This window comes from Rhinoderma darwinii, assembly GCF_050947455.1.
Source record: "Rhinoderma darwinii isolate aRhiDar2 chromosome 5 unlocalized genomic scaffold, aRhiDar2.hap1 SUPER_5_unloc_24, whole genome shotgun sequence".
Taxonomy (NCBI): Eukaryota; Metazoa; Chordata; class Amphibia; order Anura; family Rhinodermatidae; genus Rhinoderma; species Rhinoderma darwinii.
In genome coordinates this window covers 1-64,949 of record NW_027461781.1, presented here as the reverse complement: position 1 = coordinate 64,949, position 64,949 = coordinate 1, and the positions used below count along the sequence as shown (strand labels likewise).

Genomic DNA, 64,949 nt, shown 5'->3' with positions numbered 1-64,949 from the left:
GCCAGCTTTCTGACATCATAATGGGGCCTCAGAGATAAAAGCCTGGGCCCAGGCAGTGTTGGTCAGTGCTGCTCAGCAGGCAGCACTGGACTGGACTGGATTACAGCTGATACAAGGTGTGAAGGAACAAGGGGTGGCTGTGGGCATGCACTTGCTGCCGCTGCCAGTGTTTATCTGCATGGCAGCAGGGCATTTGGGCGTTGCCAGGAAGGCGTTTTTATGTAGATTCCTCCTCTTTCAGCACTGCATTGTGGTGCAAGCAAAAGAAGCAAATCCTGTCTGGCTTCCTCTCCGGCCTTTATTCACCTCCCGTGTAGCTGTGAGTGTGTGAGCCTGCAGGGCCCCATGGAATTGCCTAGAAGTAGGCTGAATCGCTGCAAGGGCTGAACAGCAGTATCGGGCAGGCTCGGGCAACGCGCGGCCCGTTCGGGTTATCGCTTCTCGGCCTTTTGGCTAAGATCAAGTGTAGTATCTGTTCTTATCAGTTTAATATCTGATACGTCCCCTATCTGGGGACCATATATTAAATGGATTTTTAGAACAGGGAGATGGAAATAGAGCTTGCTCTGTCCACTCCACGCATTGACCTGGTATTGCAGTATTTCCAGGACCGGTGCACCCTTTCCTTATGTGTTGACTAAAAGCAGATTCCAAAAGTGTTTTTTGTCTTTGCTATTGTTTCTGTCTTTCTGAAGGGATCTCCCCTTTTAATCCCATTATTTCAACACCTGTTGGACAATGCATGAGTGATAATGAGCTCATTGATTAAATGCAATTAATGAATAGATTGCCACCTCTTGTTGTGTGTCGTCTGTGTTTCTGTGTTTCCGGCATTTCACATTGGAACACCTCATTCACCTTCCTTGTCTTCTCTCCGCCCTCCCTTTTAGGTAAGTTAAAGAGCTGCACCTGAGCCAGCCACTGATTGATTGATTGATTGATTGATTGATTGATTGATTGATTGATTGATTGATGCAGCACAACAGTCAAATAGTGGAGTGGAGTAGGGGAACAGCAAACAGCCAATAAAGCAGCCCGCCCGCTCGCCTGCCCGCCACAATGGACCTACCCAGGGCTGCCATCAGGAATTTCTGGGCCCCATACTGCCAATGAGTCTGGGCCCCCGCCCCCCTCGTTATTAGGAGGGGGGGGGGTGAAATGTAAAGGGGCGGGAGGTAGGGCACATTAAAAAGAAAACTCTTTGGAGGAGCAGGGCAGAGACAGGAGGTGGGTGTCGGAGGGCAAAGGGGAGAAACTAAGTGCCAGGGCTGGGAGAACTGAAGGTAGCAGTGGTAGCCAGGGGGGAGACGCAACCTCACAGGGGCTCTGTGGAGTGACAAGGAAGAGACAAGAGACAGCGGCTCTGTGGGGGGCAAAAAGGGAAAGTGAGTGTGTGTGTATGTGTGTGTGTGTGTGTGTGTGTGTGTGTATGTACAATCTGTCAGGGTGTAGGAGGGCAATATAAACAAAAATCATTGCACTGAAGCCCTATACACAGCAGAGTCACTCACCAAAATGTAGTCCCTAAGATCTCCCACCGCCACGGGCATGTCTGGATGATGCTTTTGCATTCTCTTCACACGCTGCACACACGTTATCTGTGTGTAGCGCTATCTACAGGGGGCTGTGTGTGGCGCTATCTGCAGGGGTGGGTGAGGCGCTATCTACAGGGGGGGGGTGTGGCGCTATCTACAGGGTGGGTGTGGCGCTATCTACATGGGATTGTGTGGCGCTATCTACATGGGATTGTGTGGTGCTATCTACAGGGGGCAGTGTGTGACACTATCTACAGGGGAGTGTGTGTGTGGCGCTATCTACAGGGGGTATGTTCGGCGCTAACTACAGGGGAGTGTGTGGCACTCTCTACAGGGGATTCCAGTCCAGGAGGAGACCCTGACCTCACTGTCCATATATGGACAGTGACCTCAGGGGCTACCTCTAGGAGAGGAATGCCCGACCAGAGTGTCGGCAACTCTCTGGCCGGGGATTCCGCTCCTGGATGGGTGAATGGCAGAGCAGGAAGCTGATACTTTCCTGCTCTGCCATAGTATTCAATTGTATCTGCATCCTGTGGACGCAGATACAATTGAATATGGCAGTGGCTGAGACATGTCTGGGACAGTAATTTGCCGGGACTGCCTCTTTAGATTCAGGACAGTCCCTGCAAATTCAGGACTGTTGCTAACTATGCCTCCAGTATAAGCTTTCTCCCCCTACCCAGGTATACTCTCTCCTTCCTCTACCCCTCCCCATGTATAATTTCTCCCCTCCCTTCAGATATCATCACTTTTCACCCAATTATTACCCACCCCCCCCCCCCATTGTATAATGCCTCCTCCAGTGGAGGGATGTCACGATACCAGAATTTGGACTTCGGTACCGATGCTTTGTGTAGTATTGCGATTTCGATAACAAAGCGATACTTTGCCAACAGTAATAAAAAAAAAAAACAGTTCTTCCATTTCTTATGTGAGGCGCGAGGTGTGATGGTAAATTTAACCTCCATGTGCCTCACATTAATAGTAATTAACCCCATCATGTTCCTCAATTATAAAGGGTTAATGTGTAAGGTACATGATGGGGTTAATTACTATTAATGTGAGGCATATGGAGGTTCAAAATTCATAATACCTCGTGCCTCACATTAATAAGTGAAAGAAGTTTTTATTTTATTTTTTACAACGTACACATCATAAATGATGCAAAAAAATTGTTGTGCAGGTTATTACGGGCGCGCCAATACTGAATGTGAATATTTTATGTATTGAGACTTATTTTAATGTGTTTTGTAAAAAAGGTGTATGTGTATTTTTTTTTAATTTAACATTACTTTATGTTTTTACTTTCTTTTTGAAACTTTAATGTACTGGTATATATCTATATACGGATAGTACACAGGCAGTTGTTAGGACAGACCTGAGTATGCCCTAACAGGAAATATGGTAAGACAGCCCTGGGGTCCTTCATTGGACCTTGGGCTGTCTGCCCATATATGGTATGTCCCTCAATCGCGTCACAGGGATTCCTGTGACGTGATCCAAGGGGCATCCCCCCTTCTTATTTTCCCCTGAATGCTGCAGTCAGCTTTGATCGCAGCATTCAGGGGAATAGCGACAGAGATGAGAGGTTTCTTTGATCTCTGCCTTTATAGAGTGGGACTGCGGCTGTGTAATACAACCATTGCCCCGCCCCGCACGCGGTCAGCACGAGGTGATGCGGGCGGCGCTGCACTAATGAGCGGCGGTTCAGGCACTGAAGACAGAAGATGTGGGGGTGTTTTGTAGTGCGCCCGCCATGTTCTGTTTTCAGTGCCGCCGCTCATTAGTGCAGCGCTGGCCGCATCACATAATCCTGGCGGCGCGCACATGTCAGGACTCCGGAGCAGGGCCGTGACTGTGTTACACAGCCGCAGCTCCGCTCTCATACATTCATGTATTACAATATTGAGCTGTGCGGCCGCACAGCTTAGTATCGAAATACATGAAATAACGGTATTGAACCGTTTGGGGGTGCACGGTATCGAAACCGTATCGAAGTTTTGATGCATCGTGCATCCCTACTCAAGTGCCATCCGCCCTCCATTATTATCTCCTTCCCACTCTAGCATCATTTCCCTCCCTACCTAATGCCATCTCACTGCCCCATTATCATCTCCCTGCCCCCATTATCATCTCCCTGCCCCCATTATCATCTCCCTGCCCCCATTATCATCTCCCTGCCCCCATTATCATCTCCCTGCCCCATTATCATCTCCCTGCCCCCATTATCATCTCCCTGCCCCCATTATCATCTATCTGCCCCCATTATCATCTCCCTGCCCCATTATCATCTCCCTGCCCCCATTATCATCTCCCTGCCCCCATTATCATCTCCCTGCCCCCATTATCATCTATCTGCCCCCATTATCATCTCCCTGCCCCATTATCATCTCCCTGCCCCCATTATCATCTCCCTGCCCCCATTATCATCTCCCTGCCCCATTATCATCTCCCTGCCCCATTATCATCTCCCTGCCCCCATTATCATCTCCCTGCCCCCATTATCATCTAACTCTACCCCCATTATCATCTCCCTGCCCCCATTATCATCTCCCTGCCCATTATCATCTCCCTGCCCCATTATCATCTCCCTGCCCCCATTATCATCTATCTGCCCCCATTATCATCTCACTGCCCCATTATCATCTCCCTGCCCCCATTATCATCTCCCTGCCCCATTATCATCTCCCTGCCCCATTATCATCTCCCTGCCCCCATTATCATCTATCTGCCCCCATTATCATCTCCCTGCCCCATTATCATCTCCCTGCCCCCATTATCATCTCCCTGCCCCCATTATCATCTATCTGCCCCCATTATCATCTATCTGCCCCATTATCATCTCCCTGCCCCCATTATCATCTCCCTGCCCCATTATCATCTCACTGCCCCATTATCATCTCCCTGCCCCCATTATCATCTCCCTGCCCCATTATCATCTCCCTGCCCCCATTATCATCTCCCTGCCCCCATTATCATCTAACTCTACCCCCATTATCATCTCCCTGCCCCCATTATCATCTCCCTGCCCATTATCATCTCCCTGCACCATTATCATCTCCCTGCCCCCATTATCATCTATCTGCCCCCATTATCATCTATCTGCCCCATTATCATCTCACTGCCCCATTATCATCTCCCTGCCCCCATTATCATCTCCCTGCCCCATTATCATCTCCCTGCCCCATTATCATCTCCCTGCCCCATTATCATCTCCCTGCCCCCATTATCATCTATCTGCCCCCATTATCATCTCCCTGCCCCATTATCATCTCCCTGCCCCCATTATCATCTCCCTGCCCCCATTATCATCTATCTGCCCCCATTATCATCTATCTGCCCCATTATCATCTCCCTGCCCCCATTATCATCTCCCTGCCCCATTATCATCTCACTGCCCCATTATCATCTCCCTGCCCCCATTATCATCTCCCTGCCCCCATTATCATCTCCCTGCCCCCATTATCATCTCCCTGCCCCCATTATCATCTCCCTGCCCCCATTATCATCTCCCTGCCCCATTATCATCTCACTGCCCCATTATCATCTCCCTGCCCCCATTATCATCTCCCTGCCCCATTATCATCTCCCTGCCCCCATTATCATCTCCCTGCCCCCATTATCATCTCCCTGCCCCCATTATCATCTCACTGCCCCATTATCATCTCCCTGCCCCCATTATCATCTCCCTGCCCCCATTATCATCTCACTGCCCCCATTATCATCTCCCTGCCCCCATTATCATCTCCCTGCCTCATTATCATCTCCCTGCCCCCATTATCATCTCCCTGCCCCATTATCATCTCCCTGCCCCCATTATCATCTCCCTGCCCCATTATCATCTCACTGCCCCATTATCATCTCCCTGCCCCCATTATCATCTCCCTGCCCCCATTATCATCTCCCTGCCCCCATTATCATCTCCCTGCCCCCATTATCATCTCCCTGCTCCCATTATCATCTCCCTGCCCCATTATCATCTCCCTGCCCCCATTATTATCTCCCTGCCCCCATTATCATCTCACTGCCCCATTATCATCTCCCTGCCCCATTATCATCTCCCTGCCCCCATTATCATCTCCCTGCCCCCATTATCATCTCCCTGCCCCCATTATCATCTCCCTGCTCCCATTATCATCTCCCTGCCCCCATTATCATCTAACTCTACCCCATCCCCATAGAAAGCAAAAATCTTCCCCACGTCTGTATTAGTTCACACTGCAGCATAGGATTGTATCACTATCAGCTCCACGACGGCTCTTTTCTCCTGTCCTGTGTAAACAGAGGGAGAAGACAGGTTTATTGCACATGTTACACAGGACGGGAGATAAGAGCCGTAGAGCTGATACAATCCTACGCTGCAGTGTTAACATAATACAGAGGTGGGGAAGATATTTACTTTCTATGGGGGCAGGAGGAGATTTTTTCAGGAGGCTCCGGGCAGCAGCAGCCGGACACAGACATAAGTTAGTACTCACTGTGTCTGAAGAAGAAGACGACGACTGCTGCTGCTGGACGTATCCTCCGAGGCTGAGCTCATAACTCCCGCTGCTGTGATGTCTCCACCCCTTGTCTCCTCCCCACACGCTGTCACACTGTTGCGGAGGAGGAGGGGCAGGCACATGTCACTCTCCAGCGGGCACTTACGGTTTTATTCTGATGTAATGAACGGGCCCCTGCTTCGTGATGGGACCTGTTCCTTTCACCGAAATGAAATCGTAAGAGTCACACTGCCGTGAGTATATTAATTCCAGCGACAGAGTGCGGGCCCCTTTTTTTTTAATTTATGCCCGGGCCCCTCACTGCAGTACCCCCAGTCCCCCCCTGATGGCGGCCCTGGACCTACCTGTGTACACTAGATGGATGTGATGGAATGTACTGTCGTCCCTACATTTCAAGAAGAAGTAAGAATTGCAGTTGCAACAAAGCCTTGCTTGCCTACAAAGAGAGCAGCAATTTGGATTTGTTACTATGTTACCTAGAAGAATAACAAACTGTGCAAGGATGGAGGTTGTAGGAGCAAGGAGAAGTTGTCTGTAAAGTTGGTGGATGCCTATTTTCCATTTTGCAGTCCCTTGTCTCCCTCTTGTGGCCTCCTGGAGGCAACTAGCTGTGCAAAAAAAAGACAGCCTGGCGGCCGGCTGTTGCAGTGTTGCCCTCTCAGGCAACACTGAGTGACTGACTGAGCCTCACCGTCTTATATAAAGTTCAGACGGAACTTTGCACGTGTCATAGTGGAGCCCTCAGGATTCCAGAGCCAGCTTTCTGACATCATAATGGGGCCTCAGAGATAAAAGCCTGGGCCCAGGCAGTGTTGGTCAGTGCTGCTCAGCAGGCAGCACTGGACTGGACTGGATTACAGCTGATACAAGGTGTGAAGGAACAAGGGGTGGCTGTGGGCATGCACTTGCTGCCGCTGCCAGTGTTTATCTGCATGGCAGCAGGGCATTTGGGCGTTGCCAGGAAGGCGTTTTTATGTAGATTCCTCCTCTTTCAGCACTGCATTGTGGTGCAAGCAAAAGAAGCAAATCCTGTCTGGCTTCCTCTCCGGCCTTTATTCACCTCCCGTGTAGCTGTGAGTGTGTGAGCCTGCAGGGCCCCATGGAATTGCCTAGAAGTAGGCTGAATCGCTGCAAGGGCTGAACAGCAGTATCGGGCAGGCTCGGGCAACGCGCGGCCCGTTCGGGTTATCGCTTCTCGGCCTTTTGGCTAAGATCAAGTGTAGTATCTGTTCTTATCAGTTTAATATCTGATACGTCCCCTATCTGGGGACCATATATTAAATGGATTTTTAGAACAGGGAGATGGAAATAGAGCTTGCTCTGTCCACTCCACGCATTGACCTGGTATTGCAGTATTTCCAGGACCGGTGCACCCTTTCCTTATGTGTTGACTAAAAGCAGATTCCAAAAGTGTTTTTTGTCTTTGCTATTGTTTCTGTCTTTCTGAAGGGATCTCCCCTTTTAATCCCATTATTTCAACACCTGTTGGACAATGCATGAGTGATAATGAGCTCATTGATTAAATGCAATTAATGAATAGATTGCCACCTCTTGTTGTGTGTCGTCTGTGTTTCTGTGTTTCCGGCATTTCACATTGGAACACCTCATTCACCTTCCTTGTCTTCTCTCCGCCCTCCCTTTTAGGTAAGTTAAAGAGCTGCACCTGAGCCAGCCACTGATTGATTGATTGATTGATTGATTGATTGATTGATTGATTGATTGATGCAGCACAACAGTCAAATAGTGGAGTGGAGTAGGGGAACAGCAAACAGCCAATAAAGCAGCCCGCCCGCTCGCCTGCCCGCCACAATGGACCTACCTGTGTACACTAGATGGATGTGATGGAATGTACTGTCGTCCCTACATTTCAAGAAGAAGTAAGAATTGCAGTTGCAACAAAGCCTTGCTTGCCTACAAAGAGAGCAGCAATTTGGATTTGTTACTATGTTACCTAGAAGAATAACAAACTGTGCAAGGATGGAGGTTGTAGGAGCAAGGAGAAGTTGTCTGTAAAGTTGGTGGATGCCTATTTTCCATTTTGCAGTCCCTTGTCTCCCTCTTGTGGCCTCCTGGAGGCAACTAGCTGTGCAAAAAAAAGACAGCCTGGCGGCCGGCTGTTGCAGTGTTGCCCTCTCAGGCAACACTGAGTGACTGACTGAGCCTCACCGTCTTATATAAAGTTCAGACGGAACTTTGCACGTGTCATAGTGGAGCCCTCAGGATTCCAGAGCCAGCTTTCTGACATCATAATGGGGCCTCAGAGATAAAAGCCTGGGCCCAGGCAGTGTTGGTCAGTGCTGCTCAGCAGGCAGCACTGGACTGGACTGGATTACAGCTGATACAAGGTGTGAAGGAACAAGGGGTGGCTGTGGGCATGCACTTGCTGCCGCTGCCAGTGTTTATCTGCATGGCAGCAGGGCATTTGGGCGTTGCCAGGAAGGCGTTTTTATGTAGATTCCTCCTCTTTCAGCACTGCATTGTGGTGCAAGCAAAAGAAGCAAATCCTGTCTGGCTTCCTCTCCGGCCTTTATTCACCTCCCGTGTAGCTGTGAGTGTGTGAGCCTGCAGGGCCCCATGGAATTGCCTCGAAGTAGGCTGAATCGCTGCAAGGGCTGAACAGCAGTATCGGGCAGGCTCGGGCAACGCGCGGCCCGTTCGGGTTATCGCTTCTCGGCCTTTTGGCTAAGATCAAGTGTAGTATCTGTTCTTATCAGTTTAATATCTGATACGTCCCCTATCTGGGGACCATATATTAAATGGATTTTTAGAACAGGGAGATGGAAATAGAGCTTGCTCTGTCCACTCCACGCATTGACCTGGTATTGCAGTATTTCCAGGACCGGTGCACCCTTTCCTTATGTGTTGACTAAAAGCAGATTCCAAAAGTGTTTTTTGTCTTTGCTATTGTTTCTGTCTTTCTGAAGGGATCTCCCCTTTTAATCCCATTATTTCAACACCTGTTGGACAATGCATGAGTGATAATGAGCTCATTGATTAAATGCAATTAATGAATAGATTGCCACCTCTTGTTGTGTGTCGTCTGTGTTTCTGTGTTTCCGGCATTTCACATTGGAACACCTCATTCACCTTCCTTGTCTTCTCTCCGCCCTCCCTTTTAGGTAAGTTAAAGAGCTGCACCTGAGCCAGCCACTGATTGATTGATTGATTGATTGATTGATTGATTGATTGATGCAGCACAACAGTCAAATAGTGGAGTGGAGTAGGGGAACAGCAAACAGCCAATAAAGCAGCCCGCCCGCTCGCCTGCCCGCCACAATGGACCTACCTGTGTACACTAGATGGATGTGATGGAATGTACTGTCGTCCCTACATTTCAAGAAGAAGTAAGAATTGCAGTTGCAACAAAGCCTTGCTTGCCTACAAAGAGAGCAGCAATTTGGATTTGTTACTATGTTACCTAGAAGAATAACAAACTGTGCAAGGATGGAGGTTGTAGGAGCAAGGAGAAGTTGTCTGTAAAGTTGGTGGATGCCTATTTTCCATTTTGCAGTCCCTTGTCTCCCTCTTGTGGCCTCCTGGAGGCAACTAGCTGTGCAAAAAAAAGACAGCCTGGCGGCCGGCTGTTGCAGTGTTGCCCTCTCAGGCAACACTGAGTGACTGACTGAGCCTCACCGTCTTATATAAAGTTCAGACGGAACTTTGCACGTGTCATAGTGGAGCCCTCAGGATTCCAGAGCCAGCTTTCTGACATCATAATGGGGCCTCAGAGATAAAAGCCTGGGCCCAGGCAGTGTTGGTCAGTGCTGCTCAGCAGGCAGCACTGGACTGGACTGGATTACAGCTGATACAAGGTGTGAAGGAACAAGGGGTGGCTGTGGGCATGCACTTGCTGCCGCTGCCAGTGTTTATCTGCATGGCAGCAGGGCATTTGGGCGTTGCCAGGAAGGCGTTTTTATGTAGATTCCTCCTCTTTCAGCACTGCATTGTGGTGCAAGCAAAAGAAGCAAATCCTGTCTGGCTTCCTCTCCGGCCTTTATTCACCTCCCGTGTAGCTGTGAGTGTGTGAGCCTGCAGGGCCCCATGGAATTGCCTAGAAGTAGGCTGAATCGCTGCAAGGGCTGAACAGCAGTATCGGGCAGGCTCGGGCAACGCGCGGCCCGTTCGGGTTATCGCTTCTCGGCCTTTTGGCTAAGATCAAGTGTAGTATCTGTTCTTATCAGTTTAATATCTGATACGTCCCCTATCTGGGGACCATATATTAAATGGATTTTTAGAACAGGGAGATGGAAATAGAGCTTGCTCTGTCCACTCCACGCATTGACCTGGTATTGCAGTATTTCCAGGACCGGTGCACCCTTTCCTTATGTGTTGACTAAAAGCAGATTCCAAAAGTGTTTTTTGTCTTTGCTATTGTTTCTGTCTTTCTGAAGGGATCTCCCCTTTTAATCCCATTATTTCAACACCTGTTGGACAATGCATGAGTGATAATGAGCTCATTGATTAAATGCAATTAATGAATAGATTGCCACCTCTTGTTGTGTGTCGTCTGTGTTTCTGTGTTTCCGGCATTTCACATTGGAACACCTCATTCACCTTCCTTGTCTTCTCTCCGCCCTCCCTTTTAGGTAAGTTAAAGAGCTGCACCTGAGCCAGCCACTGATTGATTGATTGATTGATTGATTGATTGATTGATTGATTGATTGATTGATTGATTGATGCAGCACAACAGTCAAATAGTGGAGTGGAGTAGGGGAACAGCAAACAGCCAATAAAGCAGCCCGCCCGCTCGCCTGCCCGCCACAATGGACCTACCTGTGTACACTAGATGGATGTGATGGAATGTACTGTCGTCCCTACATTTCAAGAAGAAGTAAGAATTGCAGTTGCAACAAAGCCTTGCTTGCCTACAAAGAGAGCAGCAATTTGGATTTGTTACTATGTTACCTAGAAGAATAACAAACTGTGCAAGGATGGAGGTTGTAGGAGCAAGGAGAAGTTGTCTGTAAAGTTGGTGGATGCCTATTTTCCATTTTGCAGTCCCTTGTCTCCCTCTTGTGGCCTCCTGGAGGCAACTAGCTGTGCAAAAAAAAGACAGCCTGGCGGCCGGCTGTTGCAGTGTTGCCCTCTCAGGCAACACTGAGTGACTGACTGAGCCTCACCGTCTTATATAAAGTTCAGACGGAACTTTGCACGTGTCATAGTGGAGCCCTCAGGATTCCAGAGCCAGCTTTCTGACATCATAATGGGGCCTCAGAGATAAAAGCCTGGGCCCAGGCAGTGTTGGTCAGTGCTGCTCAGCAGGCAGCACTGGACTGGACTGGATTACAGCTGATACAAGGTGTGAAGGAACAAGGGGTGGCTGTGGGCATGCACTTGCTGCCGCTGCCAGTGTTTATCTGCATGGCAGCAGGGCATTTGGGCGTTGCCAGGAAGGCGTTTTTATGTAGATTCCTCCTCTTTCAGCACTGCATTGTGGTGCAAGCAAAAGAAGCAAATCCTGTCTGGCTTCCTCTCCGGCCTTTATTCACCTCCCGTGTAGCTGTGAGTGTGTGAGCCTGCAGGGCCCCATGGAATTGCCTAGAAGTAGGCTGAATCGCTGCAAGGGCTGAACAGCAGTATCGGGCAGGTTCGGGCAACGCGCGGCCCGTTCGGGTTATCGCTTCTCGGCCTTTTGGCTAAGATCAAGTGTAGTATCTGTTCTTATCAGTTTAATATCTGATACGTCCCCTATCTGGGGACCATATATTAAATGGATTTTTAGAACAGGGAGATGGAAATAGAGCTTGCTCTGTCCACTCCACGCATTGACCTGGTATTGCAGTATTTCCAGGACCGGTGCACCCTTTCCTTATGTGTTGACTAAAAGCAGATTCCAAAAGTGTTTTTTGTCTTTGCTATTGTTTCTGTCTTTCTGAAGGGATCTCCCCTTTTAATCCCATTATTTCAACACCTGTTGGACAATGCATGAGTGATAATGAGCTCATTGATTAAATGCAATTAATGAATAGATTGCCACCTCTTGTTGTGTGTCGTCTGTGTTTCTGTGTTTCCGGCATTTCACATTGGAACACCTCATTCACCTTCCTTGTCTTCTCTCCGCCCTCCCTTTTAGGTAAGTTAAAGAGCTGCACCTGAGCCAGCCACTGATTGATTGATTGATTGATTGATTGATTGATTGATTGATTGATGCAGCACAACAGTCAAATAGTGGAGTGGAGTAGGGGAACAGCAAACAGCCAATAAAGCAGCCCGCCCGCTCGCCTGCCCGCCACAATGGACCTACCTGTGTACACTAGATGGATGTGATGGAATGTACTGTCGTCCCTACATTTCAAGAAGAAGTAAGAATTGCAGTTGCAACAAAGCCTTGCTTGCCTACAAAGAGAGCAGCAATTTGGATTTGTTACTATGTTACCTAGAAGAATAACAAACTGTGCAAGGATGGAGGTTGTAGGAGCAAGGAGAAGTTGTCTGTAAAGTTGGTGGATGCCTATTTTCCATTTTGCAGTCCCTTGTCTCCCTCTTGTGGCCTCCTGGAGGCAACTAGCTGTGCAAAAAAAAGACAGCCTGGCGGCCGGCTGTTGCAGTGTTGCCCTCTCAGGCAACACTGAGTGACTGACTGAGCCTCACCGTCTTATATAAAGTTCAGACGGAACTTTGCACGTGTCATAGTGGAGCCCTCAGGATTCCAGAGCCAGCTTTCTGACATCATAATGGGGCCTCAGAGATAAAAGCCTGGGCCCAGGCAGTGTTGGTCAGTGCTGCTCAGCAGGCAGCACTGGACTGGACTGGATTACAGCTGATACAAGGTGTGAAGGAACAAGGGGTGGCTGTGGGCATGCACTTGCTGCCGCTGCCAGTGTTTATCTGCATGGCAGCAGGGCATTTGGGCGTTGCCAGGAAGGCGTTTTTATGTAGATTCCTCCTCTTTCAGCACTGCATTGTGGTGCAAGCAAAAGAAGCAAATCCTGTCTGGCTTCCTCTCCGGCCTTTATTCACCTCCCGTGTAGCTGTGAGTGTGTGAGCCTGCAGGGCCCCATGGAATTGCCTAGAAGTAGGCTGAATCGCTGCAAGGGCTGAACAGCAGTATCGGGCAGGCTCGGGCAACGCGCGGCCCGTTCGGGTTATCGCTTCTCGGCCTTTTGGCTAAGATCAAGTGTAGTATCTGTTCTTATCAGTTTAATATCTGATACGTCCCCTATCTGGGGACCATATATTAAATGGATTTTTAGAACAGGGAGATGGAAATAGAGCTTGCTCTGTCCACTCCACGCATTGACCTGGTATTGCAGTATTTCCAGGACCGGTGCACCCTTTCCTTATGTGTTGACTAAAAGCAGATTCCAAAAGTGTTTTTTGTCTTTGCTATTGTTTCTGTCTTTCTGAAGGGATCTCCCCTTTTAATCCCATTATTTCAACACCTGTTGGACAATGCATGAGTGATAATGAGCTCATTGATTAAATGCAATTAATGAATAGATTGCCACCTCTTGTTGTGTGTCGTCTGTGTTTCTGTGTTTCCGGCATTTCACATTGGAACACCTCATTCACCTTCCTTGTCTTCTCTCCGCCCTCCCTTTTAGGTAAGTTAAAGAGCTGCACCTGAGCCAGCCACTGATTCATTGATTGATTGATTGATTGATTGATTGATTGATTGATTGATTGATTGATTGATTGATTGATTGATTGATTGATGCAGCACAACAGTCAAATAGTGGAGTGGAGTAGGGGAACAGCAAACAGCCAATAAAGCAGCCCGCCCGCTCGCCTGCCCGCCACAATGGACCTACCTGTGTACACTAGATGGATGTGATGGAATGTACTGTCGTCCCTACATTTCAAGAAGAAGTAAGAATTGCAGTTGCAACAAAGCCTTGCTTGCCTACAAAGAGAGCAGCAATTTGGATTTGTTACTATGTTACCTAGAAGAATAACAAACTGTGCAAGGATGGAGGTTGTAGGAGCAAGGAGAAGTTGTCTGTAAAGTTGGTGGATGCCTATTTTCCATTTTGCAGTCCCTTGTCTCCCTCTTGTGGCCTCCTGGAGGCAACTAGCTGTGCAAAAAAAAGACAGCCTGGCGGCCGGCTGTTGCAGTGTTGCCCTCTCAGGCAACACTGAGTGACTGACTGAGCCTCACCGTCTTATATAAAGTTCAGACGGAACTTTGCACGTGTCATAGTGGAGCCCTCAGGATTCCAGAGCCAGCTTTCTGACATCATAATGGGGCCTCAGAGATAAAAGCCTGGGCCCAGGCAGTGTTGGTCAGTGCTGCTCAGCAGGCAGCACTGGACTGGACTGGATTACAGCTGATACAAGGTGTGAAGGAACAAGGGGTGGCTGTGGGCATGCACTTGCTGCCGCTGCCAGTGTTTATCTGCATGGCAGCAGGGCATTTGGGCGTTGCCAGGAAGGCGTTTTTATGTAGATTCCTCCTCTTTCAGCACTGCATTGTGGTGCAAGCAAAAGAAGCAAATCCTGTCTGGCTTCCTCTCCGGCCTTTATTCACCTCCCGTGTAGCTGTGAGTGTGTGAGCCTGCAGGGCCCCATGGAATTGCCTAGAAGTAGGCTGAATCGCTGCAAGGGCTGAACAGCAGTATCGGGCAGGCTCGGGCAACGCGCGGCCCGTTCGGGTTATCGCTTCTCGGCCTTTTGGCTAAGATCAAGTGTAGTATCTGTTCTTATCAGTTTAATATCTGATACGTCCCCTATCTGGGGACCATATATTAAATGGATTTTTAGAACAGGGAGATGGAAATAGAGCTTGCTCTGTCCACTCCACGCATTGACCTGGTATTGCAGTATTTCCAGGACCGGTGCACCCTTTCCTTATGTGTTGACTAAAAGCAGATTCCAAAAGTGTTTTTTGTCTTTGCTATTGTTTCTGTCTTTTTGAAGGGATCTCCCCTTTTAATCCCATTATTTCAACACCTGTTGGACAATGCATGAGTGATAATGAGCTCATTGATTAAATGCAATTAATGAATAGATTGCCACCTCTTGTTGTGTGTCGTCTGTGTTTCTGTGTTTCCGGCATTTCACATTGGAACACCTCATTCACCTTCCTTGTCTTCTCTCCGCCCTCCCTTTTAGGTAAGTTAAAGAGCTGCACCTGAGCCAGCCACTGATTGATTGATTGATTGATTGATTGATTGATTGATTGATTGATTGATGCAGCACAACAGTCAAATAGTGGAGTGGAGTAGGGGAACAGCAAACAGCCAATAAAGCAGCCCGCCCGCTCGCCTGCCCGCCACAATGGACCTACCTGTGTACACTAGATGGATGTGATGGAATGTACTGTCGTCCCTACATTTCAAGAAGAAGTAAGAATTGCAGTTGCAACAAAACCTTGCTTGCCTACAAAGAGAGCAGCAATTTGGATTTGTTACTATGTTACCTAGAAGAATAACAAACTGTGCAAGGATGGAGGTTGTAGGAGCAAGGAGAAGTTGTCTGTAAAGTTGGTGGATGCCTATTTTCCATTTTGCAGTCCCTTGTCTCCCTCTTGTGGCCTCCTGGAGGCAACTAGCTGTGCAAAAAAAAGACAGCCTGGCGGCCGGCTGTTGCAGTGTTGCCCTCTCAGGCAACACTGAGTGACTGACTGAGCCTCACCGTCTTATATAAAGTTCAGACGGAACTTTGCACGTGTCATAGTGGAGCCCTCAGGATTCCAGAGCCAGCTTTCTGACATCATAATGGGGCCTCAGAGATAAAAGCCTGGGCCCAGGCAGTGTTGGTCAGTGCTGCTCAGCAGGCAGCACTGGACTGGACTGGATTACAGCTGATACAAGGTGTGAAGGAACAAGGGGTGGCTGTGGGCATGCACTTGCTGCCGCTGCCAGTGTTTATCTGCATGGCAGCAGGGCATTTGGGCGTTGCCAGGAAGGCGTTTTTATGTAGATTCCTCCTCTTTCAGCACTGCATTGTGGTGCAAGCAAAAGAAGCAAATCCTGTCTGGCTTCCTCTCCGGCCTTTATTCACCTCCCGTGTAGCTGTGAGTGTGTGAGCCTGCAGGGCCCCATGGAATTGCCTAGAAGTAGGCTGAATCGCTGCAAGGGCTGAACAGCAGTATCGGGCAGGTTCGGGCAACGCGCGGCCCGTTCGGGTTATCGCTTCTCGGCCTTTTGGCTAAGATCAAGTGTAGTATCTGTTCTTATCAGTTTAATATCTGATACGTCCCCTATCTGGGGACCATATATTAAATGGATTTTTAGAACAGGGAGATGGAAATAGAGCTTGCTCTGTCCACTCCACGCATTGACCTGGTATTGCAGTATTTCCAGGACCGGTGCACCCTTTCCTTATGTGTTGACTAAAAGCAGATTCCAAAAGTGTTTTTTGTCTTTGCTATTGTTTCTGTCTTTCTGAAGGGATCTCCCCTTTTAATCCCATTATTTCAACACCTGTTGGACAATGCATGAGTGATAATGAGCTCATTGATTAAATGCAATTAATGAATAGATTGCCACCTCTTGTTGTGTGTCGTCTGTGTTTCTGTGTTTCCGGCATTTCACATTGGAACACCTCATTCACCTTCCTTGTCTTCTCTCCGCCCTCCCTTTTAGGTAAGTTAAAGAGCTGCACCTGAGCCAGCCACTGATTGATTGATTGATTGATTGATTGATTGATTGATTGATTGATTGATGCAGCACAACAGTCAAATAGTGGAGTGGAGTAGGGGAACAGCAAACAGCCAATAAAGCAGCCCGCCCGCTCGCCTGCCCGCCACAATGGACCTACCTGTGTACACTAGATGGATGTGATGGAATGTACTGTCGTCCCTACATTTCAAGAAGAAGTAAGAATTGCAGTTGCAACAAAGCCTTGCTTGCCTACAAAGAGAGCAGCAATTTGGATTTGTTACTATGTTACCTAGAAGAATAACAAACTGTGCAAGGATGGAGGTTGTAGGAGCAAGGAGAAGTTGTCTGTAAAGTTGGTGGATGCCTATTTTCCATTTTGCAGTCCCTTGTCTCCCTCTTGTGGCCTCCTGGAGGCAACTAGCTGTGCAAAAAAAAGACAGCCTGGCGGCCGGCTGTTGCAGTGTTGCCCTCTCAGGCAACACTGAGTGACTGACTGAGCCTCACCGTCTTATATAAAGTTCAGACGGAACTTTGCACGTGTCATAGTGGAGCCCTCAGGATTCCAGAGCCAGCTTTCTGACATCATAATGGGGCCTCAGAGATAAAAGCCTGGGCCCAGGCAGTGTTGGTCAGTGCTGCTCAGCAGGCAGCACTGGACTGGACTGGATTACAGCTGATACAAGGTGTGAAGGAACAAGGGGTGGCTGTGGGCATGCACTTGCTGCCGCTGCCAGTGTTTATCTGCATGGCAGCAGGGCATTTGGGCGTTGCCAGGAAGGCGTTTTTATGTAGATTCCTCCTCTTTCAGCACTGCATTGTGGTGCAAGCAAAAGAAGCAAATCCTGTCTGGCTTCCTCTCCGGCCTTTATTCACCTCCCGTGTAGCTGTGAGTGTGTGAGCCTGCAGGGCCCCATGGAATTGCCTAGAAGTAGGCTGAATCGCTGCAAGGGCTGAACAGCAGTATCGGGCAGGCTCGGGCAACGCGCGGCCCGTTCGGGTTATCGCTTCTCGGCCTTTTGGCTAAGATCAAGTGTAGTATCTGTTCTTATCAGTTTAATATCTGATACGTCCCCTATCTGGGGACCATATATTAAATGGATTTTTAGAACAGGGAGATGGAAATAGAGCTTGCTCTGTCCACTCCACGCATTGACCTGGTATTGCAGTATTTCCAGGACCGGTGCACCCTTTCCTTATGTGTTGACTAAAAGCAGATTCCAAAAGTGTTTTTTGTCTTTGCTATTGTTTCTGTCTTTCTGAAGGGATCTCCCCTTTTAATCCCATTATTTCAACACCTGTTGGACAATGCATGAGTGATAATGAGCTCATTGATTAAATGCAATTAATGAATAGATTGCCACCTCTTGTTGTGTGTCGTCTGTGTTTCTGTGTTTCCGGCATTTCACATTGGAACACCTCATTCACCTTCCTTGTCTTCTCTCCGCCCTCCCTTTTAGGTAAGTTAAAGAGCTGCACCTGAGCCAGCCACTGATTGATTGATTGATTGATTGATTGATTGATTGATTGATTGATTGATTGATTGATGCAGCACAACAGTCAAATAGTGGAGTGGAGTAGGGGAACAGCAAACAGCCAATAAAGCAGCCCGCCCGCTCGCCTGCCCGCCACAATGGACCTACCTGTGTACACTAGATGGATGTGATGGAATGTACTGTCGTCCCTACATTTCAAGAAGAAGTAAGAATTGCAGTTGCAACAAAGCCTTGCTTGCCTACAAAGAGAGCAGCAATTTGGATTTGTTACTATGTTACCTACAAGAATAACAAACTGTGCAAGGATGGAGGTTGTAGGAGCAAGGAGAAGTTGTCTGTAAAGTTGGTGGATGCCTATTTTCCATTTTGCAGTCCCTTGTCTCCCTCTTGTGGCCTCCTGGAGGCAACTAGCTGTGCAAAAAAAAGACAGCCTGGCGGCCGGCTGTTGCAGTGTTGCCCTCTCAGGCAACACTGAGTGACTGACTGAGCCTCACCGTCTTATATAAAGTTCAGACGGAACTTTGCACGTGTCATAGTGGAGCCCTCAGGATTCCAGAGCCAGCTTTCTGACATCATAATGGGGCCTCAGAGATAAAAGCCTGGGCCCAGGCAGTGTTGGTCAGTGCTGCTCAGCAGGCAGCACTGGACTGGACTGGATTACAGCTGATACAAGGTGTGAAGGAACAAGGGGTGGCTGTGGGCATGCACTTGCTGCCGCTGCCAGTGTTTATCTGCATGGCAGCAGGGCATTTGGGCGTTGCCAGGAAGGCGTTTTTATGTAGATTCCTCCTCTTTCAGCACTGCATTGTGGTGCAAGCAAAAGAAGCAAATCCTGTCTGGCTTCCTCTCCGGCCTTTATTCACCTCCCGTGTAGCTGTGAGTGTGTGAGCCTGCAGGGCCCCATGGAATTGCCTAGAAGTAGGCTGAATCGCTGCAAGGGCTGAACAGCAGTATCGGGCAGGCTCGGGCAACGCGCGGCCCGTTCGGGTTATCGCTTCTCGGCCTTTTGGCTAAGATCAAGTGTAGTATCTGTTCTTATCAGTTTAATATCTGATACGTCCCCTATCTGGGGACCATATATTAAATGGATTTTTAGAACAGGGAGATGGAAATAGAGCTTGCTCTGTCCACTCCACGCATTGACCTGGTATTGCAGTATTTCCAGGACCGGTGCACCCTTTCCTTATGTGTTGACTAAAAGCAGATTCCAAAAGTGTTTTTTGTCTTTGCTATTGTTTCTGTCTTTCTGAAGGGATCTCCCCTTTTAATCCCATTATTTCAACACCTGTTGGACAATGCATGAGTGATAATGAGCTCATTGATTAAATGCAATTAATGAATAGATTGCCACCTCTTGTTGTGTGTCGTCTGTGTTTCTGTGTTTCCGGCATTTCACATTGGAACACCTCATTCACCTTCCTTGTCTTCTCTCCGCCCTCCCTTTTAGGTAAGTTAAAGAGCTGCACCTGAGCCAGCCACTGATTGATTGATTGATTGATTGATTGATTGATTGATTGATTGATGCAGCACAACAGTCAAATAGTGGAGTGGAGTAGGGGAACAGCAAACAGCCAATAAAGCAGCCCGCCCGCTCGCCTGCCCGCCACAATGGACCTACCTGTGTACACTAGATGGATGTGATGGAATGTACTGTCGTCCCTACATTTCAAGAAGAAGTAAGAATTGCAGTTGCAACAAAGCCTTGCTTGCCTACAAAGAGAGCAGCAATTTGGATTTGTTACTATGTTACCTAGAAGAATAACAAACTGTGCAAGGATGGAGGTTGTAGGAGCAAGGAGAAGTTGTCTGTAAAGTTGGTGGATGCCTATTTTCCATTTTGCAGTCCCTTGTCTCCCTCTTGTGGCCTCCTGGAGGCAACTAGCTGTGCAAAAAAAAGACAGCCTGGCGGCCGGCTGTTGCAGTGTTGCCCTCTCAGGCAACACTGAGTGACTGACTGAGCCTCACCGTCTTATATAAAGTTCAGACGGAACTTTGCACGTGTCATAGTGGAGCCCTCAGGATTCCAGAGCCAGCTTTCTGACATCATAATGGGGCCTCAGAGATAAAAGCCTGGGCCCAGGCAGTGTTGGTCAGTGCTGCTCAGCAGGCAGCACTGGACTGGACTGGATTACAGCTGATACAAGGTGTGAAGGAACAAGGGGTGGCTGTGGGCATGCACTTGCTGCCGCTGCCAGTGTTTATCTGCATGGCAGCAGGGCATTTGGGCGTTGCCAGGAAGGCGTTTTTATGTAGATTCCTCCTCTTTCAGCACTGCATTGTGGTGCAAGCAAAAGAAGCAAATCCTGTCTGGCTTCCTCTCCGGCCTTTATTCACCTCCCGTGTAGCTGTGAGTGTGTGAGCCTGCAGGGCCCCATGGAATTGCCTAGAAGTAGGCTGAATCGCTGCAAGGGCTGAACAGCAGTATCGGGCAGGCTCGGGCAACGCGCGGCCCGTTCGGGTTATCGCTTCTCGGCCTTTTGGCTAAGATCAAGTGTAGTATCTGTTCTTATCAGTTTAATATCTGATACGTCCCCTATCTGGGGACCATATATTAAATGGATTTTTAGAACAGGGAGATGGAAATAGAGCTTGCTCTGTCCACTCCACGCATTGACCTGGTATTGCAGTATTTCCAGGACCGGTGCACCCTTTCCTTATGTGTTGACTAAAAGCAGATTCCAAAAGTGTTTTTTGTCTTTGCTATTGTTTCTGTCTTTCTGAAGGGATCTCCCCTTTTAATCCCATTATTTCAACACCTGTTGGACAATGCATGAGTGATAATGAGCTCATTGATTAAATGCAATTAATGAATAGATTGCCACCTCTTGTTGTGTGTCGTCTGTGTTTCTGTGTTTCCGGCATTTCACATTGGAACACCTCATTCACCTTCCTTGTCTTCTCTCCGCCCTCCCTTTTAGGTAAGTTAAAGAGCTGCACCTGAGCCAGCCACTGATTGATTGATTGATTGATTGATTGATTGATTGATTGATTGATTGATTGATTGATTGATTTATTGATTGATTGATGCAGCACAACAGTCAAATAGTGGAGTGGAGTAGGGGAACAGCAAACAGCCAATAAAGCAGCCCGCCCGCTCGCCTGCCCGCCACAATGGACCTACCTGTGTACACTAGATGGATGTGATGGAATGTACTGTCGTCCCTACATTTCAAGAAGAAGTAAGAATTGCAGTTGCAACAAAGCCTTGCTTGCCTACAAAGAGAGCAGCAATTTGGATTTGTTACTATGTTACCTAGAAGAATAACAAACTGTGCAAGGATGGAGGTTGTAGGAGCAAGGAGAAGTTGTCTGTAAAGTTGGTGGATGCCTATTTTCCATTTTGCAGTCCCTTGTCTCCCTCTTGTGGCCTCCTGGAGGCAACTAGCTGTGCAAAAAAAAGACAGCCTGGCGGCCGGCTGTTGCAGTGTTGCCCTCTCAGGCAACACTGAGTGACTGACTGAGCCTCACCGTCTTATATAAAGTTCAGACGGAACTTTGCACGTGTCATAGTGGAGCCCTCAGGATTCCAGAGCCAGCTTTCTGACATCATAATGGGGCCTCAGAGATAAAAGCCTGGGCCCAGGCAGTGTTGGTCAGTGCTGCTCAGCAGGCAGCACTGGACTGGACTGGATTACAGCTGATACAAGGTGTGAAGGAACAAGGGGTGGCTGTGGGCATGCACTTGCTGCCGCTGCCAGTGTTTATCTGCATGGCAGCAGGGCATTTGGGCGTTGCCAGGAAGGCGTTTTTATGTAGATTCCTCCTCTTTCAGCACTGCATTGTGGTGCAAGCAAAAGAAGCAAATCCTGTCTGGCTTCCTCTCCGGCCTTTATTCACCTCCCGTGTAGCTGTGAGTGTGTGAGCCTGCAGGGCCCCATGGAATTGCCTAGAAGTAGGCTGAATCGCTGCAAGGGCTGAACAGCAGTATCGGGCAGGCTCGGGCAACGCGCGGCCCGTTCGGGTTATCGCTTCTCGGCCTTTTGGCTAAGATCAAGTGTAGTATCTGTTCTTATCAGTTTAATATCTGATACGTCCCCTATCTGGGGACCATATATTAAATGGATTTTTAGAACAGGGAGATGGAAATAGAGCTTGCTCTGTCCACTCCACGCATTGACCTGGTATTGCAGTATTTCCAGGACCGGTGCACCCTTTCCTTATGTGTTGACTAAAAGCAGATTCCAAAAGTGTTTTTTGTCTTTGCTATTGTTTCTGTCTTTCTGAAGGGATCTCCCCTTTTAATCCCATTATTTCAACACCTGTTGGACAATGCATGAGTGATAATGAGCTCATTGATTAAATGCAATTAATGAATAGATTGCCACCTCTTGTTGTGTGTCGTCTGTGTTTCTGTGTTTCCGGCATTTCACATTGGAACACCTCATTCACCTTCCTTGTCTTCTCTCCGCCCTCCCTTTTAGGTAAGTTAAAGAGCTGCACCTGAGCCAGCCACTGATTGATTGATTGATTGATTGATTGATTGATTGATGCAGCACAACAGTCAAATAGTGGAGTGGAGTAGGGGAACAGCAAACAGCCAATAAAGCAGCCCGCCCGCTCGCCTGCCCGCCACAATGGACCTACCTGTGTACACTAGATGGATGTGATGGAATGTACTGTCATCCCTACATTTCAAGAAGAAGTAAGAATTGCAGTTGCAACAAAGCCTTGCTTGCCTACAAAGAGAGCAGCAATTTGGATTTGTTACTATGTTACCTAGAAGAATAACAAACTGTGCAAGGATGGAGGTTGTAGGAGCAAGGAGAAGTTGTCTGTAAAGTTGGTGGATGCCTATTTTCCATTTTGCAGTCCCTTGTCTCCCTCTTGTGGCCTCCTGGAGGCAACTAGCTGTGCAAAAAAAAGACAGCCTGGCGGCCGGCTGTTGCAGTGTTGCCCTCTCAGGCAACACTGAGTGACTGACTGAGCCTCACCGTCTTATATAAAGTTCAGACGGAACTTTGCACGTGTCATAGTGGAGCCCTCAGGATTCCAGAGCCAGCTTTCTGACATCATAATGGGGCCTCAGAGATAAAAGCCTGGGCCCAGGCAGTGTTGGTCAGTGCTGCTCAGCAGGCAGCACTGGACTGGACTGGATTACAGCTGATACAAGGTGTGAAGGAACAAGGGGTGGCTGTGGGCATGCACTTGCTGCCGCTGCCAGTGTTTATCTGCATGGCAGCAGGGCATTTGGGCGTTGCCAGGAAGGCGTTTTTATGTAGATTCCTCCTCTTTCAGCACTGCATTGTGGTGCAAGCAAAAGAAGCAAATCCTGTCTGGCTTCCTCTCCGGCCTTTATTCACCTCCCGTGTAGCTGTGAGTGTGTGAGCCTGCAGGGCCCCATGGAATTGCCTAGAAGTAGGCTGAATCGCTGCAAGGGCTGAACAGCAGTATCGGGCAGGCTCGGGCAACGCGCGGCCCGTTCGGGTTATCGCTTCTCGGCCTTTTGGCTAAGATCAAGTGTAGTATCTGTTCTTATCAGTTTAATATCTGATACGTCCCCTATCTGGGGACCATATATTAAATGGATTTTTAGAACAGGGAGATGGAAATAGAGCTTGCTCTGTCCACTCCACGCATTGACCTGGTATTGCAGTATTTCCAGGACCGGTGCACCCTTTCCTTATGTGTTGACTAAAAGCAGATTCCAAAAGTGTTTTTTGTCTTTGCTATTGTTTCTGTCTTTCTGAAGGGATCTCCCCTTTTAATCCCATTATTTCAACACCTGTTGGACAATGCATGAGTGATAATGAGCTCATTGATTAAATGCAATTAATGAATAGATTGCCACCTCTTGTTGTGTGTCGTCTGTGTTTCTGTGTTTCCGGCATTTCACATTGGAACACCTCATTCACCTTCCTTGTCTTCTCTCCGCCCTCCCTTTTAGGTAAGTTAAAGAGCTGCACCTGAGCCAGCCACTGATTGATTGATTGATTGATTGATTGATTGATTGATTGATGCAGCACAACAGTCAAATAGTGGAGTGGAGTAGGGGAACAGCAAACAGCCAATAAAGCAGCCCGCCCGCTCGCCTGCCCGCCACAATGGACCTACCTGTGTACACTAGATGGATGTGATGGAATGTACTGTCGTCCCTACATTTCAAGAAGAAGTAAGAATTGCAGTTGCAACAAAGCCTTGCTTGCCTACAAAGAGAGCAGCAATTTGGATTTGTTACTATGTTACCTAGAAGAATAACAAACTGTGCAAGGATGGAGGTTGTAGGAGCAAGGAGAAGTTGTCTGTAAAGTTGGTGGATGCCTATTTTCCATTTTGCAGTCCCTTGTCTCCCTCTTGTGGCCTCCTGGAGGCAACTAGCTGTGCAAAAAAAAGACAGCCTGGCGGCCGGCTGTTGCAGTGTTGCCCTCTCAGGCAACACTGAGTGACTGACTGAGCCTCACCGTCTTATATAAAGTTCAGACGGAACTTTGCACGTGTCATAGTGGAGCCCTCAGGATTCCAGAGCCAGCTTTCTGACATCATAATGGGGCCTCAGAGATAAAAGCCTGGGCTCAGGCAGTGTTGGTCAGTGCTGCTCAGCAGGCAGCACTGGACTGGACTGGATTACAGCTGATACAAGGTGTGAAGGAACAAGGGGTGGCTGTGGGCATGCACTTGCTGCCGCTGCCAGTGTTTATCTGCATGGCAGCAGGGCATTTGGGCGTTGCCAGGAAGGCGTTTTTATGTAGATTCCTCCTCTTTCAGCACTGCATTGTGGTGCAAGCAAAAGAAGCAAATCCTGTCTGGCTTCCTCTCCGGCCTTTATTCACCTCCCGTGTAGCTGTGAGTGTGTGAGCCTGCAGGGCCCCATGGAATTGCCTAGAAGTAGGCTGAATCGCTGCAAGGGCTGAACAGCAGTATCGGGCAGGCTCGGGCAACGCGCGGCCCGTTCGGGTTATCGCTTCTCGGCCTTTTGGCTAAGATCAAGTGTAGTATCTGTTCTTATCAGTTTAATATCTGATACGTCCCCTATCTGGGGACCATATATTAAATGGATTTTTAGAACAGGGAGATGGAAATAGAGCTTGCTCTGTCCACTCCACGCATTGACCTGGTATTGCAGTATTTCCAGGACCGGTGCACCCTTTCCTTATGTGTTGACTAAAAGCAGATTCCAAAAGTGTTTTTTGTCTTTGCTATTGTTTCTGTCTTTCTGAAGGGATCTCCCCTTTTAATCCCATTATTTCAACACCTGTTGGACAATGCATGAGTGATAATGAGCTCATTGATTAAATGCAATTAATGAATAGATTGCCACCTCTTGTTGTGTGTCGTCTGTGTTTCTGTGTTTCCGGCATTTCACATTGGAACACCTCATTCACCTTCCTTGTCTTCTCTCCGCCCTCCCTTTTAGGTAAGTTAAAGAGCTGCACCTGAGCCAGCCACTGATTGATTGATTGATTGATTGATTGATTGATTGATTGATTGATTGATTGATTGATTGATTGATGCAGCACAACAGTCAAATAGTGGAGTGGAGTAGGGGAACAGCAAACAGCCAATAAAGCAGCCCGCCCTCTCGCCTGCCCGCCACAATGGACCTACCTGTGTACACTAGATGGATGTGATGGAATGTACTGTCGTCCCTACATTTCAAGAAGAAGTAAGAATTGCAGTTGCAACAAAGCCTTGCTTGCCTACAAAGAGAGCAGCAATTTGGATTTGTTACTATGTTACCTAGAAGAATAACAAACTGTGCAAGGATGGAGGTTGTAGGAGCAAGGAGAAGTTGTCTGTAAAGTTGGTGGATGCCTATTTTCCATTTTGCAGTCCCTTGTCTCCCTCTTGTGGCCTCCTGGAGGCAACTAGCTGTGCAAAAAAAAGACAGCCTGGCGGCCGGCTGTTGCAGTGTTGCCCTCTCAGGCAACACTGAGTGACTGACTGAGCCTCACCGTCTTATATAAAGTTCAGACGGAACTTTGCACGTGTCATAGTGGAGCCCTCAGGATTCCAGAGCCAGCTTTCTGACATCATAATGGGGCCTCAGAGATAAAAGCCTGGGCCCAGGCAGTGTTGGTCAGTGCTGCTCAGCAGGCAGCACTGGACTGGACTGGATTACAGCTGATACAAGGTGTGAAGGAACAAGGGGTGGCTGTGGGCATGCACTTGCTGCCGCTGCCAGTGTTTATCTGCATGGCAGCAGGGCATTTGGGCGTTGCCAGGAAGGCATTTTTATGTAGATTCCTCCTCTTTCAGCACTGCATTGTGGTGCAAGCAAAAGAAGCAAATCCTGTCTGGCTTCCTCTCCGGCCTTTATTCACCTCCCGTGTAGCTGTGAGTGTGTGAGCCTGCAGGGCCCCATGGAATTGCCTAGAAGTAGGCTGAATCGCTGCAAGGGCTGAACAGCAGTATCGGGCAGGCTCGGGCAACGCGCGGCCCGTTCGGGTTATCGCTTCTCGGCCTTTTGGCTAAGATCAAGTGTAGTATCTGTTCTTATCAGTTTAATATCTGATACGTCCCCTATCTGGGGACCATATATTAAATGGATTTTTAGAACAGGGAGATGGAAATAGAGCTTGCTCTGTCCACTCCACGCATTGACCTGGTATTGCAGTATTTCCAGGACCGGTGCACCCTTTCCTTATGTGTTGACTAAAAGCAGATTCCAAAAGTGTTTTTTGTCTTTGCTATTGTTTCTGTCTTTCTGAAGGGATCTCCCCTTTTAATCCCATTATTTCAACACCTGTTGGACAATGCATGAGTGATAATGAGCTCATTGATTAAATGCAATTAATGAATAGATTGCCACCTCTTGTTGTGTGTCGTCTGTGTTTCTGTGTTTCCGGCATTTCACATTGGAACACCTCATTCACCTTCCTTGTCTTCTCTCCGCCCTCCCTTTTAGGTAAGTTAAAGAGCTGCACCTGAGCCAGCCACTGATTGATTGATTGATTGATTGATTGATTGATTGATTGATTGATTGATTGATTGATGCAGCACAACAGTCAAATAGTGGAGTGGAGTAGGGGAACAGCAAACAGCCAATAAAGCAGCCCGCCCGCTCGCCTGCCCGCCACAATGGACCTACCTGTGTACACTAGATGGATGTGATGGAAAGTACTGTCGTCCCTACATTTCAAGAAGAAGTAAGAATTGCAGTTGCAACAAAGCCTTGCTTGCCTACAAAGAGAGCAGCAATTTGGATTTGTTACTATGTTACCTAGAAGAATAACAAACTGTGCAAGGATGGAGGTTGTAGGAGCAAGGAGAAGTTGTCTGTAAAGTTGGTGGATGCCTATTTTCCATTTTGCAGTCCCTTGTCTCCCTCTTGTGGCCTCCTGGAGGCAACTAGCCGTGCAAAAAAAAGACAGCCTGGCGGCCGCCGTCTTATATAAAGTTCAAACGGAACTTTGCACGTGTCATAGTGGAGCCCTCAGGATTCCAGAGCCAGCTTTCTGACATCATAATGGGGCCTCAGAGATAAAAGCCTGGGCCCAGGCAGTGTTGGTCAGTGCTGCTCAGCAGGCAGCACTGGACTGGACTGGATTACAGGATTACAGCTGATACAAGGTGTGAAGGAACAAGGGGTGGCTGTGGGCATGCACTTGCTGCCGCTGCCAGTGTTTATCTGCATGGCAGCAGGGCATTTGGGCGTTGCCAGGAAGGCGTTTTTATGTAGATTCCTCCTCTTTCAGCACTGCATTGTGGTGCAAGCAAAAGAAGCAAATCCTGTCTGGCTTCCTCTCCGGCCTTTATTCACCTCCCGTGTAGCTGTGAGTGTGTGAGCCTGCAGGGCCCCATGGAATTGCCTAGAAGTAGGCTGAATCGCTGCAAGGGCTGAACAGCAGTATCGGGCAGGCTCGGGCAACGCGCGGCCCGTTCGGGTTATCGCTTCTCGGCCTTTTGGCTAAGATCAAGTGTAGTATCTGTTCTTATCAGTTTAATATCTGATACGTCCCCTATCTGGGGACCATATATTAAATGGATTTTTAGAACAGGGAGATGGAAATAGAGCTTGCTCTGTCCACTCCACGCATTGACCTGGTATTGCAGTATTTCCAGGACCGGTGCACCCTTTCCTTATGTGTTGACTAAAAGCAGATTCCAAAAGTGTTTTTTGTCTTTGCTATTGTTTCTGTCTTTCTGAAGGGATCTCCCCTTTTAATCCCATTATTTCAACACCTGTTGGACAATGCATGAGTGATAATGAGCTCATTGATTAAATGCAATTAATGAATAGATTGCCACCTCTTGTTGTGTGTCGTCTGTGTTTCTGTGTTTCCGGCATTTCACATTGGAACACCTCATTCACCTTCCTTGTCTTCTCTCCGCCCTCCCTTTTAGGTAAGTTAAAGAGCTGCACCTGAGCCAGCCACTGATTGATTGATTGATTGATTGATTGATTGATTGATTGATTGATTGATTGATTGATTGATTGATGCAGCACAACAGTCAAATAGTGGAGTGGAGTAGGGGAACAGCAAACAGCCAATAAAGCAGCCCGCCCGCTCGCCTGCCCGCCACAATGGACCTACCTGTGTACACTAGATGGATGTGATGGAATGTACTGTCGTCCCTACATTTCAAGAAGAAGTAAGAATTGCAGTTGCAACAAAGCCTTGCTTGCCTACAAAGAGAGCAGCAATTTGGATTTGTTACTATGTTACCTAGAAGAATAACAAACTGTGCAAGGATGGAGGTTGTAGGAGCAAGGAGAAGTTTGTAAAGTTGGTGGATGCCTATTTTCCATTTTGCAGTCCCTTGTCTCCCTCTTGTGGCCTCCTGGAGGCAACTAGCTGTGCAAAAAAAAGACAGCCTGGCGGCCGGCTGTTGCAGTGTTGCCCTCTCAGGCAACACTGAGTGACTGACTGAGCCTCACCGTCTTATATAAAGTTCAGACGGAACTTTGCACGTGTCATAGTGGAGCCCTCAGGATTCCAGAGCCAGCTTTCTGACATCATAATGGGGCCTCAGAGATAAAAGCCTGGGCCCAGGCAGTGTTGGTCAGTGCTGCTCAGCAGGCAGCACTGGACTGGACTGGATTACAGCTGATACAAGGTGTGAAGGAACAAGGGGTGGCTGTGGGCATGCACTTGCTGCCGCTGCCAGTGTTTATCTGCATGGCAGCAGGGCATTTGGGCGTTGCCAGGAAGGCGTTTTTATGTAGATTCCTCCTCTTTCAGCACTGCATTGTGGTGCAAGCAAAAGAAGCAAATCCTGTCTGGCTTCCTCTCCGGCCTTTATTCACCTCCCGTGTAGCTGTGAGTGTGTGAGCCTGCAGGGCCCCATGGAATTGCCTAGAAGTAGGCTGAATCGCTGCAAGGGCTGAACAGCAGTATCGGGCAGGCTCGGGCAACGCGCGGCCCGTTCGGGTTATCGCTTCTCGGCCTTTTGGCTAAGATCAAGTGTAGTATCTGTTCTTATCAGTTTAATATCTGATACGTCCCCTATCTGGGGACCATATATTAAATGGATTTTTAGAACAGGGAGATGGAAATAGAGCTTGCTCTGTCCACTCCACGCATTGACCTGGTATTGCAGTATTTCCAGGACCGGTGCACCCTTTCCTTATGTGTTGACTAAAAGCAGATTCCAAAAGTGTTTTTTGTCTTTGCTATTGTTTCTGTCTTTCTGAAGGGATCTCCCCTTTTAATCCCATTATTTCAACACCTGTTGGACAATGCATGAGTGATAATGAGCTCATTGATTAAATGCAATTAATGAATAGATTGCCACCTCTTGTTGTGTGTCGTCTGTGTTTCTGTGTTTCCGGCATTTCACATTGGAACACCTCATTCACCTTCCTTGTCTTCTCTCCGCCCTCCCTTTTAGGTAAGTTAAAGAGCTGCACCTGAGCCAGCCACTGATTGATTGATTGATTGATTGATTGATTGATTGATTGATTGATTGATTGATTGATTGATTGATGCAGCACAACAGTCAAATAGTGGAGTGGAGTAGGGGAACAGCAAACAGCCAATAAAGCAGCCCGCCCGCTCGCCTGCCCGCCACAATGGACCTACCTGTGTACACTAGATGGATGTGATGGAATGTACTGTCGTCCCTACATTTCAAGAAGAAGTAAGAATTGCAGTTGCAACAAAGCCTTGCTTGCCTACAAAGAGAGCAGCAATTTGGATTTGTTACTATGTTACCTAGAAGAATAACAAACTGTGCAAGGATGGAGGTTGTAGGAGCAAGGAGAAGTTGTCTGTAAAGTTGGTGGATGCCTATTTTCCATTTTGCAGTCCCTTGTCTCCCTCTTGTGGCCTCCTGGAGGCAACTAGCTGTGCAAAAAAAAGACAGCCTGGCGGCCGGCTGTTGCAGTGTTGCCCTCTCAGGCAACACTGAGTGACTGACTGAGCCTCACCGTCTTATATAAAGTTCAGACGGAACTTTGCACGTGTCATAGTGGAGCCCTCAGGATTCCAGAGCCAGCTTTCTGACATCATAATGGGGCCTCAGAGATAAAAGCCTGGGCCCAGGCAGTGTTGGTCAGTGCTGCTCAGCAGGCAGCACTGGACTGGACTGAATTACAGCTGATACAAGGTGTGAAGGAACAAGGGGTGGCTGTGGGCATGCACTTGCTGCCGCTGCCAGTGTTTATCTGCATGGCAGCAGGGCATTTGGGCGTTGCCAGGAAGGCGTTTTTATGTAGATTCCTCCTCTTTCAGCACTGCATTGTGGTGCAAGCAAAAGAAGCAAATCCTGTCTGGCTTCCTCTCCGGCCTTTATTCACCTCCCGTGTAGCTGTGAGTGTGTGAGCCTGCAGGGCCCCATGGAATTGCCTAGAAGTAGGCTGAATCGCTGCAAGGGCTGAACAGCAGTATCGGGCAGGCTCGGGCAACGCGCGGCCCGTTCGGGTTATCGCTTCTCGGCCTTTTGGCTAAGATCAAGTGTAGTATCTGTTCTTATCAGTTTAATATCTGATACGTCCCCTATCTGGGGACCATATATTAAATGGATTTTTAGAACAGGGAGATGGAAATAGAGCTTGCTCTGTCCACTCCACGCATTGACCTGGTATTGCAGTATTTCCAGGACCGGTGCACCCTTTCCTTATGTGTTGACTAAAAGCAGATTCCAAAAGTGTTTTTTGTCTTTGCTATTGTTTCTGTCTTTCTGAAGGGATCTCCCCTTTTAATCCCATTATTTCAACACCTGTTGGACAATGCATGAGTGATAATGAGCTCATTGATTAAATGCAATTAATGAATAGATTGCCACCTCTTGTTGTGTGTCGTCTGTGTTTCTGTGTTTCCGGCATTTCACATTGGAACACCTCATTCACCTTCCTTGTCTTCTCTCCGCCCTCCCTTTTAGGTAAGTTAAAGAGCTGCACCTGAGCCAGCCACTGATTGATTGATTGATTGATTGATTGATTGATTGATTGATTGATTGATTGATTGATTGATGCAGCACAACAGTCAAATAGTGGAGTGGAGTAGGGGAACAGCAAACAGCCAATAAAGCAGCCCGCCCGCTCGCCTGCCCGCCACAATGGACCTACCTGTGTACACTAGATGGATGTGATGGAATGTACTGTCGTCCCTACATTTCAAGAAGAAGTAAGAATTGCAGTTGCAACAAAGCCTTGCTTGCCTACAAAGAGAGCAGCAATTTGGATTTGTTACTATGTTACCTAGAAGAATAACAAACTGTGCAAGGATGGAGGTTGTAGGAGCAAGGAGAAGTTGTCTGTAAAGTTGGTGGATGCCTATTTTCCATTTTGCAGTCCCTTGTCTCCCTCTTGTGGCCTCCTGGAGGCAACTAGCTGTGCAAAAAAAAGACAGCCTGGCGGCCGGCTGTTGCAGTGTTGCCCTCTCAGGCAACACTGAGTGACTGACTGAGCCTCACCGTCTTATATAAAGTTCAGACGGAACTTTGCACGTGTCATAGTGGAGCCCTCAGGATTCCAGAGCCAGCTTTCTGACATCATAATGGGGCCTCAGAGATAAAAGCCTGGGCCCAGGCAGTGTTGGTCAGTGCTGCTCAGCAGGCAGCACTGGACTGGACTGGATTACAGCTGATACAAGGTGTGAAGGAACAAGGGGTGGCTGTGGGCATGCACTTGCTGCCGCTGCCAGTGTTTATCTGCATGGCAGCAGGGCATTTGGGCGTTGCCAGGAAGGCGTTTTTATGTAGATTCCTCCTCTTTCAGCACTGCATTGTGGTGCAAGCAAAAGAAGCAAATCCTGTCTGGCTTCCTCTCCGGCCTTTATTCACCTCCCGTGTAGCTGTGAGTGTGTGAGCCTGCAGGGCCCCATGGAATTGCCTAGAAGTAGGCTGAATCGCTGCAAGGGCTGAACAGCAGTATCGGGCAGGCTCGGGCAACGCGCGGCCCGTTCGGGTTATCGCTTCTCGGCCTTTTGGCTAAGATCAAGTGTAGTATCTGTTCTTATCAGTTTAATATCTGATACGTCCCCTATCTGGGGACCATATATTAAATGGATTTTTAGAACAGGGAGATGGAAATAGAGCTTGCTCTGTCCACTCCACGCATTGACCTGGTATTGCAGTATTTCCAGGACCGGTGCACCCTTTCCTTATGTGTTGACTAAAAGCAGATTCCAAAAGTGTTTTTTGTCTTTGCTATTGTTTCTGTCTTTCTGAAGGGATCTCCCCTTTTAATCCCATTATTTCAACACCTGTTGGACAATGCATGAGTGATAATGAGCTCATTGATTAAATGCAATTAATGAATAGATTGCCACCTCTTGTTGTGTGTCGTCTGTGTTTCTGTGTTTCCGGCATTTCACATTGGAACACCTCATTCACCTTCCTTGTCTTCTCTCCGCCCTCCCTTTTAGGTAAGTTAAAGAGCTGCACCTGAGCCAGCCACTGATTGATTGATTGATTGATTGATTGATTGATTGATTGATTGATTGATTGATTGATGCAGCACAACAGTCAAATAGTGGAGTGGAGTAGGGGAACAGCAAACAGCCAATAAAGCAGCCCGCCCGCTCGCCTGCCCGCCACAATGGACCTACCTGTGTACACTAGATGGATGTGATGGAATGTACTGTCGTCCCTACATTTCAAGAAGAAGTAAGAATTGCAGTTGCAACAAAGCCTTGCTTGCCTACAAAGAGAGCAGCAATTTGGATTTGTTACTATGTTACCTAGAAGAATAACAAACTGTGCAAGGATGGAGGTTGTAGGAGCAAGGAGAAGTTGTCTGTAAAGTTGGTGGATGCCTATTTTCCATTTTGCAGTCCCTTGTCTCCCTCTTGTGGCCTCCTGGAGGCAACTAGCTGTGCAAAAAAAAGACAGCCTGGCGGCCGGCTGTTGCAGTGTTGCCCTCTCAGGCAACACTGAGTGACTGACTGAGCCTCACCGTCTTATATAAAGTTCAGACGGAACTTTGCACGTGTCATAGTGGAGCCCTCAGGATTCCAGAGCCAGCTTTCTGACATCATAATGGGGCCTCAGAGATAAAAGCCTGGGCCCAGGCAGTGTTGGTCAGTGCTGCTCAGCAGGCAGCACTGGACTGGACTGGATTACAGCTGATACAAGGTGTGAAGGAACAAGGGGTGGCTGTGGGCATGCACTTGCTGCCGCTGCCAGTGTTTATCTGCATGGCAGCAGGGCATTTGGGCGTTGCCAGGAAGGCGTTTTTATGTAGATTCCTCCTCTTTCAGCACTGCATTGTGGTGCAAGCAAAAGAAGCAAATCCTGTCTGGCTTCCTCTCCGGCCTTTATTCACCTCCCGTGTAGCTGTGAGTGTGTGAGCCTGCAGGGCCCCATGGAATTGCCTAGAAGTAGGCTGAATCGCTGCAAGGGCTGAACAGCAGTATCGGGCAGGCTCGGGCAACGCGCGGCCCGTTCGGGTTATCGCTTCTCGGCCTTTTGGCTAAGATCAAGTGTAGTATCTGTTCTTATCAGTTTAATATCTGATACGTCCCCTATCTGGGGACCATATATTAAATGGATTTTTAGAACAGGGAGATGGAAATAGAGCTTGCTCTGTCCACTCCACGCATTGACCTGGTATTGCAGTATTTCCAGGACCGGTGCACCCTTTCCTTATGTGTTGACTAAAAGCAGATTCCAAAAGTGTTTTTTGTCTTTGCTATTGTTTCTGTCTTTCTGAAGGGATCTCCCCTTTTAATCCCATTATTTCAACACCTGTTGGACAATGCATGAGTGATAATGAGCTCATTGATTAAATGCAATTAATGAATAGATTGCCACCTCTTGTTGTGTGTCGTCTGTGTTTCTGTGTTTCCGGCATTTCACATTGGAACACCTCATTCACCTTCCTTGTCTTCTCTCCGCCCTCCCTTTTAGGTAAGTTAAAGAGCTGCACCTGAGCCAGCCACTGATCGATTGATTGATTGATTGATTGATTGATTGATTGATTGATTGATTGATTGATGCAGCACAACAGTCAAATAGTGGAGTGGAGTAGGGGAACAGCAAACAGCCAATAAAGCAGCCCGCCCGCTCGCCTGCCCGCCACAATGGACCTACCTGTGTACACTAGATGGATGTGATGGAATGTACTGTCGTCCCTACATTTCAAGAAGAAGTAAGAATTGCAGTTGCAACAAAGCCTTGCTTGCCTACAAAGAGAGCAGCAATTTGGATTTGTTACTATGTTACCTAGAAGAATAACAAACTGTGCAAGGATGGAGGTTGTAGGAGCAAGGAGAAGTTGTCTGTAAAGTTGGTGGATGCCTATTTTCCATTTTGCAGTCCCTTGTCTCCCTCTTGTGGCCTCCTGGAGGCAACTAGCTGTGCAAAAAAAAGACAGCCTGGCGGCCGGCTGTTGCAGTGTTGCCCTCTCAGGCAACACTGAGTGACTGACTGAGCCTCACAGTCTTATATAAAGTTCAGACGGAACTTTGCACGTGTCATAGTGGAGCCCTCAGGATTCCAGAGCCAGCTTTCTGACATCATAATGGGGCCTCAGAGATAAAAGCCTGGGCCCAGGCAGTGTTGGTCAGTGCTGCTCAGCAGGCAGCACTGGACTGGACTGGATTACAGCTGATACAAGGTGTGAAGGAACAAGGGTTGGCTGTGGGCATGCACTTGCTGCCGCTGCCAGTGTTTATCTGCATGGCAGCAGGGCATTTGGGCGTTGCCAGGAAGGCGTTTTTATGTAGATTCCTTCTCTTTCAGCACTGCATTGTGGTGCAAGCAAAAGAAGCAAATCCTGTCTGGCTTCCTCTCCGGCCTTTATTCACCTCCCGTGTAGCTGTGAGTGTGTGAGCCTGCAGGGCCCCATGGAATTGCCTAGAAGTAGGCTGAATCGCTGCAAGGGCTGAACAGCAGTATCGGGCAGGCTCGGGCAACGCGCGGCCCGTTCGGGTTATCGCTTCTCGGCCTTTTGGCTAAGATCAAGTGTAGTATCTGTTCTTATCAGTTTAATATCTGATACGTCCCCTATCTGGGGACCATATATTAAATGGATTTTTAGAACAGGGAGATGGAAATAGAGCTTGCTCTGTCCACTCCACGCATTGACCTGGTATTGCAGTATTTCCAGGACCGGTGCACCCTTTCCTTATGTGTTGACTAAAAGCAGATTCCAAAAGTGTTTTTTGTCTTTGCTATTGTTTCTGTCTTTCTGAAGGGATCTCCCCTTTTAATCCCATTATTTCAACACCTGTTGGACAATGCATGAGTGATAATGAGCTCATTGATTAAATGCAATTAATGAATAGATTGCCACCTCTTGTTGTGTGTCGTCTGTGTTTCTGTGTTTCCGGCATTTCACATTGGAACACCTCATTCACCTTCCTTGTCTTCTCTCCGCCCTCCCTTTTAGGTAAGTTAAAGAGCTGCACCTGAGCCAGCCACTGATTGATTGATTGATTGATTGATTGATTGATTGATTGATGCAGCACAACAGTCAAATAGTGGAGTGGAGTAGGGGAACAGCAAACAGCCAATAAAGCAGCCCGCCCGCTCGCCTGCCCGCCACAATGGACCTACCTGTGTACACTAGATGGATGTGATGGAATGTACTGTCGTCCCTACATTTCAAGAAGAAGTAAGAATTGCAGTTGCAACAAAGCCTTGCTTGCCTACAAAGAGAGCAGCAATTTGGATTTGTTACTATGTTACCTAGAAGAATAACAAACTGTGCAAGGATGGAGGTTGTAGGAGCAAGGAGAAGTTGTCTGTAAAGTTGGTGGATGCCTATTTTCCATTTTGCAGTCCCTTGTCTCCCTCTTGTGGCCTCCTGGAGGCAACTAGCTGTGCAAAAAAAAGACAGCCTGGCGGCCGGCTGTTGCAGTGTTGCCCTCTCAGGCAACACTGAGTGACTGACTGAGCCTCACCGTCTTATATAAAGTTCAGACGGAACTTTGCACGTGTCATAGTGGAGCCCTCAGGATTCCAGAGCCAGCTTTCTGACATCATAATGGGGCCTCAGAGATAAAAGCCTGGGCCCAGGCAGTGTTGGTCAGTGCTGCTCAGCAGGCAGCACTGGACTGGACTGGATTACAGCTGATACAAGGTGTGAAGGAACAAGGGGTGGCTGTGGGCATGCACTTGCTGCCGCTGCCAGTGCTTATCTGCATGGCAGCAGGGCATTTGGGCGTTGCCAGGAAGGCGTTTTTATGTAGATTCCTCCTCTTTCAGCACTGCATTGTGGTGCAAGCAAAAGAAGCAAATCCTGTCTGGCTTCCTCTCCGGCCTTTATTCACCTCCCGTGTAGCTGTGAGTGTGTGAGCCTGCAGGGCCCCATGGAATTGCCTAGAAGTAGGCTGAATCGCTGCAAGGGCTGAACAGCAGTATCGGGCAGGCTCGGGCAACGCGCGGCCCGTTCGGGTTATCGCTTCTCGGCCTTTTGGCTAAGATCAAGTGTAGTATCTGTTCTTATCAGTTTAATATCTGATACGTCCCCTATCTGGGGACCATATATTAAATGGATTTTTAGAACAGGGAGATGGAAATAGAGCTTGCTCTGTCCACTCCACGCATTGACCTGGTATTGCAGTATTTCCAGGACCGGTGCACCCTTTCCTTATGTGTTGACTAAAAGCAGATTCCAAAAGTGTTTTTTGTCTTTGCTATTGTTTCTGTCTTTCTGAAGGGATCTCCCCTTTTAATCCCATTATTTCAACACCTGTTGGACAATGCATGAGTGATAATGAGCTCATTGATTAAATGCAATTAATGAATAGATTGCCACCTCTTGTTGTGTGTCGTCTGTGTTTCTGTGTTTCCGGCATTTCACATTGGAACACCTCATTCACCTTCCTTGTCTTCTCTCCGCCCTCCCTTTTAGATAAGTTAAAGAGCTGCACCTGAGCCAGCCACTGATTGATTGATTGATTGATTGATTGATTGATTGATTGATTGATTGATTGATTGATGCAGCACAACAGTCAAATAGTGGAGTGGAGTAGGGGAACAGCAAACAGCCAATAAAGCAGCCCGCCCGCTCGCCTGCCCGCCACAATGGACCTACCTGTGTACACTAGATGGATGTGATGGAATGTACTGTCGTCCCTACATTTCAAGAAGAAGTAAGAATTGCAGTTGCAACAAAGCCTTGCTTGCCTACAAAGAGAGCAGCAATTTGGATTTGTTACTATGTTACCTAGAAGAATAACAAACTGTGCAAGGATGGAGGTTGTAGGAGCAAGGAGAAGTTGTCTGTAAAGTTGGTGGATGCCTATTTTCCATTTTGCAGTCCCTTGTCTCCCTCTTGTGGCCTCCTGGAGGCAACTAGCTGTGCAAAAAAAAGACAGCCTGGCGGCCGGCTGTTGCAGTGTTGCCCTCTCAGGCAACACTAAGTGACTGACTGAGCCTCACCGTCTTATATAAAGTTCAGACGGAACTTTGCACGTGTCATAGTGGAGCCCTCAGGATTCCAGAGCCAGCTTTCTGACATCATAATGGGGCCTCAGAGATAAAAGCCTGGGCCCAGGCAGTGTTGGTCAGTGCTGCTCAGCAGGCAGCACTGGACTGGACTGGATTACAGCTGATACAAGGTGTGAAGGAACAAGGGGTGGCTGTGGGCATGCACTTGCTGCCGCTGCCAGTGTTTATCTGCATGGCAGCAGGGCATTTGGGCGTTGCCAGGAAGGCGTTTTTATGTAGATTCCTCCTCTTTCAGCACTGCATTGTGGTGCAAGCAAAAGAAGCAAATCCTGTCTGGCTTCCTCTCCGGCCTTTATTCACCTCCCGTGTAGCTGTGAGTGTGTGAGCCTGCAGGACCCCATGGAATTGCCTAGAAGTAGGCTGAATCGCTGCAAGGGCTGAACAGCAGTATCGGGCAGGCTCGGGCAACGCGCGGCCCGTTCGGGTTATCGCTTCTCGGCCTTTTGGCTAAGATCAAGTGTAGTATCTGTTCTTATCAGTTTAATATCTGATACGTCCCCTATCTGGGGACCATATATTAAATGGATTTTTAGAACAGGGAGATGGAAATAGAGCTTGCTCTGTCCACTCCACGCATTGACCTGGTATTGCAGTATTTCCAGGACCGGTGCACCCTTTCCTTATGTGTTGACTAAAAGCAGATTCCAAAAGTGTTTTTTGTCTTTGCTATTGTTTCTGTCTTTCTGAAGGGATCTCCCCTTTTAATCCCATTATTTCAACACCTGTTGGACAATGCATGAGTGATAATGAGCTCATTGATTAAATGCAATTAATGAATAGATTGCCACCTCTTGTTGTGTGTCGTCTGTGTTTCTGTGTTTCCGGCATTTCACATTGGAACACCTCATTCACCTTCCTTGTCTTCTCTCCGCCCTCCCTTTTAGGTAAGTTAAAGAGCTGCACCTGAGCCAGCCACTGATTGATTGATTGATTGATTGATTGATTGATTGATTGATTGATTGATGCAGCACAACAGTCAAATAGTGGAGTGGAGTAGGGGAACAGCAAACAGCCAATAAAGCAGCCCGCCCGCTCGCCTGCCCGCCACAATGGACCTACCTGTGTACACTAGATGGATGTGATGGAATGTACTGTCGTCCCTACATTTCAAGAAGAAGTAAGAATTGCAGTTGCAACAAAGCCTTGCTTGCCTACAAAGAGAGCAGCAATTTGGATTTGTTACTATGTTACCTAGAAGAATAACAAACTGTGCAAGGATGGAGGTTGTAGGAGCAAGGAGAAGTTGTCTGTAAAGTTGGTGGATGCCTATTTTCCATTTTGCAGTCCCTTGTCTCCCTCTTGTGGCCTCCTGGAGGCAACTAGCTGTGCAAAAAAAAGACAGCCTGGCGGCCGGCTGTTGCAGTGTTGCCCTCTCAGGCAACACTGAGTGACTGACTGAGCCTCACCGTCTTATATAAAGTTCAGACGGAACTTTGCACGTGTCATAGTGGAGCCCTCAGGATTCCAGAGCCAGCTTTCTGACATCATAATGGGGCCTCAGAGATAAAAGCCTGGGCCCAGGCAGTGTTGGTCAGTGCTGCTCAGCAGGCAGCACTGGACTGGACTGGATTACAGCTGATACAAGGTGTGAAGGAACAAGGGGTGGCTGTGGGCATGCACTTGCTGCCGCTGCCAGTGTTTATCTGCATGGCAGCAGGGCATTTGGGCGTTGCCAGGAAGGCGTTTTTATGTAGATTCCTCCTCTTTCAGCACTGCATTGTGGTGCAAGCAAAAGAAGCAAATCCTGTCTGGCTTCCTCTCCGGCCTTTATTCACCTCCCGTGTAGCTGTGAGTGTGTGAGCCTGCAGGGCCCCATGGAATTGCCTAGAAGTAGGCTGAATCGCTGCAAGGGCTGAACAGCAGTATCGGGCAGGCTCGGGCAACGCGCGGCCCGTTCGGGTTATCGCTTCTCGGCCTTTTGGCTAAGATCAAGTGTAGTATCTGTTCTTATCAGTTTAATATCTGATACGTCCCCTATCTGGGGACCATATATTAAATGGATTTTTAGAACAGGGAGATGGAAATAGAGCTTGCTCTGTCCACTCCACGCATTGACCTGGTATTGCAGTATTTCCAGGACCGGTGCACCCTTTCCTTATGTGTTGACTAAAAGCAGATTCCAAAAGTGTTTTTTGTCTTTGCTATTGTTTCTGTCTTTCTGAAGGGATCTCCCCTTTTAATCCCATTATTTCAACACCTGTTGGACAATGCATGAGTGATAATGAGCTCATTGATTAAATGCAATTAATGAATAGATTGCCACCTCTTGTTGTGTGTCGTCTGTGTTTCTGTGTTTCCGGCATTTCACATTGGAACACCTCATTCACCTTCCTTGTCTTCTCTCCGCCCTCCCTTTTAGGTAAGTTAAAGAGCTGCACCTGAGCCAGCCACTGATTGATTGATTGATTGATTGATTGATTGATTGATTGATTGATTGATTGATTGATGCAGCACAACAGTCAAATAGTGGAGTGGAGTAGGGGAACAGCAAACAGCCAATAAAGCAGCCCGCCCGCTCGCCTGCCCGCCACAATGGACCTACCTGTGTACACTAGATGGATGTGATGGAATGTACTGTCGTCCCTACATTTCAAGAAGAAGTAAGAATTGCAGTTGCAACAAAGCCTTGCTTGCCTACAAAGAGAGCAGCAATTTGGATTTGTTACTATGTTACCTAGAAGAATAACAAACTGTGCAAGGATGGAGGTTGTAGGAGCAAGGAGAAGTTGTCTGTAAAGTTGGTGGATGCCTATTTTCCATTTTGCAGTCCCTTGTCTCCCTCTTGTGGCCTCCTGGAGGCAACTAGCTGTGCAAAAAAAAGACAGCCTGGCGGCCGGCTGTTGCAGTGTTGCCCTCTCAGGCAACACTGAGTGACTGACTGAGCCTCACCGTCTTATATAAAGTTCAGACGGAACTTTGCACGTGTCATAGTGGAGCCCTCAGGATTCCAGAGCCAGCTTTCTGACATCATAATGGGGCCTCAGAGATAAAAGCCTGGGCCCAGGCAGTGTTGGTCAGTGCTGCTCAGCAGGCAGCACTGGACTGGACTGGATTACAGCTGATACAAGGTGTGAAGGAACAAGGGGTGGCTGTGGGCATGCACTTGCTGCCGCTGCCAGTGTTTATCTGCATGGCAGCAGGGCATTTGGGCGTTGCCAGGAAGGCGTTTTTATGTAGATTCCTCCTCTTTCAGCACTGCATTGTGGTGCAAGCAAAAGAAGCAAATCCTGTCTGGCTTCCTCTCCGGCCTTTATTCACCTCCCGTGTAGCTGTGAGTGTGTGAGCCTGCAGGGCCCCATGGAATTGCCTAGAAGTAGGCTGAATCGCTGCAAGGGCTGAACAGCAGTATCGGGCAGGCTCGGGCAACGCGCGGCCCGTTCGGGTTATCGCTTCTCGGCCTTTTGGCTAAGATCAAGTGTAGTATCTGTTCTTATCAGTTTAATATCTGATACGTCCCCTATCTGGGGACCATATATTAAATGGATTTTTAGAACAGGGAGATGGAAATAGAGCTTGCTCTGTCCACTCCACGCATTGACCTGGTATTGCAGTATTTCCAGGACCGGTGCACCCTTTCCTTATGTGTTGACTAAAAGCAGATTCCAAAAGTGTTTTTTGTCTTTGCTATTGTTTCTGTCTTTCTGAAGGGATCTCCCCTTTTAATCCCATTATTTCAACACCTGTTGGACAATGCATGAGTGATAATGAGCTCATTGATTAAATGCAATTAATGAATAGATTGCCACCTCTTGTTGTGTGTCGTCTGTGTTTCTGTGTTTCCGGCATTTCACATTGGAACACCTCATTCACCTTCCTTGTCTTCTCTCCGCCCTCCCTTTTAGGTAAGTTAAAGAGCTGCACCTGAGCCAGCCACTGATTGATTGATTGATTGATTGATTGATGCAGCACAACAGTCAAATAGTGGAGTGGAGTAGGGGAACAGCAAACAGCCAATAAAGCAGCCCGCCCGCTCGCCTGCCCGCCACAATGGACCTACCTGTGTACACTAGATGGATGTGATGGAATGTACTGTCGTCCCTACATTTCAAGAAGAAGTAAGAATTGCAGTTGCAACAAAGCCTTGCTTGCCTACAAAGAGAGCAGCAATTTGGATTTGTTACTATGTTACCTAGAAGAATAACAAACTGTGCAAGGATGGAGGTTGTAGGAGCAAGGAGAAGTTGTCTGTAAAGTTGGTGGATGCCTATTTTCCATTTTGCAGTCCCTTGTCTCCCTCTTGTGGCCTCCTGGAGGCAACTAGCTGTGCAAAAAAAAGACAGCCTGGCGGCCGGCTGTTGCAGTGTTGCCCTCTCAGGCAACACTGAGTGACTGACTGAGCCTCACCGTCTTATATAAAGTTCAGACGGAACTTTGCACGTGTCATAGTGGAGCCCTCAGGATTCCAGAGCCAGCTTTCTGACATCATAATGGGGCCTCAGAGATAAAAGCCTGGGCCCAGGCAGTGTTGGTCAGTGCTGCTCAGCAGGCAGCACTGGACTGGACTGGATTACAGCTGATACTAGGTGTGAAGGAACAAGGGGTGGCTGTGGGCATGCACTTGCTGCCGCTGCCAGTGTTTATCTGCATGGCAGCAGGGCATTTGGGCGTTGCCAGGAAGGCGTTTTTATGTAGATTCCTCCTCTTTCAGCACTGCATTGTGGTGCAAGCAAAAGAAGCAAATCCTGTCTGGCTTCCTCTCCGGCCTTTATTCACCTCCCGTGTAGCTGTGAGTGTGTGAGCCTGCAGGGCCCCATGGAATTGCCTAGAAGTAGGCTGAATCGCTGCAAGGGCTGAACAGCAGTATCGGGCAGGCTCGGGCAACGCGCGGCCCGTTCGGGTTATCGCTTCTCGGCCTTTTGGCTAAGATCAAGTGTAGTATCTGTTCTTATCAGTTTAATATCTGATACGTCCCCTATCTGGGGACCATATATTAAATGGATTTTTAGAACAGGGAGATGGAAATAGAGCTTGCTCTGTCCACTCCACGCATTGACCTGGTATTGCAGTATTTCCAGGACCGGTGCACCCTTTCCTTATGTGTTGACTAAAAGCAGATTCCAAAAGTGTTTTTTGTCTTTGCTATTGTTTCTGTCTTTCTGAAGGGATCTCCCCTTTTAATCCCATTATTTCAACACCTGTTGGACAATGCATGAGTGATAATGAGCTCATTGATTAAATGCAATTAATGAATAGATTGCCACCTCTTGTTGTGTGTCGTCTGTGTTTCTGTGTTTCCGGCATTTCACATTGGAACACCTCATTCACCTTCCTTGTCTTCTCTCCGCCCTCCCTTTTAGGTAAGTTAAAGAGCTGCACCTGAGCCAGCCACTGATTGATTGATTGATTGATTGATTGATTGATTGATTGATTGATTGATTGATGCAGCACAACAGTCAAATAGTGGAGTGGAGTAGGGGAACAGCAAACAGCCAATAAAGCAGCCCGCCCGCTCGCCTGCCCGCCACAATGGACCTACCTGTGTACACTAGATGGATGTGATGGAATGTACTGTCGTCCCTACATTTCAAGAAGAAGTAAGAATTGCAGTTGCAACAAAGCCTTGCTTGCCTACAAAGAGAGCAGCAATTTGGATTTGTTACTATGTTACCTAGAAGAATAACAAACTGTGCAAGGATGGAGGTTGTAGGAGCAAGGAGAAGTTGTCTGTAAAGTTGGTGGATGCCTATTTTCCATTTTGCAGTCCCTTGTCTCCCTCTTGTGGCCTCCTGGAGGCAACTAGCTGTGCAAAAAAAAGACAGCCTGGCGGCCGGCTGTTGCAGTGTTGCCCTCTCAGGCAACACTGAGTGACTGACTGAGCCTCACCGTCTTATATAAAGTTCAGACGGAACTTTGCACGTGTCATAGTGGAGCCCTCAGGATTCCAGAGCCAGCTTTCTGACATCATAATGGGGCCTCAGAGATAAAAGCCTGGGCCCAGGCAGTGTTGGTCAGTGCTGCTCAGCAGGCAGCACTGGACTGGACTGGATTACAGCTGATACAAGGTGTGAAGGAACAAGGGGTGGCTGTGGGCATGCACTTGCTGCCGCTGCCAGTGTTTATCTGCATGGCAGCAGGGCATTTGGGCGTTGCCAGGAAGGCGTTTTTATGTAGATTCCTCCTCTTTCAGCACTGCATTGTGGTGCAAGCAAAAGAAGCAAATCCTGTCTGGCTTCCTCTCCGGCCTTTATTCACCTCCCGTGTAGCTGTGAGTGTGTGAGCCTGCAGGGCCCCATGGAATTGCCTAGAAGTAGGCTGAATCGCTGCAAGGGCTGAACAGCAGTATCGGGCAGGCTCGGGCAACGCGCGGCCCGTTCGGGTTATCGCTTCTCGGCCTTTTGGCTAAGATCAAGTGTAGTATCTGTTCTTATCAGTTTAATATCTGATACGTCCCCTATCTGGGGACCATATATTAAATGGATTTTTAGAACAGGGAGATGGAAATAGAGCTTGCTCTGTCCACTCCACGCATTGACCTGGTATTGCAGTATTTCCAGGACCGGTGCACCCTTTCCTTATGTGTTGACTAAAAGCAGATTCCAAAAGTGTTTTTTGTCTTTGCTATTGTTTCTGTCTTTCTGAAGGGATCTCCCCTTTTAATCCCATTATTTCAACACCTGTTGGACAATGCATGAGTGATAATGAGCTCATTGATTAAATGCAATTAATGAATAGATTGCCACCTCTTGTTGTGTGTCGTCTGTGTTTCTGTGTTTCCGGCATTTCACATTGGAACACCTCATTCACCTTCCTTGTCTTCTCTCCGCCCTCCCTTTTAGGTAAGTTAAAGAGCTGCACCTGAGCCAGCCACTGATTGATTGATTGATTGATTGATTGATTGATTGATTGATTGATTGATTGATTGATTGATTGATGCAGCACAACAGTCAAATAGTGGAGTGGAGTAGGGGAACAGCAAACAGCCAATAAAGCAGCCCGCCCGCTCGCCTGCCCGCCACAATGGACCTACCTGTGTACACTAGATGGATGTGATGGAATGTACTGTCGTCCCTACATTTCAAGAAGAAGTAAGAATTGCAGTTGCAACAAAGCCTTGCTTGCCTACAAAGAGAGCAGCAATTTGGATTTGTTACTATGTTACCTAGAAGAATAACAAACTGTGCAAGGATGGAGGTTGTAGGAGCAAGGAGAAGTTGTCTGTAAAGTTGGTGGATGCCTATTTTCCATTTTGCAGTCCCTTGTCTCCCTCTTGTGGCCTCCTGGAGGCAACTAGCTGTGCAAAAAAAAAGACAGCCTGGCGGCCGGCTGTTGCAGTGTTGCCCTCTCAGGCAACACTGAGTGACTGACTGAGCCTCACCGTCTTATATAAAGTTCAGACGGAACTTTGCACGTGTCATAGTGGAGCCCTCAGGATTCCAGAGCCAGCTTTCTGACATCATAATGGGGCCTCAGAGATAAAAGCCTGGGCCAAGGCAGTGTTGGTCAGTGCTGCTCAGCAGGCAGCACTGGACTGGACTGGATTACAGCTGATACAAGGTGTGAAGGAACAAGGGGTGGCTGTGGGCATGCACTTGCTGCCGCTGCCAGTGTTTATCTGCATGGCAGCAGGGCATTTGGGCGTTGCCAGGAAGGCGTTTTTATGTAGATTCCTCCTCTTTCAGCACTGCATTGTGGTGCAAGCAAAAGAAGCAAATCCTGTCTGGCTTCCTCTCCGGCCTTTATTCACCTCCCGTGTAGCTGTGAGTGTGTGAGCCTGCAGGGCCCCATGGAATTTCCTAGAAGTAGGCTGAATCGCTGCAAGGGCTGAACAGCAGTATCGGGCAGGCTCGGGCAACGCGCGGCCCGTTCGGGTTATCGCTTCTCGGCCTTTTGGCTAAGATCAAGTGTAGTATCTGTTCTTATCAGTTTAATATCTGATACGTCCCCTATCTGGGGACCATATATTAAATGGATTTTTAGAACAGGGAGATGGAAATAGAGCTTGCTCTGTCCACTCCACGCATTGACCTGGTATTGCAGTATTTCCAGGACCGGTGCACCCTTTCCTTATGTGTTGACTAAAAGCAGATTCCAAAAGTGTTTTTTGTCTTTGCTATTGTTTCTGTCTTTCTGAAGGGATCTCCCCTTTTAATCCCATTATTTCAACACCTGTTGGACAATGCATGAGTGATAATGAGCTCATTGATTAAATGCAATTAATGAATAGATTGCCACCTCTTGTTGTGTGTCGTCTGTGTTTCTGTGTTTCCGGCATTTCACATTGGAACACCTCATTCACCTTCCTTGTCTTCTCTCCGCCCTCCCTTTTAGGTAAGTTAAAGAGCTGCACCTGAGCCAGCCACTGATTGATTGATTGATTGATTGATTGATTGATTGATTGATTGATTGATTGATTGATTGATGCAGCACAACAGTCAAATAGTGGAGTGGAGTAGGGGAACAGCAAACAGCCAATAAAGCAGCCCGCCCGCTCGCCTGCCCGCCACAATGGACCTACCTGTGTACACTAGATGGATGTGATGGAATGTACTGTCGTCCCTACATTTCAAGAAGAAGTAAGAATTGCAGTTGCAACAAAGCCTTGCTTGCCTACAAAGAGAGCAGCAATTTGGATTTGTTACTATGTTACCTAGAAGAATAACAAACTGTGCAAGGATGGAGGTTGTAGGAGCAAGGAGAAGTTGTCTGTAAAGTTGGTGGATGCCTATTTTCCATTTTGCAGTCCCTTGTCTCCCTCTTGTGGCCTCCTGGAGGCAACTAGCTGTGCAAAAAAAAGACAGCCTGGCGGCCGGCTGTTGCAGTGTTGCCCTCTCAGGCAACACTGAGTGACTGACTGAGCCTCACCGTCTTATATAAAGTTCAGACGGAACTTTGCACGTGTCATAGTGGAGCCCTCAGGATTCCAGAGCCAGCTTTCTGACATCATAATGGGGCCTCAGAGATAAAAGCCTGGGCCCAGGCAGTGTTGGTCAGTGCTGCTTAGCAGGCAGCACTGGACTGGACTGGATTACAGCTGATACAAGGTGTGAAGGAACAAGGGGTGGCTGTGGGCATGCACTTGCTGCCGCTGCCAGTGTTTATCTGCATGGCAGCAGGGCATTTGGGCGTTGCCAGGAAGGCGTTTTTATGTAGATTCCTCCTCTTTCAGCACTGCATTGTGGTGCAAGCAAAAGAAGCAAATCCTGTCTGGCTTCCTCTCCGGCCTTTATTCACCTCCCGTGTAGCTGTGAGTGTGTGAGCCTGCAGGGCCCCATGGAATTGCCTAGAAGTAGGCTGAATCGCTGCAAGGGCTGAACAGCAGTATCGGGCAGGCTCGGGCAACGCGCGGCCCGTTCGGGTTATCGCTTCTCGGCCTTTTGGCTAAGATCAAGTGTAGTATCTGTTCTTATCAGTTTAATATCTGATACGTCCCCTATCTGGGGACCATATATTAAATGGATTTTTAGAACAGGGAGATGGAAATAGAGCTTGCTCTGTCCACTCCACGCATTGACCTGGTATTGCAGTATTTCCAGGACCGGTGCACCCTTTCCTTATGTGTTGACTAAAAGCAGATTCCAAAAGTGTTTTTTGTCTTTGCTATTGTTTCTGTCTTTCTGAAGGGATCTCCCCTTTTAATCCCATTATTTCAACACCTGTTGGACAATGCATGAGTGATAATGAGCTCATTGATTAAATGCAATTAATGAATAGATTGCCACCTCTTGTTGTGTGTCGTCTGTGTTTCTGTGTTTCCGGCATTTCACATTGGAACACCTCATTCACCTTCCTTGTCTTCTCTCCGCCCTCCCTTTTAGGTAAGTTAAAGAGCTGCACCTGAGCCAGCCACTGATTGATTGATTGATTGATTGATTGATTGATTGATTGATTGCAGCACAACAGTCAAATAGTGGAGTGGAGTAGGGGAACAGCAAACAGCCAATAAAGCAGCCCGCCCGCTCGCCTGCCCGCCACAATGGACCTACCTGTGTACACTAGATGGATGTGATGGAATGTACTGTCGTCCCTACATTTCAAGAAGAAGTAAGAATTGCAGTTGCAACAAAGCCTTGCTTGCCTACAAAGAGAGCAGCAATTTGGATTTGTTACTATGTTACCTAGAAGAATAACAAACTGTGCAAGGATGGAGGTTGTAGGAGCAAGGAGAAGTTGTCTGTAAAGTTGGTGGATGCCTATTTTCCATTTTGCAGTCCCTTGTCTCCCTCTTGTGGCCTCCTGGAGGCAACTAGCTGTGCAAAAAAAAGACAGCCTGGCGGCCGGCTGTTGCAGTGTTGCCCTCTCAGGCAACACTGAGTGACTGACTGAGCCTCACCGTCTTATATAAAGTTCAGACGGAACTTTGCACGTGTCATAGTGGAGCCCTCAGGATTCCAGAGCCAGCTTTCTGACATCATAATGGGGCCTCAGAGATAAAAGCCTGGGCCCAGGCAGTGTTGGTCAGTGCTGCTCAGCAGGCAGCACTGGACTGGACTGGATTACAGCTGATACAAGGTGTGAAGGAACAAGGGGTGGCTGTGGGCATGCACTTGCTGCCGCTGCCAGTGTTTATCTGCATGGCAGCAGGGCATTTGGGCGTTGCCAGGAAGGCGTTTTTATGTAGATTCCTCCTCTTTCAGCACTGCATTGTGGTGCAAGCAAAAGAAGCAAATCCTGTCTGGCTTCCTCTCCGGCCTTTATTCACCTCCCGTGTAGCTGTGAGTGTGTGAGCCTGCAGGGCCCCATGGAATTGCCTAGAAGTAGGCTGAATCGCTGCAAGGGCTGAACAGCAGTATCGGGCAGGCTCGGGCAACGCGCGGCCCGTTCGGGTTATCGCTTCTCGGCCTTTTGGCTAAGATCAAGTGTAGTATCTGTTCTTATCAGTTTAATATCTGATACGTCCCCTATCTGGGGACCATATATTAAATGGATTTTTAGAACAGGGAGATGGAAATAGAGCTTGCTCTGTCCACTCCACGCATTGACCTGGTATTGCAGTATTTCCAGGACCGGTGCACCCTTTCCTTATGTGTTGACTAAAAGCAGATTCCAAAAGTGTTTTTTGTCTTTGCTATTGTTTCTGTCTTTCTGAAGGGATCTCCCCTTTTAATCCCATTATTTCAACACCTGTTGGACAATGCATGAGTGATAATGAGCTCATTGATTAAATGCAATTAATGAATAGATTGCCACCTCTTGTTGTGTGTCGTCTGTGTTTCTGTGTTTCCGGCATTTCACATTGGAACACCTCATTCACCTTCCTTGTCTTCTCTCCGCCCTCCCTTTTAGGTAAGTTAAAGAGCTGCACCTGAGCCAGCCACTGATTGATTGATTGATTGATTGATTGATTGATTGATTGATTGATTGCAGCACAACAGTCAAATAGTGGAGTGGAGTAGGGGAACAGCAAACAGCCAATAAAGCAGCCCGCCCGCTCGCCTGCCCGCCACAATGGACCTACCTGTGTACACTAGATGGATGTGATGGAATGTACTGTCGTCCCTACATTTCAAGAAGAAGTAAGAATTGCAGTTGCAACAAAGCCTTGCTTGCCTACAAAGAGAGCAGCAATTTGGATTTGTTACTATGTTACCTAGAAGAATAACAAACTGTGCAAGGATGGAGGTTGTAGGAGCAAGGAGAAGTTGTCTGTAAAGTTGGTGGATGCCTATTTTCCATTTTGCAGTCCCTTGTCTCCCTCTTGTGGCCTCCTGGAGGCAACTAGCTGTGCAAAAAAAAGACAGCCTGGCGGCCGGCTGTTGCAGTGTTGCCCTCTCAGGCAACACTGAGTGACTGACTGAGCCTCACCGTCTTATATAAAGTTCAGACGGAACTTTGCACGTGTCATAGTGGAGCCCTCAGGATTCCAGAGCCAGCTTTCTGACATCATAATGGGGCCTCAGAGATAAAAGCCTGGGCCCAGGCAGTGTTGGTCAGTGCTGCTCAGCAGGCAGCACTGGACTGGACTGGATTACAGCTGATACAAGGTGTGAAGGAACAAGGGGTGGCTGTGGGCATGCACTTGCTGCCGCTGCCAGTGTTTATCTGCATGGCAGCAGGGCATTTGGGCGTTGCCAGGAAGGCGTTTTTATGTAGATTCCTCCTCTTTCAGCACTGCATTGTGGTGCAAGCAAAAGAAGCAAATCCTGTCTGGCTTCCTCTCCGGCCTTTATTCACCTCCCGTGTAGCTGTGAGTGTGTGAGCCTGCAGGGCCCCATGGAATTGCCTAGAAGTAGGCTGAATCGCTGCAAGGGCTGAACAGCAGTATCGGGCAGGCTCGGGCAACGCGCGGCCCGTTCGGGTTATCGCTTCTCGGCCTTTTGGCTAAGATCAAGTGTAGTATCTGTTCTTATCAGTTTAATATCTGATACGTCCCCTATCTGGGGACCATATATTAAATGGATTTTTAGAACAGGGAGATGGAAATAGAGCTTGCTCTGTCCACTCCACGCATTGACCTGGTATTGCAGTATTTCCAGGACCGGTGCACCCTTTCCTTATGTGTTGACTAAAAGCAGATTCCAAAAGTGTTTTTTGTCTTTGCTATTGTTTCTGTCTTTCTGAAGGGATCTCCCCTTTTAATCCCATTATTTCAACACCTGTTGGACAATGCATGAGTGATAATGAGCTCATTGATTAAATGCAATTAATGAATAGATTGCCACCTCTTGTTGTGTGTCGTCTGTGTTTCTGTGTTTCCGGCATTTCACATTGGAACACCTCATTCACCTTCCTTGTCTTCTCTCCGCCCTCCCTTTTAGGTAAGTTAAAGAGCTGCACCTGAGCCAGCCACTGATTGATTGATTGATTGATTGATTGATTGATTGATTGATTGATTGATTGATTGATTGATTGATGCAGCACAACAGTCAAATAGTGGAGTGGAGTAGGGGAACAGCAAACAGCCAATAAAGCAGCCCGCCCGCTCGCCTGCCCGCCACAATGGACCTACCTGTGTACACTAGATGGATGTGATGGAATGTACTGTCGTCCCTACATTTCAAGAAGAAGTAAGAATTGCAGTTGCAACAAAGCCTTGCTTGCCTACAAAGAGAGCAGCAATTTGGATTTGTTACTATGTTACCTAGAAGAATAACAAACTGTGCAAGGATGGAGGTTGTAGGAGCAAGGAGAAGTTGTCTGTAAAGTTGGTGGATTCCCTTGTCTCCCTCTTGTGGCCTCCTGGAGGCAACTAGCTGTGCAAAAAAAAAGACAGCCTGGCGGCCGGCTGTTGCAGTGTTGCCCTCTCAGGCAACACTGAGTGACTGACTGAGCCTCACCGTCTTATATAAAGTTCAGACGGAACTTTGCACGTGTCATAGTGGAGCCCTCAGGATTCCAGAGCCAGCTTTCTGACATCATAATGGGGCCTCAGAGATAAAAGCCTGGGCCAAGGCAGTGTTGGTCAGTGCTGCTCAGCAGGCAGCACTGGACTGGACTGGATTACAGCTGATACAAGGTGTGAAGGAACAAGGGGTGGCTGTGGGCATGCACTTGCTGCCGCTGCCAGTGTTTATCTGCATGGCAGCAGGGCATTTGGGCGTTGCCAGGAAGGCGTTTTTATGTAGATTCCTCCTCTTTCAGCACTGCATTGTGGTGCAAGCAAAAGAAGCAAATCCTGTCTGGCTTCCTCTCCGGCCTTTATTCACCTCCCGTGTAGCTGTGAGTGTGTGAGCCTGCAGGGCCCCATGGAATTTCCTAGAAGTAGGCTGAATCGCTGCAAGGGCTGAACAGCAGTATCGGGCAGGCTCGGGCAACGCGCGGCCCGTTCGGGTTATCGCTTCTCGGCCTTTTGGCTAAGATCAAGTGTAGTATCTGTTCTTATCAGTTTAATATCTGATACGTCCCCTATCTGGGGACCATATATTAAATGGATTTTTAGAACAGGGAGATGGAAATAGAGCTTGCTCTGTCCACTCCACGCATTGACCTGGTATTGCAGTATTTCCAGGACCGGTGCACCCTTTCCTTATGTGTTGACTAAAAGCAGATTCCAAAAGTGTTTTTTGTCTTTGCTATTGTTTCTGTCTTTCTGAAGGGATCTCCCCTTTTAATCCCATTATTTCAACACCTGTTGGACAATGCATGAGTGATAATGAGCTCATTGATTAAATGCAATTAATGAATAGATTGCCACCTCTTGTTGTGTGTCGTCTGTGTTTCTGTGTTTCCGGCATTTCACATTGGAACACCTCATTCACCTTCCTTGTCTTCTCTCCGCCCTCCCTTTTAGGTAAGTTAAAGAGCTGCACCTGAGCCAGCCACTGATTGATTGATTGATTGATTGATTGATTGATTGATTGATTGATTGATTGATTGATGCAGCACAACAGTCAAATAGTGGAGTGGAGTAGGGGAACAGCAAACAGCCAATAAAGCAGCCCGCCCGCTCGCCTGCCCGCCACAATGGACCTACCTGTGTACACTAGATGGATGTGATGGAATGTACTGTCGTCCCTACATTTCAAGAAGAAGTAAGAATTGCAGTTGCAACAAAGCCTTGCTTGCCTACAAAGAGAGCAGCAATTTGGATTTGTTACTATGTTACCTAGAAGAATAACAAACTGTGCAAGGATGGAGGTTGTAGGAGCAAGGAGAAGTTGTCTGTAAAGTTGGTGGATGCCTATTTTCCATTTTGCAGTCCCTTGTCTCCCTCTTGTGGCCTCCTGGAGGCAACTAGCTGTGCAAAAAAAAGACAGCCTGGCGGCCGGCTGTTGCAGTGTTGCCCTCTCAGGCAACACTGAGTGACTGACTGAGCCTCACCGTCTTATATAAAGTTCAGACGGAACTTTGCACGTGTCATAGTGGAGCCCTCAGGATTCCAGAGCCAGCTTTCTGACATCATAATGGGGCCTCAGAGATAAAAGCCTGGGCCCAGGCAGTGTTGGTCAGTGCTGCTCAGCAGGCAGCACTGGACTGGACTGGATTACAGCTGATACAAGGTGTGAAGGAACAAGGGGTGGCTGTGGGCATGCACTTGCTGCCGCTGCCAGTGTTTATCTGCATGGCAGCAGGGCATTTGGGCGTTGCCAGGAAGGCGTTTTTATGTAGATTCCTCCTCTTTCAGCACTGCATTGTGGTGCAAGCAAAAGAAGCAAATCCTGTCTGGCTTCCTCTCCGGCCTTTATTCACCTCCCATGTAGCTGTGAGTGTGTGAGCCTGCAGGGCCCCATGGAATTGCCTAGAAGTAGGCTGAATCGCTGCAAGGGCTGAACAGCAGTATCGGGCAGGCTCGGGCAACGCGCGGCCCGTTCGGGTTATCGCTTCTCGGCCTTTTGGCTAAGATCAAGTGTAGTATCTGTTCTTATCAGTTTAATATCTGATACGTCCCCTATCTGGGGACCATATATTAAATGGATTTTTAGAACAGGGAGATGGAAATAGAGCTTGCTCTGTCCACTCCACGCATTGACCTGGTATTGCAGTATTTCCAGGACCGGTGCACCCTTTCCTTATGTGTTGACTAAAAGCAGATTCCAAAAGTGTTTTTTGTCTTTGCTATTGTTTCTGTCTTTCTGAAGGGATCTCCCCTTTTAATCCCATTATTTCAACACCTGTTGGACAATGCATGAGTGATAATGAGCTCATTGATTAAATGCAATTAATGAATAGATTGCCACCTCTTGTTGTGTGTCGTCTGTGTTTCTGTGTTTCCGGCATTTCACATTGGAACACCTCATTCACCTTCCTTGTCTTCTCTCCGCCCTCCCTTTTAGGTAAGTTAAAGAGCTGCACCTGAGCCAGCCACTGATTGATTGATTGATTGATTGATTGATTGATTGATTGATTGATTGATTGATTGATTGATGCAGCACAACAGTCAAATAGTGGAGTGGAGTAGGGGAACAGCAAACAGCCAATAAAGCAGCCCGCCCGCTCGCCTGCCCGCCACAATGGACCTACCTGTGTACACTAGATGGATGTGATGGAATGTACTGTCGTCCCTACATTTCAAGAAGAAGTAAGAATTGCAGTTGCAACAAAGCCTTGCTTGCCTACAAAGAGAGCAGCAATTTGGATTTGTTACTATGTTACCTAGAAGAATAACAAACTGTGCAAGGATGGAGGTTGTAGGAGCAAGGAGAAGTTGTCTGTAAAGTTGGTGGATGCCTATTTTCCATTTTGCAGTCCCTTGTCTCCCTCTTGTGGCCTCCTGGAGGCAACTAGCTGTGCAAAAAAAAGACAGCCTGGCGGCCGGCTGTTGCAGTGTTGCCCTCTCAGGCAACACTGAGTGACTGACTGAGCCTCACCGTCTTATATAAAGTTCAGACGGAACTTTGCACGTGTCATAGTGGAGCCCTCAGGATTCCAGAGCCAGCTTTCTGACATCATAATGGGGCCTCAGAGATAAAAGCCTGGGCCCAGGCAGTGTTGGTCAGTGCTGCTCAGCAGGCAGCACTGGACTGGACTGGATTACAGCTGATACAAGGTGTGAAGGAACAAGGGGTGGCTGTGGGCATGCACTTGCTGCCGCTGCCAGTGTTTATCTGCATGGCAGCAGGGCATTTGGGCGTTGCCAGGAAGGCGTTTTTATGTAGATTCCTCCTCTTTCAGCACTGCATTGTGGTGCAAGCAAAAGAAGCAAATCCTGTCTGGCTTCCTCTCCGGCCTTTATTCACCTCCCGTGTAGCTGTGAGTGTGTGAGCCTGCAGGGCCCCATGGAATTGCCTAGAAGTAGGCTGAATCGCTGCAAGGGCTGAACAGCAGTATCGGGCAGGCTCGGGCAACGCGCGGCCCGTTCGGGTTATCGCTTCTCGGCCTTTTGGCTAAGATCAAGTGTAGTATCTGTTCTTATCAGTTTAATATCTGATACGTCCCCTATCTGGGGACCATATATTAAATGGATTTTTAGAACAGGGAGATGGAAATAGAGCTTGCTCTGTCCACTCCACGCATTGACCTGGTATTGCAGTATTTCCAGGACCGGTGCACCCTTTCCTTATGTGTTGACTAAAAGCAGATTCCAAAAGTGTTTTTTGTCTTTGCTATTGTTTCTGTCTTTCTGAAGGGATCTCCCCTTTTAATCCCATTATTTCAACACCTGTTGGACAATGCATGAGTGATAATGAGCTCATTGATTAAATGCAATTAATGAATAGATTGCCACCTCTTGTTGTGTGTCGTCTGTGTTTCTGTGTTTCCGGCATTTCACATTGGAACACCTCATTCACCTTCCTTGTCTTCTCTCCGCCCTCCCTTTTAGGTAAGTTAAAGAGCTGCACCTGAGCCAGCCACTGATTGATTGATTGATTGATTGATTGATTGATTGATTGATTGATTGATTGATTGATTGATGCAGCACAACAGTCAAATAGTGGAGTGGAGTAGGGGAACAGCAAACAGCCAATAAAGCAGCCCGCCCGCTCGCCTGCCCGCCACAATGGACCTACCTGTGTACACTAGATGGATGTGATGGAATGTACTGTCGTCCCTACATTTCAAGAAGAAGTAAGAATTGCAGTTGCAACAAAGCCTTGCTTGCCTACAAAGAGAGCAGCAATTTGGATTTGTTACTATGTTACCTAGAAGAATAACAAACTGTGCAAGGATGGAGGTTGTAGGAGCAAGGAGAAGTTGTCTGTAAAGTTGGTGGATGCCTATTTTCCATTTTGCAGTCCCTTGTCTCCCTCTTGTGGCCTCCTGGAGGCAACTAGCTGTGCAAAAAAAAGACAGCCTGGCGGCCGGCTGTTGCAGTGTTGCCCTCTCAGGCAACACTGAGTGACTGACTGAGCCTCACCGTCTTATATAAAGTTCAGACGGAACTTTGCACGTGTCATAGTGGAGCCCTCAGGATTCCAGAGCCAGCTTTCTGACATCATAATGGGGCCTCAGAGATAAAAGCCTGGGCCCAGGCAGTGTTGGTCAGTGCTGCTCAGCAGGCAGCACTGGACTGGACTGGATTACAGCTGATACAAGGTGTGAAGGAACAAGGGGTGGCTGTGGGCATGCACTTGCTGCCGCTGCCAGTGTTTATCTGCATGGCAGCAGGGCATTTGGGCGTTGCCAGGAAGGCGTTTTTATGTAGATTCCTCCTCTTTCAGCACTGCATTGTGGTGCAAGCAAAAGAAGCAAATCCTGTCTGGCTTCCTCTCCGGCCTTTATTCACCTCCCGTGTAGCTGTGAGTGTGTGAGCCTGCAGGGCCCCATGGAATTGCCTAGAAGTAGGCTGAATCGCTGCAAGGGCTGAACAGCAGTATCCGCGGCCCGTTCGGGTTATCGCTTCTCGGCCTTTTGGCTAAGATCAAGTGTAGTATCTGTTCTTATCAGTTTAATATCTGATACGTCCCCTATCTGGGGACCATATATTAAATGGATTTTTAGAACAGGGAGATGGAAATAGAGCTTGCTCTGTCCACTCCACGCATTGACCTGGTATTGCAGTATTTCCAGGACCGGTGCACCCTTTCCTTATGTGTTGACTAAAAGCAGATTCCAAAAGTGTTTTTTGTCTTTGCTATTGTTTCTGTCTTTCTGAAGGGATCTCCCCTTTTAATCCCATTATTTCAACACCTGTTGGACAATGCATGAGTGATAATGAGCTCATTGATTAAATGCAATTAATGAATAGATTGCCACCTCTTGTTGTGTGTCGTCTGTGTTTCTGTGTTTCCGGCATTTCACATTGGAACACCTCATTCACCTTCCTTGTCTTCTCTCCGCCCTCCCTTTTAGGTAAGTTAAAGAGCTGCACCTGAGCCAGCCACTGATTGATTGATTGATTGATTGATTGATTGATTGATTGATTGATTGATGCAGCACAACAGTCAAATAGTGGAGTGGAGTAGGGGAACAGCAAACAGCCAATAAAGCAGCCCGCCCGCTCGCCTGCCCGCCACAATGGACCTACCTGTGTACACTAGATGGATGTGATGGAATGTACTGTCGTCCCTACATTTCAAGAAGAAGTAAGAATTGCAGTTGCAACAAAGCCTTGCTTGCCTACAAAGAGAGCAGCAATTTGGATTTGTTACTATGTTACCTAGAAGAATAACAAACTGTGCAAGGATGGAGGTTGTAGGAGCAAGGAGAAGTTGTCTGTAAAGTTGGTGGATGCCTATTTTCCATTTTGCAGTCCCTTGTCTCCCTCTTGTGGCCTCCTGGAGGCAACTAGCTGTGCAAAAAAAAGACAGCCTGGCGGCCGGCTGTTGCAGTGTTGCCCTCTCAGGCAACACTGAGTGACTGACTGAGCCTCACCGTCTTATATAAAGTTCAGACGGAACTTTGCACGTGTCATAGTGGAGCCCTCAGGATTCCAGAGCCAGCTTTCTGACATCATAATGGGGCCTCAGAGATAAAAGCCTGGGCCCAGGCAGTGTTGGTCAGTGCTGCTCAGCAGGCAGCACTGGACTGGACTGGATTACAGCTGATACAAGGTGTGAAGGAACAAGGGGTGGCTGTGGGCATGCACTTGCTGCCGCTGCCAGTGTTTATCTGCATGGCAGCAGGGCATTTGGGCGTTGCCAGGAAGGCGTTTTTATGTAGATTCCTCCTCTTTCAGCACTGCATTGTGGTGCAAGCAAAAGAAGCAAATCCTGTCTGGCTTCCTCTCCGCCCTTTATTCACCTCCCGTGTAGCTGTGAGTGTGTGAGCCTGCAGGGCCCCATGGAATTGCCTAGAAGTAGGCTGAATCGCTGCAAGGGCTGAACAGCAGTATCGGGCAGGCTCGGGCAACGCGCGGCCCGTTCGGGTTATCGCTTCTCGGCCTTTTGGCTAAGATCAAGTGTAGTATCTGTTCTTATCAGTTTAATATCTGATACGTCCCCTATCTGGGGACCATATATTAAATGGATTTTTAGAACAGGGAGATGGAAATAGAGCTTGCTCTGTCCACTCCACGCATTGACCTGGTATTGCAGTATTTCCAGGACCGGTGCACCCTTTCCTTATGTGTTGACTAAAAGCAGATTCCAAAAGTGTTTTTTGTCTTTGCTATTGTTTCTGTCTTTCTGAAGGGATCTCCCCTTTTAATCCCATTATTTCAACACCTGTTGGACAATGCATGAGTGATAATGAGCTCATTGATTAAATGCAATTAATGAATAGATTGCCACCTCTTGTTGTGTGTCGTCTGTGTTTCTGTGTTTCCGGCATTTCACATTGGAACACCTCATTCACCTTCCTTGTCTTCTCTCCGCCCTCCCTTTTAGGTAAGTTAAAGAGCTGCACCTGAGCCAGCCACTGATTGATTGATTGATTGATTGATTGATTGATTGATGCAGCACAACAGTCAAATAGTGGAGTGGAGTAGGGGAACAGCAAACAGCCAATAAAGCAGCCCGCCCGCTCGCCTGCCCGCCACAATGGACCTACCTGTGTACACTAGATGGATGTGATGGAATGTACTGTCGTCCCTACATTTCAAGAAGAAGTAAGAATTGCAGTTGCAACAAAGCCTTGCTTGCCTACAAAGAGAGCAGCAATTTGGATTTGTTACTATGTTACCTAGAAGAATAACAAACTGTGCAAGGATGGAGGTTGTAGGAGCAAGGAGAAGTTGTCTGTAAAGTTGGTGGATGCCTATTTTCCATTTTGCAGTCCCTTGTCTCCCTCTTGTGGCCTCCTGGAGGCAACTAGCTGTGCAAAAAAAAGACAGCCTGGCGGCCGGCTGTTGCAGTGTTGCCCTCTCAGGCAACACTGAGTGACTGACTGAGCCTCACCGTCTTATATAAAGTTCAGACGGAACTTTGCACGTGTCATAGTGGAGCCCTCAGGATTCCAGAGCCAGCTTTCTGACATCATAATGGGGCCTCAGAGATAAAAGCCTGGGCCCAGGCAGTGTTGGTCAGTGCTGCTCAGCAGGCAGCACTGGACTGGACTGGATTACAGCTGATACAAGGTGTGAAGGAACAAGGGGTGGCTGTGGGCATGCACTTGCTGCCGCTGCCAGTGTTTATCTGCATGGCAGCAGGGCATTTGGGCGTTGCCAGGAAGGCGTTTTTATGTAGATTCCTCCTCTTTCAGCACTGCATTGTGGTGCAAGCAAAAGAAGCAAATCCTGTCTGGCTTCCTCTCCGGCCTTTATTCACCTCCCGTGTAGCTGTGAGTGTGTGAGCCTGCAGGGCCCCATGGAATTGCCTAGAAGTAGGCTGAATCGCTGCAAGGGCTGAACAGCAGTATCGGGCAGGCTCGGGCAACGCGCGGCCCGTTCGGGTTATCGCTTCTCGGCCTTTTGGCTAAGATCAAGTGTAGTATCTGTTCTTATCAGTTTAATATCTGATACGTCCCCTATCTGGGGACCATATATTAAATGGATTTTTAGAACAGGGAGATGGAAATAGAGCTTGCTCTGTCCACTCCACGCATTGACCTGGTATTGCAGTATTTCCAGGACCGGTGCACCCTTTCCTTATGTGTTGACTAAAAGCAGATTCCAAAAGTGTTTTTTGTCTTTGCTATTGTTTCTGTCTTTCTGAAGGGATCTCCCCTTTTAATCCCATTATTTCAACACCTGTTGGACAATGCATGAGTGATAATGAGCTCATTGATTAAATGCAATTAATGAATAGATTGCCACCTCTTGTTGTGTGTCGTCTGTGTTTCTGTGTTTCCGGCATTTCACATTGGAACACCTCATTCACCTTCCTTGTCTTCTCTCCGCCCTCCCTTTTAGGTAAGTTAAAGAGCTGCACCTGAGCCAGCCACTTGATTGATTGATTGATTGATTGATTGATTGATTGATTGATTGATTGATTGATTGATTGATGCAGCACAACAGTCAAATAGTGGAGTGGAGTAGGGGAACAGCAAACAGCCAATAAAGCAGCCCGCCCGCTCGCCTGCCCGCCACAATGGACCTACCTGTGTACACTAGATGGATGTGATGGAATGTACTGTCGTCCCTACATTTCAAGAAGAAGTAAGAATTGCAGTTGCAACAAAGCCTTGCTTGCCTACAAAGAGAGCAGCAATTTGGATTTGTTACTATGTTACCTAGAAGAATAACAAACTGTGCAAGGATGGAGGTTGTAGGAGCAAGGAGAAGTTGTCTGTAAAGTTGGTGGATGCCTATTTTCCATTTTGCAGTCCCTTGTCTCCCTCTTGTGGCCTCCTGGAGGCAACTAGCTGTGCAAAAAAAAGACAGCCTGGCGGCCGGCTGTTGCAGTGTTGCCCTCTCAGGCAACACTGAGTGACTGACTGAGCCTCACCGTCTTATATAAAGTTCAGACGGAACTTTGCACGTGTCATAGTGGAGCCCTCAGGATTCCAGAGCCAGCTTTCTGACATCATAATGGGGCCTCAGAGATAAAAGCCTGGGCCCAGGCAGTGTTGGTCAGTGCTGCTCAGCAGGCAGCACTGGACTGGACTGGATTACAGCTGATACAAGGTGTGAAGGAACAAGGGGTGGCTGTGGGCATGCACTTGCTGCCGCTGCCAGTGTTTATCTGCATGGCAGCAGGGCATTTGGGCGTTGCCAGGAAGGCGTTTTTATGTAGATTCCTCCTCTTTCAGCACTGCATTGTGGTGCAAGCAAAAGAAGCAAATCCTGTCTGGCTTCCTCTCCGGCCTTTATTCACCTCCCGTGTAGCTGTGAGTGTGTGAGCCTGCAGGGCCCCATGGAATTGCCTAGAAGTAGGCTGAATCGCTGCAAGGGCTGAACAGCAGTATCGGGCAGGCTCGGGCAACGCGCGGCCCGTTCGGGTTATCGCTTCTCGGCCTTTTGGCTAAGATCAAGTGTAGTATCTGTTCTTATCAGTTTAATATCTGATACGTCCCCTATCTGGGGACCATATATTAAATGGATTTTTAGAACAGGGAGATGGAAATAGAGCTTGCTCTGTCCACTCCACGCATTGACCTGGTATTGCAGTATTTCCAGGACCGGTGCACCCTTTCCTTATGTGTTGACTAAAAGCAGATTCCAAAAGTGTTTTTTGTCTTTGCTATTGTTTCTGTCTTTCTGAAGGGATCTCCCCTTTTAATCCCATTATTTCAACACCTGTTGGACAATGCATGAGTGATAATGAGCTCATTGATTAAATGCAATTAATGAATAGATTGCCACCTCTTGTTGTGTGTCGTCTGTGTTTCTGTGTTTCCGGCATTTCACATTGGAACACCTCATTCACCTTCCTTGTCTTCTCTCCGCCCTCCCTTTTAGGTAAGTTAAAGAGCTGCACCTGAGCCAGCCACTGATTGATTGATTGATTGATTGATTGATTGATTGATTGATTGATTGATTGATGCAGCACAACAGTCAAATAGTGGAGTGGAGTAGGGGAACAGCAAACAGCCAATAAAGCAGCCCGCCCGCTCGCCTGCCCGCCACAATGGACCTACCTGTGTACACTAGATGGATGTGATGGAATGTACTGTCGTCCCTACATTTCAAGAAGAAGTAAGAATTGCAGTTGCAACAAAGCCTTGCTTGCCTACAAAGAGAGCAGCAATTTGGATTTGTTACTATGTTACCTAGAAGAATAACAAACTGTGCAAGGATGGAGGTTGTAGGAGCAAGGAGAAGTTGTCTGTAAAGTTGGTGGATGCCTATTTTCCATTTTGCAGTCCCTTGTCTCCCTCTTGTGGCCTCCTGGAGGCAACTAGCTGTGCAAAAAAAAGACAGCCTGGCGGCCGGCTGTTGCAGTGTTGCCCTCTCAGGCAACACTGAGTGACTGACTGAGCCTCACCGTCTTATATAAAGTTCAGACGGAACTTTGCACGTGTCATAGTGGAGCCCTCAGGATTCCAGAGCCAGCTTTCTGACATCATAATGGGGCCTCAGAGATAAAAGCCTGGGCCCAGGCAGTGTTGGTCAGTGCTGCTCAGCAGGCAGCACTGGACTGGACTGGATTACAGCTGATACAAGGTGTGAAGGAACAAGGGGTGGCTGTGGGCATGCACTTGCTGCCGCTGCCAGTGTTTATCTGCATGGCAGCAGGGCATTTGGGCGTTGCCAGGAAGGCGTTTTTATGTAGATTCCTCCTCTTTCAGCACTGCATTGTGGTGCAAGCAAAAGAAGCAAATCCTGTCTGGCTTCCTCTCCGGCCTTTATTCACCTCCCGTGTAGCTGTGAGTGTGTGAGCCTGCAGGGCCCCATGGAATTGCCTAGAAGTAGGCTGAATCGCTGCAAGGGCTGAACAGCAGTATCGGGCAGGCTCGGGCAACGCGCGGCCCGTTCGGGTTATCGCTTCTCGGCCTTTTGGCTAAGATCAAGTGTAGTATCTGTTCTTATCAGTTTAATATCTGATACGTCCCCTATCTGGGGACCATATATTAAATGGATTTTTAGAACAGGGAGATGGAAATAGAGCTTGCTCTGTCCACTCCACGCATTGACCTGGTATTGCAGTATTTCCAGGACCGGTGCACCCTTTCCTTATGTGTTGACTAAAAGCAGATTCCAAAAGTGTTTTTTGTCTTTGCTATTGTTTCTGTCTTTCTGAAGGGATCTCCCCTTTTAATCCCATTATTTCAACACCTGTTGGACAATGCATGAGTGATAATGAGCTCATTGATTAAATGCAATTAATGAATAGATTGCCACCTCTTGTTGTGTGTCGTCTGTGTTTCTGTGTTTCCGGCATTTCACATTGGAACACCTCATTCACCTTCCTTGTCTTCTCTCCGCCCTCCCTTTTAGGTAAGTTAAAGAGCTGCACCTGAGCCAGCCACTGATTGATTGATTGATTGATTGATTGATTGATTGATTGATTGATTGATTGATTGATGCAGCACAACAGTCAAATAGTGGAGTGGAGTAGGGGAACAGCAAACAGCCAATAAAGCAGCCCGCCCGCTCGCCTGCCCGCCACAATGGACCTACCTGTGTACACTAGATGGATGTGATGGAATGTACTGTCGTCCCTACATTTCAAGAAGAAGTAAGAATTGCAGTTGCAACAAAGCCTTGCTTGCCTACAAAGAGAGCAGCAATTTGGATTTGTTACTATGTTACCTAGAAGAATAACAAACTGTGCAAGGATGGAGGTTGTAGGAGCAAGGAGAAGTTGTCTGTAAAGTTGGTGGATGCCTATTTTCCATTTTGCAGTCCCTTGTCTCCCTCTTGTGGCCTCCTGGAGGCAACTAGCTGTGCAAAAAAAAGACAGCCTGGCGGCCGGCTGTTGCAGTGTTGCCCTCTCAGGCAACACTGAGTGACTGACTGAGCCTCACCGTCTTATATAAAGTTCAGACGGAACTTTGCACGTGTCATAGTGGAGCCCTCAGGATTCCAGAGCCAGCTTTCTGACATCATAATGGGGCCTCAGAGATAAAAGCCTGGGCCCAGGCAGTGTTGGTCAGTGCTGCTCAGCAGGCAGCACTGGACTGGACTGGATTACAGCTGATACAAGGTGTGAAGGAACAAGGGGTGGCTGTGGGCATGCACTTGCTGCCGCTGCCAGTGTTTATCTGCATGGCAGCAGGGCATTTGGGCGTTGCCAGGAAGGCGTTTTTATGTAGATTCCTCCTCTTTCAGCACTGCATTGTGGTGCAAGCAAAAGAAGCAAATCCTGTCTGGCTTCCTCTCCGGCCTTTATTCACCTCCCGTGTAGCTGTGAGTGTGTGAGCCTGCAGGGCCCCATGGAATTGCCTAGAAGTAGGCTGAATCGCTGCAAGGGCTGAACAGCAGTATCGGGCAGGCTCGGGCAACGCGCGGCCCGTTCGGGTTATCGCTTCTCGGCCTTTTGGCTAAGATCAAGTGTAGTATCTGTTCTTATCAGTTTAATATCTGATACGTCCCCTATCTGGGGACCATATATTAAATGGATTTTTAGAACAGGGAGATGGAAATAGAGCTTGCTCTGTCCACTCCACGCATTGACCTGGTATTGCAGTATTTCCAGGACCGGTGCACCCTTTCCTTATGTGTTGACTAAAAGCAGATTCCAAAAGTGTTTTTTGTCTTTGCTATTGTTTCTGTCTTTCTGAAGGGATCTCCCCTTTTAATCCCATTATTTCAACACCTGTTGGACAATGCATGAGTGATAATGAGCTCATTGATTAAATGCAATTAATGAATAGATTGCCACCTCTTGTTGTGTGTCGTCTGTGTTTCTGTGTTTCCGGCATTTCACATTGGAACACCTCATTCACCTTCCTTGTCTTCTCTCCGCCCTCCCTTTTAGGTAAGTTAAAGAGCTGCACCTGAGCCAGCCACTTGATTGATTGATTGATTGATTGATTGATTGATTGATTGATTGATTGATTGATGCAGCACAACAGTCAAATAGTGGAGTGGAGTAGGGGAACAGCAAACAGCCAATAAAGCAGCCCGCCCGCTCGCCTGCCCGCCACAATGGACCTACCTGTGTACACTAGATGGATGTGATGGAATGTACTGTCGTCCCTACATTTCAAGAAGAAGTAAGAATTGCAGTTGCAACAAAGCCTTGCTTGCCTACAAAGAGAGCAGCAATTTGGATTTGTTACTATGTTACCTAGAAGAATAACAAACTGTGCAAGGATGGAGGTTGTAGGAGCAAGGAGAAGTTGTCTGTAAAGTTGGTGGATGCCTATTTTCCATTTTGCAGTCCCTTGTCTCCCTCTTGTGGCCTCCTGGAGGCAACTAGCTGTGCAAAAAAAAGACAGCCTGGCGGCCGGCTGTTGCAGTGTTGCCCTCTCAGGCAACACTGAGTGACTGACTGAGCCTCACCGTCTTATATAAAGTTCAGACGGAACTTTGCACGTGTCATAGTGGAGCCCTCAGGATTCCAGAGCCAGCTTTCTGACATCATAATGGGGCCTCAGAGATAAAAGCCTGGGCCCAGGCAGTGTTGGTCAGTGCTGCTCAGCAGGCAGCACTGGACTGGACTGGATTACAGCTGATACAAGGTGTGAAGGAACAAGGGGTGGCTGTGGGCATGCACTTGCTGCCGCTGCCAGTGTTTATCTGCATGGCAGCAGGGCATTTGGGCGTTGCCAGGAAGGCGTTTTTATGTAGATTCCTCCTCTTTCAGCACTGCATTGTGGTGCAAGCAAAAGAAGCAAATCCTGTCTGGCTTCCTCTCCGGCCTTTATTCACCTCCCATGTAGCTGTGAGTGTGTGAGCCTGCAGGGCCCCATGGAATTGCCTAGAAGTAGGCTGAATCGCTGCAAGGGCTGAACAGCAGTATCGGGCAGGCTCGGGCAACGCGCGGCCCGTTCGGGTTATCGCTTCTCGGCCTTTTGGCTAAGATCAAGTGTAGTATCTGTTCTTATCAGTTTAATATCTGATACGTCCCCTAT

The 64,949-nt window shown here is 48.0% G+C and overlaps 40 non-coding genes and 1 pseudogene across 40 annotated transcripts; all 41 read left to right on the top strand.

Moving 5' to 3' along the window:
- The first annotated feature begins 433 nt into the window (after window positions 1-433).
- LOC142687990 (U2 spliceosomal RNA) lies at window positions 434-624 on the top strand. The gene has a single exon (XR_012857163.1). It is a non-coding gene; the product is annotated as a U2 spliceosomal RNA (small nuclear RNA).
- Window positions 625-7,227: 6,603 nt separating this feature from the next.
- LOC142687978 (U2 spliceosomal RNA) lies at window positions 7,228-7,418 on the top strand. Its single transcript, XR_012857152.1, has one exon. It is a non-coding gene; the product is annotated as a U2 spliceosomal RNA (small nuclear RNA).
- A 1,284-nt stretch (window positions 7,419-8,702) lies between these two features.
- On the top strand, window positions 8,703-8,893 carry LOC142687966 (U2 spliceosomal RNA). The gene has a single exon (XR_012857141.1). It is a non-coding gene; the product is annotated as a U2 spliceosomal RNA (small nuclear RNA).
- A 1,276-nt stretch (window positions 8,894-10,169) lies between these two features.
- LOC142687954 (U2 spliceosomal RNA) lies at window positions 10,170-10,360 on the top strand. Its single transcript, XR_012857130.1, has one exon. It is a non-coding gene; the product is annotated as a U2 spliceosomal RNA (small nuclear RNA).
- Window positions 10,361-11,656: 1,296 nt separating this feature from the next.
- LOC142687941 (U2 spliceosomal RNA) lies at window positions 11,657-11,847 on the top strand. The gene has a single exon (XR_012857119.1). It is a non-coding gene; the product is annotated as a U2 spliceosomal RNA (small nuclear RNA).
- A 1,280-nt stretch (window positions 11,848-13,127) lies between these two features.
- On the top strand, window positions 13,128-13,318 carry LOC142687929 (U2 spliceosomal RNA). Its single transcript, XR_012857108.1, has one exon. It is a non-coding gene; the product is annotated as a U2 spliceosomal RNA (small nuclear RNA).
- A 1,316-nt stretch (window positions 13,319-14,634) lies between these two features.
- Window positions 14,635-14,825, top strand: LOC142687916 (U2 spliceosomal RNA). The gene has a single exon (XR_012857096.1). It is a non-coding gene; the product is annotated as a U2 spliceosomal RNA (small nuclear RNA).
- Window positions 14,826-16,109: 1,284 nt separating this feature from the next.
- On the top strand, window positions 16,110-16,300 carry LOC142687904 (U2 spliceosomal RNA). The gene has a single exon (XR_012857085.1). It is a non-coding gene; the product is annotated as a U2 spliceosomal RNA (small nuclear RNA).
- Window positions 16,301-17,584: 1,284 nt separating this feature from the next.
- Window positions 17,585-17,775, top strand: LOC142687891 (U2 spliceosomal RNA). The gene has a single exon (XR_012857074.1). It is a non-coding gene; the product is annotated as a U2 spliceosomal RNA (small nuclear RNA).
- Window positions 17,776-19,067: 1,292 nt separating this feature from the next.
- LOC142687879 (U2 spliceosomal RNA) lies at window positions 19,068-19,258 on the top strand. The gene has a single exon (XR_012857063.1). It is a non-coding gene; the product is annotated as a U2 spliceosomal RNA (small nuclear RNA).
- A 1,280-nt stretch (window positions 19,259-20,538) lies between these two features.
- Window positions 20,539-20,729, top strand: LOC142687867 (U2 spliceosomal RNA). Its single transcript, XR_012857052.1, has one exon. It is a non-coding gene; the product is annotated as a U2 spliceosomal RNA (small nuclear RNA).
- Window positions 20,730-22,041: 1,312 nt separating this feature from the next.
- On the top strand, window positions 22,042-22,232 carry LOC142687855 (U2 spliceosomal RNA). Its single transcript, XR_012857041.1, has one exon. It is a non-coding gene; the product is annotated as a U2 spliceosomal RNA (small nuclear RNA).
- A 1,272-nt stretch (window positions 22,233-23,504) lies between these two features.
- On the top strand, window positions 23,505-23,695 carry LOC142687843 (U2 spliceosomal RNA). The gene has a single exon (XR_012857030.1). It is a non-coding gene; the product is annotated as a U2 spliceosomal RNA (small nuclear RNA).
- Window positions 23,696-24,971: 1,276 nt separating this feature from the next.
- On the top strand, window positions 24,972-25,162 carry LOC142687830 (U2 spliceosomal RNA). Its single transcript, XR_012857019.1, has one exon. It is a non-coding gene; the product is annotated as a U2 spliceosomal RNA (small nuclear RNA).
- Window positions 25,163-26,462: 1,300 nt separating this feature from the next.
- On the top strand, window positions 26,463-26,653 carry LOC142687818 (U2 spliceosomal RNA). Its single transcript, XR_012857008.1, has one exon. It is a non-coding gene; the product is annotated as a U2 spliceosomal RNA (small nuclear RNA).
- A 1,248-nt stretch (window positions 26,654-27,901) lies between these two features.
- Window positions 27,902-28,092, top strand: LOC142687806 (U2 spliceosomal RNA). Its single transcript, XR_012856997.1, has one exon. It is a non-coding gene; the product is annotated as a U2 spliceosomal RNA (small nuclear RNA).
- A 1,297-nt stretch (window positions 28,093-29,389) lies between these two features.
- Window positions 29,390-29,580, top strand: LOC142687793 (U2 spliceosomal RNA). Its single transcript, XR_012856985.1, has one exon. It is a non-coding gene; the product is annotated as a U2 spliceosomal RNA (small nuclear RNA).
- Window positions 29,581-30,880: 1,300 nt separating this feature from the next.
- LOC142687781 (U2 spliceosomal RNA) lies at window positions 30,881-31,071 on the top strand. The gene has a single exon (XR_012856974.1). It is a non-coding gene; the product is annotated as a U2 spliceosomal RNA (small nuclear RNA).
- Window positions 31,072-32,367: 1,296 nt separating this feature from the next.
- On the top strand, window positions 32,368-32,558 carry LOC142687769 (U2 spliceosomal RNA). Its single transcript, XR_012856963.1, has one exon. It is a non-coding gene; the product is annotated as a U2 spliceosomal RNA (small nuclear RNA).
- A 1,292-nt stretch (window positions 32,559-33,850) lies between these two features.
- LOC142687757 (U2 spliceosomal RNA) lies at window positions 33,851-34,041 on the top strand. Its single transcript, XR_012856952.1, has one exon. It is a non-coding gene; the product is annotated as a U2 spliceosomal RNA (small nuclear RNA).
- Window positions 34,042-35,333: 1,292 nt separating this feature from the next.
- LOC142687745 (U2 spliceosomal RNA) lies at window positions 35,334-35,524 on the top strand. The gene has a single exon (XR_012856941.1). It is a non-coding gene; the product is annotated as a U2 spliceosomal RNA (small nuclear RNA).
- Window positions 35,525-36,800: 1,276 nt separating this feature from the next.
- LOC142687733 (U2 spliceosomal RNA) lies at window positions 36,801-36,991 on the top strand. Its single transcript, XR_012856930.1, has one exon. It is a non-coding gene; the product is annotated as a U2 spliceosomal RNA (small nuclear RNA).
- A 1,292-nt stretch (window positions 36,992-38,283) lies between these two features.
- Window positions 38,284-38,474, top strand: LOC142687720 (U2 spliceosomal RNA). The gene has a single exon (XR_012856919.1). It is a non-coding gene; the product is annotated as a U2 spliceosomal RNA (small nuclear RNA).
- Window positions 38,475-39,758: 1,284 nt separating this feature from the next.
- LOC142687708 (U2 spliceosomal RNA) lies at window positions 39,759-39,949 on the top strand. Its single transcript, XR_012856908.1, has one exon. It is a non-coding gene; the product is annotated as a U2 spliceosomal RNA (small nuclear RNA).
- A 1,292-nt stretch (window positions 39,950-41,241) lies between these two features.
- On the top strand, window positions 41,242-41,432 carry LOC142687696 (U2 spliceosomal RNA). The gene has a single exon (XR_012856897.1). It is a non-coding gene; the product is annotated as a U2 spliceosomal RNA (small nuclear RNA).
- A 1,264-nt stretch (window positions 41,433-42,696) lies between these two features.
- On the top strand, window positions 42,697-42,887 carry LOC142687684 (U2 spliceosomal RNA). Its single transcript, XR_012856886.1, has one exon. It is a non-coding gene; the product is annotated as a U2 spliceosomal RNA (small nuclear RNA).
- A 1,288-nt stretch (window positions 42,888-44,175) lies between these two features.
- LOC142687671 (U2 spliceosomal RNA) lies at window positions 44,176-44,366 on the top strand. The gene has a single exon (XR_012856874.1). It is a non-coding gene; the product is annotated as a U2 spliceosomal RNA (small nuclear RNA).
- Window positions 44,367-45,667: 1,301 nt separating this feature from the next.
- On the top strand, window positions 45,668-45,858 carry LOC142687659 (U2 spliceosomal RNA). The gene has a single exon (XR_012856863.1). It is a non-coding gene; the product is annotated as a U2 spliceosomal RNA (small nuclear RNA).
- A 1,296-nt stretch (window positions 45,859-47,154) lies between these two features.
- On the top strand, window positions 47,155-47,345 carry LOC142687647 (U2 spliceosomal RNA). The gene has a single exon (XR_012856852.1). It is a non-coding gene; the product is annotated as a U2 spliceosomal RNA (small nuclear RNA).
- A 1,277-nt stretch (window positions 47,346-48,622) lies between these two features.
- Window positions 48,623-48,813, top strand: LOC142687635 (U2 spliceosomal RNA). The gene has a single exon (XR_012856841.1). It is a non-coding gene; the product is annotated as a U2 spliceosomal RNA (small nuclear RNA).
- Window positions 48,814-50,094: 1,281 nt separating this feature from the next.
- Window positions 50,095-50,285, top strand: LOC142687623 (U2 spliceosomal RNA). The gene has a single exon (XR_012856830.1). It is a non-coding gene; the product is annotated as a U2 spliceosomal RNA (small nuclear RNA).
- A 1,281-nt stretch (window positions 50,286-51,566) lies between these two features.
- Window positions 51,567-51,757, top strand: LOC142687610 (U2 spliceosomal RNA). Its single transcript, XR_012856819.1, has one exon. It is a non-coding gene; the product is annotated as a U2 spliceosomal RNA (small nuclear RNA).
- A 1,292-nt stretch (window positions 51,758-53,049) lies between these two features.
- Window positions 53,050-53,240, top strand: LOC142687598 (U2 spliceosomal RNA). Its single transcript, XR_012856808.1, has one exon. It is a non-coding gene; the product is annotated as a U2 spliceosomal RNA (small nuclear RNA).
- Window positions 53,241-54,536: 1,296 nt separating this feature from the next.
- LOC142687586 (U2 spliceosomal RNA) lies at window positions 54,537-54,727 on the top strand. The gene has a single exon (XR_012856797.1). It is a non-coding gene; the product is annotated as a U2 spliceosomal RNA (small nuclear RNA).
- A 1,278-nt stretch (window positions 54,728-56,005) lies between these two features.
- On the top strand, window positions 56,006-56,196 carry LOC142687574 (U2 spliceosomal RNA). The gene has a single exon (XR_012856786.1). It is a non-coding gene; the product is annotated as a U2 spliceosomal RNA (small nuclear RNA).
- A 1,284-nt stretch (window positions 56,197-57,480) lies between these two features.
- Window positions 57,481-57,671, top strand: LOC142687562 (U2 spliceosomal RNA). Its single transcript, XR_012856775.1, has one exon. It is a non-coding gene; the product is annotated as a U2 spliceosomal RNA (small nuclear RNA).
- Window positions 57,672-58,943: 1,272 nt separating this feature from the next.
- On the top strand, window positions 58,944-59,134 carry LOC142688045 (U2 spliceosomal RNA). The gene has a single exon (XR_012857213.1). It is a non-coding gene; the product is annotated as a U2 spliceosomal RNA (small nuclear RNA).
- Window positions 59,135-60,431: 1,297 nt separating this feature from the next.
- On the top strand, window positions 60,432-60,622 carry LOC142687923 (U2 spliceosomal RNA). Its single transcript, XR_012857102.1, has one exon. It is a non-coding gene; the product is annotated as a U2 spliceosomal RNA (small nuclear RNA).
- A 1,288-nt stretch (window positions 60,623-61,910) lies between these two features.
- Window positions 61,911-62,101, top strand: LOC142687800 (U2 spliceosomal RNA). Its single transcript, XR_012856991.1, has one exon. It is a non-coding gene; the product is annotated as a U2 spliceosomal RNA (small nuclear RNA).
- Window positions 62,102-63,393: 1,292 nt separating this feature from the next.
- LOC142687678 (U2 spliceosomal RNA) lies at window positions 63,394-63,584 on the top strand. The gene has a single exon (XR_012856880.1). It is a non-coding gene; the product is annotated as a U2 spliceosomal RNA (small nuclear RNA).
- Window positions 63,585-64,873: 1,289 nt separating this feature from the next.
- LOC142688050 (U2 spliceosomal RNA) lies at window positions 64,874-64,949 on the top strand (annotated as a pseudogene; the record flags this gene model as incomplete).